This window comes from Lolium perenne, chromosome 2, assembly GCF_019359855.2.
Source record: "Lolium perenne isolate Kyuss_39 chromosome 2, Kyuss_2.0, whole genome shotgun sequence".
In the NCBI taxonomy this organism is placed as follows: Eukaryota; Viridiplantae; Streptophyta; class Magnoliopsida; order Poales; family Poaceae; genus Lolium; species Lolium perenne.
The window spans coordinates 78,473,007-78,545,095 of record NC_067245.2 but is presented as its reverse complement, the minus strand read 5'-3'; the positions used below and the strand labels follow the sequence as shown (position 1 = coordinate 78,545,095).

Sequence of the window (72,089 nt, the reverse complement as noted above, 5' to 3'; positions counted from 1 at the left end):
GTGTGGGGATCAAGCTCGTAATCTCGTCTCAATTACACAACCAACTACTCTGCTCATCCTTGCATGTAATTAACCAATATAGGAATTTGATTCCACGGAACTTTTTCAGTACATAAGTCTCCTCCTTAACTCCTCTAGTCTCTACCAAGCCGGCCGCCTCGCTACTTCCCTAGCTTCCTCCCTACAGCACACCTCGCCCCCGTACGCGAGCTAGGTCCAGCCGGAGATGGGGCACAGCCGCCCCCGCTGGAAGAATGCTCAGAGGAAGTCCGGGCAGGAGGATAAGGGTGACGCCATCCCAGATGAACTTCTCGGGCTGGTGTTCCTGCGCCTCACCTCGCCTCTGGATCTCGTCCGCGCCGCGTTCGCCTGCAGGAGCTGGCGCAAGGTCATCGTGGCGGAGGACTTTCGTGTCCTCTCCGTTCGCCACGGTGCGCCATCCTCCATAGTCGCCGGCCACTACCACATCAGCTTCTCCCATTGTCACTATCGGCCATCTGGCTTGCTGCCCCACTTCGTTCCCTCTTCCTCGTCATGTTGGGCCGGGGTCGCCGCAAATAATCTCGCGCTCGACTTCCTCCCACGGGCGCCAAACGGCGACCTCAGTTTGGAGCTCGCCGACTCTCGGGGCGGCCTCCTACTCCTTGCGGACTTCGACCACACCGAACACGGAAAGCCTTTCGAGCAGCCTTCACGTCTCGTCGTCTGCGATCCTGGCAGGTCGCACGTGACGGTCCCTCCACCCCCGCTGTTTCGCACACAACATTCGTAAGCTTGTTCCTGGGCGCCGCCCTCCATGGCGAGGATGCCGGCGCGCATCGGTCTATCAAATTACAGGGTGACGTGCCTGATCTATCATGACGGCATCTGCAAGACCTGCGTGTTCTCGCCTGGCCCTGGTGGCCACGCTTGGACCTCCTCCGGCGCCATCGTGCCTCTCCACGCCACGCACACAGGCCTGTCGGATATCCTCTTTGTGGGGTGCAAAGCCCGTTTCTTCCAGTGGTACGTGTTCGGTGGGCTCGGAAACTTCATTCTTGCTCTCGACAGAGAATCCGGCGAGCTCTCACGCTTCGAGAGAGCTCGAGACGAGGACTGGCTTCACACCGTGCCGATTGAGATCTTTGGGCGGGCCCTCGCGCGTGCTGAATTGGTACGTGCTAGAGCTTCCGTGGCCACCTACCTTCCGAGCTTGCTTATCCTAGGATTCTGGCTTCCTGGGTTGGATTAGTGTCGGCCATGGTGCTGTCGACACGGTCTGGAGGTTGAAGACGAAGGGCATCTCAAGGATTTTGTTGTAATTTCGTTTTTGTTCAGGTGCTTTGTACTATTTGATGTTTCTCTTAATGCCAGAGGGTTTATTTGCACTAGTCATACTTGACATAGCTGTACGTTTTGAAGATTACATTTAATTTGTTCATCATGATCCGAACTTGTAACATACTCTTAATGCCAGAGGGTTTATTTGCACTAGTCATACTTGACATAACTTCTAACTTGTTTTGAGTAATACGTAGTATGGTATACTAGAATAGGAGGAGTAACACTTTTCGCATTTGGGCCACACTACCTCCATTTCAAGGAATAAGGCGCACGCGTACTCCAAGACGTATCTTTTGGTCAGATTACCTTGACCATTGAATTGACAAGACAATACACAGAGCATTGGGGCGTGCTCGATGGTGCTAGCTGCGGCTATACAGACATATGATAGGCATCACGGAAGCGTCGCAAATAAAAAACAAATCATATTTTTTGGGGGAGGATGTTTTGGCTCCTGGTTGCGTATGCTCCCTTTAGTTTGAACTGCAACATCTATATATTTTGAAATGTAAAAAATTCCAAACAAAAAATTAATCTTTTCATCTTCACATGCTAAGAGCGCATAAAGTCTTTCCATAAAAAACTAAATTGTCGTTTGGGCTATGTAAAAAAGATAAAATTTATTGCTAAAAATAAAGCTGTTTGTAATACGGAGTACTTGCTTTTGTCTTCTTACATCAACCACAAAAAATATCGGCTTTTCATGAAACTACACGAACACACATAGATTATCGAGAAGTACATGCGGATTTTTTTGTTAGAATTTTTTGAAAATTAAAAATATGTTTTTTTGGGTCGAGGTAGCATATCCGCCCAATAGCCGAATTAAATTTCCGATTTTATTGGACTGACAATTTCATCGGGAAGACATGGATGCGCGCAGACGGCGTGCAAGGCAAGGCATCGATTTGACCGGACGTACTTACGGCGAGTCGGCCGCCAGCGTACTTATTTCGGGCAGGTGAGGTACTAGAACTCAAAGTCCTCCTCAGCGTCTCTCTCTCTCTCTCTGTCTTTATTGAGTGTACTAGCGCGCGTTCAGGGACTCAAAGTCAGGGAAATGTTTGAGATGCAAAGTAAGAGAATATTTACTCGGTGGAGAAGGACCGGATGGAGTTTCCTTTTCTAGAACTAGAGTTCTTTTTGTACTTTTGGATGTCTTGTCTGTAGTTTCCTTTTACTTGGAGGGTCCTCCTAGCTTGCAGTCTGTAATCCCACCGTCATCATCATAATATAAAAGCAGTGTCGCTGTGTCCTTCGGGACATTTACGTGTTCAAAAAATGTATGATTTTAGACATGTCGTCTATTTATGTGTGCGATGTTGTATCATCTATTACCATGATTAGTTTGAACGTGTCCATGTCCTAGAACAAAACTTCGGCATGATGTGTCTTTGATTGTGGCAAAGGAACTTTTCCATGAGGTATTAGCTAATGGTTTTTTCCTATAAGATTTGCACTACAAGATTCCTATATGAATAGTTCCTATGAATCAAATGACTTGTATAGGAATTTTTCCCATAAGAACCAAATCCAACATAATTCCTATGACAATCATATGAATCAAAGGAGCACGATTCCCATAGGATTCAAGTAGACATGACATCCCAATTCTATGATTTTCCTTTTCCTATGAACCAAAGGAGGCCTAACTAGTTGGCCATACTGAAACAATTGCCAAATAAATGCCGTGCATCCTATGGCCCCCGTGAGTTTGACCTAAATTTGAAATCATGGTAAAAGGTGCTTAAAATAGGCAAATAAAAGCATGTAGTCAATTTTTTTGGGTGTACTACCTAGGGAAAAATACCAAACATGCCATAATGCAACCGTGTTTTAGAGAGTAGCCCTTCAAAAAAGTTGGCATCCACTTGTTGATTTTGCTATCGACATGACAAAATAACTGATCAGATGACCAAGTGGTAAAAATTGCAACAGATTAGACCACCACATGGTGGAAACTGCTAAAAATCATGAAAACTGCGAAGAAAAAGTTAAAGTGGTGGTTTGTGCAGCATATGGAGGATTGAGTAGTAGAAGTTGGATGTGCACTACCGTGTGCCCGTGGTAATGTTCGCCTATTATGATGATGGCAAGAAAAAACTCTGCTGAAACTGTCCCGAGCTGATTTGACGAGACAAAATACAGCTACACGGCGTGCAAGGGACGGCTATACAAGACATTAGCTTCTTCTCGGGTCACACGCCCGCACCACAGTGCGGTAAGTGCAGCAGAGACCAGAGAGAGAAGGAACGCCCGTATTATATTTGATTTCAATTCATATTGTTTTTTTCCTTGCCTCTCCGTCTTCTTCACCGCCATCTTCTCGGTGTTTTCAAGAGTGATTATCAAGTGGAGAGACAATTGCATTGGGAAAGTCTCTCCACTTGATAATCTCTGTTGAAAAACTCGCACGTCTTGTGAAATGTGAAGGCTGCACGCGTGGGGAAGGGAGACGCAAACGCCGCACCGCATCATTAGTACTAGTAGTATACCTTTCTCTCCTCGAGGCACCGGCTGGCCGCCCGCCGCAATAGTTCCTTGCATAGCGCTTGCCGTCTCCTCCAAAAACCCCAGCGCACTTGCATCCGCCATCCACCTAAATCCACCGCCGAGTACCTTCTGTCCTCACCACCGCCGTTGCGCCTATTCCCTGTCCAGCCAGATCCGCTCCGCTACCTGCTACACACTTCGAGCAGACGACTGCGGCGTTGCGTGTGTCGCCGCCGTGTCAGATGGAGGCGGAGCCGCTCAACTCCCGAAGGCGGGTCGAGCTAGATCGGGAAGAGCCTCCGTCGAGCCTCGACCTCATTAGCCGCCTCCCCGACGAGATGCTGCACATCATCATCTCCCTCCTGCCCATGATATCCGCTGTAAGGACAACATTGCTCTCCAAACGGTGGCGCCACCTCTGGCGCTCCGTCCCACTTAACCTCCTCGTCGGCGACAACGACCTCATCAGCCGCCTACCGGACCAGATTCTCCACATCATCATCTCCCACCTGCCCACTATATCCGCTGTAAGCACAACCTTGGTCTCCAAACGGTGGCGCCACCTCTGGCACTCCGTCCCACTTAACCTCGAGATCGACGACTAAATCGCCAAGCAAAACCACAAACGCATCGCCGCGGTCTCCGATATCCTCGCCGCTCACCCTGGCCCCGCCAGAAGCGTGTCAATCGACCCCTTCAGAACCACTTGCAAGGTCGACACCACGCTCGACAGCTGGTTCCGGTCCAGCACCCTATCTTGCGTCGAGAACCTCAGATTTGATGCTGGAACAGTGATGCGCTCCTTCCCACTGTCCGCGTTCCGCTGCGCGCCCACGCTGCGCATTGTCAGCATTTCTACTTGCTATTTGCCCGAGATTCATGCCAACTCCATGCTTCTTTTCCCCCAACTCAAAAGGCTCTTGCTCTATAACGTCTACATCTGTAAGGCGACGAACATCGACCGCCTGCTCACCCGCTGTATTGTGCTCGAGGCACTTCACCTTGAGGGGGTCCACGGGTTCACCCAACTCAACATTGAAATGCCAAATCTTCGTACAATTAGTGTGGCTAGCTATTGGAAACGCAACACCACCGAACTTATTCAGTTAGACACGGTGCAAATTATGGATGCATCTTGCCTCGAGAGATTGGTCATATGCGTTGATGATGTTCCACTACTAATCCAGGTCGCCAACGCACCAAAGTTGATGGTGTTGGGCTTTGCGTCGTACCCTGGCTGCCAACTTGTTATTGGACGCATAAACTTTTTGGTAGAACAGCCATCTTCTTGTTGAATTAACTCACATTTTTGTTATTTTTTTTGACATATGTACCATTGTCCTGTAGAGGATGATGCCCATAAGCTTGAAAAATTCTCTGTGCACAGTGAAGAACTTGGTTCTAAAATCTGACGGCCCTCGTCTGGATCAACTACTTGCATTTCTTAGATGCTTTCCCTGCACGGAGAAGCTATATATCCAGGTAAATTCGTTGTTGTTAACTGTTTACCACTATGAGCAAAAATCAGAGAGTTACATGGAGTTAACCTGTTATTAGCCTAGATCAGTTGAACAATTGTACTAGAAGAACATCCACAATGGAGTTATATTATGTTGGTTCAAAACTAAACTTCTTGTCATACAATGTGTTGTATCTTGTGCATCTGTGAAGTTTCATATAAACACATGATAATATGTGATCTGTGTAAAAAAGAGAAGACATATGTAAATAGTGTGACTTACTATTTACACATCATTTGTTCTTTTTTTGTGTAGATCACATATTATCATATTTTTGGATGAAACTTCACAGAAGCACATGATAGAACACAATGTATGTCCAGACTTTTAGTTTACATTTTTTTGGAAACTTGGAAGTGTCAAAAGAAAAATGGGGTGCACCCGCAACTAGTTGCGGATTGGAGTTTCCCATGTTGGTAACATTTCCCCAACTTTACAATGACAATAACAGATGTAAAAAAGTGCATCTATCAAATTAGAACGTGTCAGGGGATTATGTTGTTCCACGGTCCTCAATTAACACATGATTCAACTCACCTGAGATATTCATTAGTTGATAGCTATGAAGTACTTTGTACTGACTACTTAATTTGACTTCTTTGCAGTTTTATAGAACCGGCAATAAGGTTCATGTGCTGCATAATGAGCCAGCCTGTCCCATTGAATGCCTTGATCTCCACCTCAAAGAAATTTCGATTTCTGACTACCGAGGAAGGAGAAATGATGTTATTGTCTCCAGGTTCTTTATACAGAACACTAGAATGCTCAAAGTAATGAATTTTGGTGTAAGATATCATCAAAAGAAGATCTGGTGGGATACCCAGTTCGAGCAGCTAGACCTGAAGAACACCGCTTATAGAGATGTTGATTTTCAGTTTGGATATTTACCATCCTTAGATAAGTTCAGCTCGGACGGTGTTCTTAGCTGGTTGGTACATGACTTGTCAGTGGCTGATCCCTTTGCTAGAGGGATATATGCAAGAGATGGGCCAATTTCTGCATAGTGTTAGTTTAACTCCCTATATTTTGTACTGGTCTGAACAATATATTTTATCACTCTGTTAATGTAGTTCAGACTTGATGTTATTCTTGTGAACATGGTCTAATATTCTAATGCTTTCACGATGTATGTACTACTAGTGATATATACAGAAGCTAGCAATTGGTTGACAAAATTTACTAAAAAGCCTGTAACGCATGTTCACATTCGATTCGTCAATGCTAGTGTTCACAGAGGAAAGGTTTGTTGTTCACGAGAGGTGACATGTGGGGCCCATGAGCCGTGAGAGTCCTCAACGTTTCAAAGGCGGCAGGGGATCAAAAAAAAAGGAAGTAGCCACAAATTAGGGTAAAAAATAACTCCAAGAAAGGAAACTTTTTTTGTAAATAGAGGACAACATGCGGGTCCCATTTTGCACGGGATCGAAAGAAAAAAGGCATGTGACCAAATATCAGGAGCCAAAAATAATCCACGAAAAGAAACTTTTATTGTACATAGAGGATGACATGTGGGTCCCATTTTGCAATAGCGGTCTCATAGTTTCCAGGCGGCACAGGATCAAAAGAAAAAGGAAGTAGCCAGAAATCAGGGTGTCAAAAAATCCATGAAAAGAAAGATTTCAATTGGGCTGCATCTGGACATCTGGGCCTTCGAACTATCGTGCTGGAAGCCTTTTGACTCGTACAATTTAAGCCCACTCCAAAACAGGAAAGTCCAATGCTTGGCAAAAACAAAAAACAAGGAGATTCAACATATAAGTTTGTTTATGTAAAAACAAAGATTTAATTTATCCCTTTGCAATAGCTCAGAGCGAAATACACTGTTTATTGTCTGCAAAATAATCAAGATATCACATGTTTCTTGTAGGGACCCATGAGCCAGCAGCGTCGTCAATGTTTTAAAGGCGGCAGGAGATCGAAAGAAAAAATAAGCCAAAAATCAGTTGGTAAACAAAACCAAGAAAAGAAACATTTACCTTTACGAGGGGATGACATGCGGGACCCATGAGGCAGCGGCATCCTCAACTATTCCAAGGCGGCGGGATCAAAAGAAAAAGGAAATAGCCGAGAAATTAAGTAGGGTAAAAAATAAATCCAACAAAGGAAACTTTTATTGTTCATAGAGGATGACATGCGGGACCCATGAGCCACAGCCTCAACGTTTCAAAGTCGGCATGAGATCGAAAGAAAAAGGCAAGTGACCAAATATCGTGAGCCAAAGATAATCCAAGAAAAGAAACTTTATTGTACATAGAGGATGACATGCGGGTCCCATTTAGCATCGGCGGTATCACCGTTTGAGAAGCGACGAGGGGGTCAAAAGAAAAAAATTAAATAGCAATAAATTAATTTCTGGTCAAAAATAAATCCAACAAAGGAAACTTTTATTGTTCTTAGAGGATGACATGCGGGACCCATGAGCCGAACCTCAACGTTTCAAAGTCGGCATGAGATCGAAAGAAAAAGGCAAGTGACCAAATATCAAGAGCCAAAAATATTCCAAGAAAAGAAACTTGAATGTACATAGAGGATGACATGCGGGTCCCATTTAGCAGCAGCTGTATCAACGTTTGAGAGGCGGCAAAGATCGAAAGAAAAAGGCAAGTGACCAAATATGAGGTGCCAAAAAAATCCAAGAAAAGAAACTTTTATAGTACATAGAGGATGACTGCGGGTCCCATTTAGCATCAGCGGTATCACTGTTTGAGAAGCGACAGGGATCAAAAGAAAAAAGGAAATAGCCGAGAAATTAATTAGGGGTCAAAAATAAATCCAACAAAGGAAACTTTTATTGTTCATAGAGGATGACATGCGGGACCCATGAGCCAGCAGCCTCAACGTTTCAAAGTCGGCATGAGATCGAAAGAAAAAGGCAAGTGACCAAATATCAAGAGCCAAAAATATTCCAAGAAAAGAAACTTGAATGTACATAGAGGATGACATGCGGGTCCCATTTAGCGAATTTGTATCAACGTTTGAGAGGCGGCAGGCGATCGAAAGAAAAAGGCAAGTGACCAAATATGAGGTGCCAAAAAAAATCCAAGAAAAGACAAGTTTTATAGTACATAGAGGATGACATGCGGGTCCCATTTAGCATCAGCGGTATCACCGTTTGAGAAGCGACAGGGGATCAAAAGAAAAAAAAGGAAATAGCCAGAAATTAATTAGGGGTCAAAAATAAATCCAACAAAGGAAACTTTTATTGTTCATAGAGGATGACATGCGGGACCCATGAGCCAGCAGCCTCAACGTTTCAAAGTCGGCATGAGATCGAAAGAAAAAGGCAAGTGACCAAATATCAAGAGCCAAAAATAATCCAAGAAAAGAAACTTGAATGTACATAGAGGATGACATGCGGGTCCCATTTAGGAGCGGTATCAACGTTTGAGAGGCGAAAGCGATCGAAAGAAAAAGGCAAGTGACCAAATATGAGGTGCCAAAAAAAATCCAAGAAAAGACAAGTTTTATAGTACATAGAGGATGACATGCGGGTCCCATTTAGCATCAAGCGGTATCACCGTTTGAGAAGCGACAGGATCAAAAGAAAAAAAGAAATAGCGAGAAATTTATTAGGGGTCAAAAATAAATCCAACAAAGGAAACTTTTATTGTTCATAGAGGATGACATGCGGGACCCATGAGCCAGCAGCCTCAACGTTTCAAAGTCGGCATGAGATCGAAAGAAAAAGGCAAGTGACCAAATATCAAGAGCCAAAAATAATCCAAGAAAAGAAACTTGAATGTACATAGAGGATGACATGCGGGTCCCATTTAGCAAAGAAATTTGTATCAACGTTTGAGAGGCGGCGGCGATCGAAATCAAAACGCACTTGACCAAATATGAGCGGCCAAAAAAAAACCAACAAAACAAACATTTATAGTACATAGAGGATGACATGCGGGTCCCATTTTGTAGCAGCGGTCTCAACGCTTCCAAGGCGGCACAGGACCAAAAGAAAAATGAAGTAGCCAGAAATCCAAGAAAAGAAAGATTTCAATTGGGCTGCATCTGGACATCTGGGACTTCGAAATATCTTTCTGGTTCTTTTTACTAGTACAATTTCAGCACACTCCAAAAAAGGAAAGTTCGGATTTTTCTAAAAAAAAACAGGAAAGTCCTATGCTTCGCAAAAACAAAAAACAAGGAGATTCAACATATAAGTTTGTTTATGTAAATATAAAGATTTAATTTATCAGTTTGCAATAGCTCAGAGCGAAATACAATGTTTATTGTCTGCAATAGCTCGGTTGCAATAGCTCGAGCGTATCACATGTTTCTTGTACGGGAGGTCGACATCGGGGACCCATGAGCCACGGCGTCGTCCAACGTTTCAAAGGCGGCAGGGGATCGAAAATAAAAAAAAACCAAAAATAAGTTGGTAAAAAAAATCCAAAAAAAGAAAACATTTATCATTCTGAGAGGATGACCTGCGGGACCCATGAGGCAGTAGCATCCTCAACGTTTATTGTTTATAGAGGCTAACATGTGGGACCCGTGAGCCAGCAGCGTCGTCAACGTTTTAAAGGTGGCAGGAGATCGAAAGAAGAAAAAAAAAGCCAAAAATCAGTTGGTAAACAAAATCCAAGAAAAGAAACATTAACCTTTCTGAGAGGATGACATGCGGGACCCATGAGGCAGCAGCATCCTTAACGATTCCAAGGCGCCAGGGGATCAAAAGAATAAAAGGAAATAGCCAGAAATTAATTAGGGGTCAAAAATAAATCCACCAAAGGAAATTTTTATTGTTCATTGAGGATGACATGTGGGACCGACCTGCCAACAGCGTCCTCATCGTTTCAAAGGGGGCAGGGAATGAAAAGAAAAAGGCAAATAGCCAGAAATTAGGGGTCAAAAATAACTCCAAGAAAGGAAACTTTTATTGTTCGTAGAGGATGACATGCGGGAACCATGAGCCAGCAGCTTACTCAACGTTTCAAAGGCGGCATGAGATCGAAAGAAAAAGGCAAGTGACCCAATATCAGGAGCCAAAAATAATCCAAGATTTATTGTACATAGAGGATGACATGTGGGTCCAATTTTGCAGCAGCGGTCTCAATGTTTGAAATGCGGCTTGAGATCAAAAGAAAAAGAAAGTAGCTAGTAATTAGGTGGTAAAAAAAAATCCAATAAAAGAATGTTGATGGACATAGAGGATGACATGCGGGTCCCTTGAGCCAGCAGCTTACTCAACGTTTCAAAGGGGGCAGAGGGGATCAAAAGAAAAAGGCAAGTGACCAAATATCAGGAGCCAAAAATAATCCAAGAAAAGAAACTTGATTGTACATAGAGGATGACATGCGGGTCCCATGAGCCAGCAGGTTCCTCAACGTTTCAAACGTGGCATGAGATCGAAAGAAAAAGGCAAGTGACCAAATATCACGAGCCAAAAATAATCCAAGAAAAGAAACTTGATTGTACATAGAGGATGACATGCGGGTCCCATTGTGCGGCAGTGGTCCCAACGTTTCAAATGCGGCTTGAGATCAAAAGAAAATGAAAGTAGCCAGAAATTAGGGGGTCAAAAAAAAACTCCAAGAAAGGAAAGCTTTATCGTTCATACAGGCTGACATGTGGGACCTATGAGCCAGCAGCTTACTAAAAGTTTCAAAGGCGGCAGGGGATCAAAAGAAAAAGGAAATAGCCAAAAATCAGAGGGTGAAAAAACAACAAAGAAAATGAACTTTTATAGTACATAGAGGATGACATGCGGGTCCCTGGTGCGTGCAGGTTGCTCAACGTTTCTATCGTGGCATGAGATCGAAAGAAAAAGGCAAGTGACCAAATATCAGGAGCCAAAAATAATTCAAGAAAAGAAACTTGATTGTACATAGAGGATGACATGCGGGTCCCAATTAGCAGCAGCGGTATCACCGTTTGAGAGGCTGCACGGGATCGAAAGAAAAAGGCAAGTGACCAAATATCAGGAGCCAAAAATAATCCAAGAAAAGAAATTTTATTGTACGTAGAGGATGACATGCGGGTCCCATTTTGCAGCAGCGGTCTCAACGTTTCCAAGGCGACACGAGAACCAAAAGAAAATGAAGTAGCCGTAAATCGGGGGTGAAAAAATCCAAGAAGAAAGATTTCAATTGGGTTGCATACGGACATCCGGGCCTTCGAACTATCTGCTTGGCCTTTTGACTCGTACAATTTCAGCCCACTCCAAAACAGGAAAGTTCCGAATTTTCTAAAAAAACAGGAAAGTCCTATGCTTCGCAAAGACAAAAAAACAAGGAGATTCAACATATAAGTTTGTTTATGTAAAAATAAAGATTTAATTATCCGTTTGAAATAGCTCAGAGCGCAATACATTGTTTATTGTCTGCAAAATAATCAAGATATCATATGTTTCTTGTACGGGGAGGTGACATCGGGGACCCATGAGCCAACGGCGTCGTCAATGTTTTAAAGGCGGCGAGGGGATGGAAAGAAAAAATAAACCATAAATCTGTTGGTAAAAAATCCAAGAAAAGAAACATTTTCGTTACGAGAGGATGACATGCGGGACCCATGAGGCAGCGGCATCCTCGGCGTTTATTGTTCATAGAGGTTGACATGTGGGACCCGTGAGCCAGCGTCCTCAACGTTTTAAAGGCTGCACGTGATCGAAAGAAAAAATAAGCCAAAAATCGTTTGGTCAACAAAATCCAAGAAAATAAACATTTACCGTTTACGAGAGGATGACATGCGGGACCCATGAGGCAAAAGCATCCTCAACGATTCCAAGGCGGCGGGGAAATATCCGTAAATTAATTAGGGGTTCAAAATAAATCCATCAAAGGAAACTTTTATTGTTCATAGAGGATGACATGTGGGACCGACCTGCCAACGACGTCCTCATCGTTTCGAGGGGGCGGAGATCAAAAGAAAAAGGCAAATAGCCAGAAATTAGGGGTAAAAATAACTCCAAGAAAGGAAACTTTATTGTTCGTAGAGGATGACATGCGGGACCCATGAGCCAAGACTTACTCAACGTTTCAAAGGCGACATGAGATCGAAAGAAAAAGGCAAGTGACAAAATATCGGAGCCAAAGATAATCCAAGAAAAGAAACTTTATTGTACGTAGAGGATGACATGCGGGTCCCATTTAGCAGCAGCGGTCTCAACGTTTCAAATGCGGCTTGAGATCAAAAGAAAAAGAAAGTTGATTGTACATAGAGGATGACATGCGGGTCCCATGAGTCAGCAGCTTACCCAACGTTTCCAAGGCGGCAGGGGATCAAAAGAAAAAGGAAATAGCCAAAAATCAGAGGGTGAAAAAAAAAATAAAGAAAATAAACTTTTATAGCACATAGAGGATGACATGCGGGTCCCATGAGCCAGCAGGTTCCTCAACGTTTCAAACGTGGCATGAGATCGAAAGAAAAAGGCAAGTGACCAAATATGAGGAGCCAAAAATAATTCAAGAAAAGAAAGTTTTATAGTACATAGAGGATGACATGCGGGTCCCATTTAGCAGCAGCGGTATCACCGCTTGAGAGGCGGCAGGGGTTCAAAAGAAAAAAGAAATTGCCAAAATCAGAGGGTGAAAAAAACCAAGAAAATGAACTTTTATAGTACATAGAGGATGACATGCGGGTCCCATGAGCCTGCAGGTTCCTCAACGTTTCAAACGTGGCATGAGATCGAAAGAAAAAGGCAAGTGCCCAAATATGAGGTGCCAAAAAAAACTCCAAGAAAAGAAATTTGATTGCTCATAGAGGATGACATGCGGGTCCCATTTAGCTGCAGCGGTCTCACTGTTTGAGAGGCGGCAGGGGATCGAAAGAAAAAGGCAAGTGACCAAATATCAGGAGCCAAAAATAATTCAAGAAAAGAAAGTTTTATAGTCCATAGAGGATGACATGCGGGTCCCATTTAGCTGCAGCGGTATCACCGTTTGAGAGGCGGCAGGGGATCGAAAGAAAAAGGCAAGTGACCAAATATGAGGAGCCAAAAATATATCAAGAAAATAAAGTTTTATAGTCCATAGAGGATGACATGCGGGTCCCATTTAGCAGCAGCGGTATCACCGTTTGAGAGGCGGCAGGGGATCGAAAGAAAAAGGCAAGTGACCAAATATGAGGTGCCAAAAAAAAATCCAAGAAAAGAAAGTTTTATAGTACATAGAGGATGACATGCGGGTCCCATTTAGCGTGGCGGTATCACCGTTTGAGAGGCGGCAGGGGATCGAAAAAAAAAGGCAAGTGACCAAATATGAGGTGCCAAAAAAAACTCCAAGAAAAGAAAGTTGATTGCACATAGAGGATGACATGCGGGTCCCATTTAGCAGCAGCGGTCTCAACGTTTCCAAGGCGGCAAGGGATCAAAAGAAAAAGGAAGTAGCCGTAAATCGGGGGTCAAAAAAAATCCAAGAATAGAAAGAATTTTGGTTCATAGAGGATGACATGCGGGACCCATGATCCTGCATCGTAAACGGCTCGATCGGAGAACGTTGAACGAGATGGCACGATCGAGAAAAAAAACAATGCCAGAGAGGCTGCCATCTGGGCCCTACATCCCTCGGCGGTGCGGATTTGCGTTGACTCGGCCGGCGAACCCGAGATTTCGAGATGCACCACGTCCCGGGCCACCATACGCGACGTTTTGGCCGCTTTCGTCGGGCTAGGTGGCCTCAAAAACGAGAAAAAAGAAGTTTTGACATGCACCACGGAGGGACCCAAAATCGTCGGCCATGGTACACCAGCAACCACGGCGCGACTTCAACTTCGTCGGCCATGGCAACTTTTCTTGTAGTGTAAGTAGCATGTCACTACAGAAATTATTCTTTTTATCGTTTACCTACTCGAGGGAGAGTAGGAACTAAGCTTGGGGATGCTTGATACGTCTCCAACGTATCTATAATTTCTGATGTTCCATGCTTGTTTTATGACAATACCTACATGTTTTGCTCACACTTTATAATGTTTTTATGCGTTTTCCAGAACTAACCTATTAACAAGATGCCACAGTGACAGTTCCTGTTTTCTGTTGTTTTTGGTTCCAGAAAGGCTGTTCGGGCAATATTCTCAGAATTCGACGAAATAAAGACCCAGTATCTTATTTTCCCCGGAAGATTCCAGAACACCGAAGGAGAGTCGGAGGCGGGCAGCAGGGGGCCCACACCATAAGGCGGTGCGGGTGGCCCCCTGGCCGCGCCAGCCTGTGGTGAGGGGGCCCTAGGCGCCTCCTTGCGCCGCCTCTTCGCCTATATAAGCCCTTGCGACCTAAAACGCGATACGATTTGACGAAACTCCAGAAAGACTCCAGGGGCGCCGCCGCCATCGCGAAACTCCAATTCGGGGGACAGAATCTCTGTTCCGGCACGCCGCCGGGACGGGAAAGTGCCCCCGGAAGCCATCTCCATCGACGCCACCGCCTCCATCATGCTCCGTGAGTAGTTCCCCCATGGACTACGGGTTCTAGCAGTAGCTAGTTGGTACTCTCTATCCCATGTACTTCAATACAATGATCTCATGAGCTGCCTTACATGATTGAGATTCATCTGATGTAATCGGCGTTGTGTTTGTTGGGATCCGATGGATTGTTACATTATGATTAGTCTATCTATAAAGTTTGTGAAGTTATTGTTGCTGCAATCTTGTTGTGTTTAATGCTTGTCACTAGTGCACGAGTGGCATGATCTTAGATTTAAGATCTATACTTATTGCTTAGATTGTATCTACAAGTTGTTTGCACATATTGCTGTCCGGAACCCGATGCCCCAAAGTGACAGAAATTGGGACAACCGGAGGGGAAGGCTGTGATATGAGGATCACATGTTTTCACCAAGTGTTAATGCTTTGCTCCGGTGCTCTATTAAAAGGAGTACCTTAATCGCCAGTAGATTCCCTTGAGGCCTGGCTGCCACCGGCTGGTAGGACAAAAGATGTTGTGCAAGTTTCTCATTGCGAGCACGTACGACTATATATGGAAAACATGCCTACATTATTAATAATCTTGATGTTCTGTCTTAATGTTATTTCAATCCTATCAATTGCCCAACTATAATTTGTTCACCCAACACTTGTCACTTGTTATTGGAGAGTTACCACTAGTGTAGATCGCTGGGAACCCCGGTCCATCTCTCATCATCATATACTCGTTCTATATGACATTGGAAGTAGTATCAACTATTTTCTGGTGCCATTGCCTACGTATTCTTATTCTTTATCGTATTCTTGTTACTATTGCTCTCATATTACTGCTGCTTTCACATCACCCCTGTTACTAGTGCTTTTCCAGGTGCAGCTGAATTGACAACTCAGTTGTTAAGGCTTAGAAGTATTCTTTACCTCCCCTTGTGTCGAATCAATAAATTTAGGTTTTACTTCCCTCGAAGACTGCGATCCCCTATACTTGTGGGTTATCAGCGCCCCCCGCTGCTAGCGCGTGCAGCCCGCCGCTGCCGTCGTTACCCCCGAGCGGCGACGATGACGACAACGCAGACGGACCGCCTCTGCTCTGCAGGAGCACCTCCGGCGTGGCGGCCATCGAGGTGGCGCCGCTCGTCCTCGCCTAGCAACTGTCGGCGGTCATAAACCCTCCGCTGACGCCCGGTGACAGTATAGTCTTCGGGGAGCTTAATTTCTAGTCTAATTAGGTCCGTAGTACGTAATGTAGGTCAAATGCGGATGTATTTTGCCACTATAGTTGTGAATTATGGGTGTGTTTGGATTGCTACCAAATCATACCCTACCAATTTTTTGGTCATGACCAAAAGATTGGTTGTTGTTTGGATAGTTGCCAATTTTTTGGCTTGCCAATGCTCCACTACCAATTCTAGTTCAAATTTTTTAGCCAATGTTGGCCAACTCGTGGGTAAGGAATAGCTCAACCAAAATATTGGCTAGCCAAAATTTTGTTGGGGCAATCTTGGGCACAAACCAAACATACCCTATGAACGAATTAGGCTTGATCGGATGAAATCGATTGCAATCACGAAAATCGATTTCCGGCGACGTTGATTTTCGCGAGTTCGGTTTAGGTTTACGGTTTCTGTTCTGCGCCGTGCCCAAATACGCTCTCAATTCGTTTTTCGGGAGACTGGACTCAGTTTATTCGGTTCAGTTCTCTTTAGCATAGTAGATAATTCCCTCCATATATCCCAATCATGTCATATCATGATCCATGGCCTCAAGCTAGAACTCGGTGCACATATATGACTATATGAGCCGGCAACATGGCATCCGGTGCGTCACCGTTGTGTCACCATTTCCAAAAATTCAGTTGGAGGACAAAGAGGGGCGATTTGCACAAAAATAACCCAAAAGTGAAAGAAAAGCACAGACTGACCCTCCGGCGAAACTATTTCACCCATCTAAACCCGTGGCATCAGCACCACACATGCCAACATATATCAACTTTTGGGTCGAAAACATCCAGGGGCTCCGGACAATTAGTCCTTAGCCGTTTTGGCGAGCCTCTTTGTGTGGCGCCCGTGGCATCGGCGCCACACATGCTAGTGTGGCGCCCGTGGCATCGGCGCCACACATAGAGCCTCGCCAAAACGACTAAGTCCCAGACGAATTGTCTCACAGTATGTTTTGGGCAATTATAAGTGCATGTGTGGCGTCGATGGGAGGGGCGCCACACATGCTGCCACGTCGGATCGGTGCACCAGCTCAGCGTCGAGGGCGCCACGTTGGCTGGAAGAGTGGCGCCGGTAGAAGGGGCGCCACACTGGCATATGTGGCGCTGATGGAGGGGCGCCACACAAAAGGTTTAGATGGGTGAAATAGTTTCGCCGGAGGGTCAGTGTGCGCTTTTCTTTCACTTTTAGGTTATTTCCGTGCAAATCGCCGACAAAGAGGTGCTAAAACATTTTGAGCATTTGGTCCATAGACTTTCACAACGGCTACTAAACTCCTTCCCAGTTGGGACTAACCATTTAATTAAGTCACTCAAATAGTGGTGGTAATACTATATCGTGGTCTAAGTAGCCGTTGTAGGCCTGCTGTGGCTGTCGCCGTGTCAGTCTCGAGCTCCGACAGCGGCAGCGCACGACTAATCAGATAGGGCAGTATTATCTAATCATGCCCGATATTGTTCATTAATTAACTAGTAACATTAGACGGCGACATGAAAGCGACCCACGTGCTAATCGCGTCGTACGGCTCGACAGGGGTGTGTGTGGTCTACAGAGTGGAATGGAGTTCTTCGGACATGAGCAATGGTAGCATTACACAACTAACTGCTTCACGTAAAAAAGTTGTTAGAAGTAGTATGGTTGATTTTATCTCTCCAATAGAAACTATAACTTTAGTCAGAAAAAAGAGAAAAAATCCCACAAATATGACATTATGTATATCTTTCTTTCTCTAAAAAGCATGTTTTTTAGGCTTAAGATCTCACTTCTTGAAGAGAAGGCTGCCTCCTCATCCGAATCTATTTTGGAACACCCGAACTAGTTAAAGGTGTGAGACAATAGCTCTAGGACAGTGTATTAGGCATGTCCATCAGCCAGCGACCCCAGCGTGATGCTCAAACTGAAGCTTGAGAAACTGGTCGCCGAGGTTTGTACTGGATGGGTACTACCCATTGGGTAGGAAGTTGGTTCAAGGGTTCGAGTGCGTCGGGAAAAACTGAGCTAGAATCAGTTCTTGGTCGGAGTGTTCACTTTACTTCAGGCGAGCGCTCCGTTGAATTCTTTTTTGGGGGGTCGATCTATGGTCGTTGTGGGTGGTCACCGGCGTCGTTCACCTGAGCAGTCCAGCCTAACTGCATCAAATGGTGCAATCGTATCATTCAATCTGGCATTCTGGCCCATGATCTCGGCCGCTTTCAAACTTTCGGAATGCCGTGCACACGAGAGGGAGCGACTTCAGTTCCTAGAGAGGAAATGCAGCCAGGTAGGCAGCTTCGTGACGACAGGGGGGCGATCTCTCTAGTCAGCTAAGAAATCGTTCGACCAATGTTCAGCTGGTCCAACAATCACCTAAAGAGTAGCGAGCATTGAAGTCAAAAAGACAAGAAAATAGAAGAACATGCAATTGGATTTGCCAAACTCCAATGGCCTAGTTAAAGAACATGCGAGTTGCGACACAACCCAACCTCCCTCAACCCTAACCCAACCTGCCGCCGCCGGTGGTGCCATCGGGCAAAGCCGTGGAGCGTGGCGGCAGCAACGAGATGAAGAGTTCAAGTGGGCTCAACGAGCTAAAGAGTCCATGTTGAAATTGTGTGGAATATTTGTACAAGTTATAGTTGAATTTAAGCAGTGCAGGTAGGTTACGTGTTGGAGTTAAACTCTGTAACCTAGGTCTAATATATAAAGCCACCTGGGTAGCTCAAATATACTAGAAGAAAGCTAGGTAGACACAAAATCGATTTTCGGAAACGGTCTGGTGACCATGGCAAGGGCGCTAAACCGGCGTGGTATTTGTAGATCTGACATGTCTCTACACCATGACGGATCAATGGCACTTTGATAGTACCTGAAGATGAGCACCCGTAAAGCATGCCCCATAGATATATGTGTTATCACTCAATTGTTTTACCAAAAATCGTCTCTCATCTACTTTCTGCAATGATCTAATATTGTATTATGCTAACAAGTGGTATTAAAGCTGCAATTAATGATTAGATTCATGGTGCGGATGATCTAGAGGAAGGCGAGGTGATGGTGGTTCTGGTGGAGGGCGGGCTTCTGTCAGAGTGGATGCTGGAGTGAGTGGGGTTCCTTACGTCGTAAGGGCCAAGCAAAGCGGAGGTTGAAGCGACGACTGAAGCCGCCCATGTTTATGGACAACGACAAGGGGGTGCGGGGGCCTCTCCACGGTACGCGTTGTTGATGATGGAAGAACACCATCAACAAAGGATGACATTGATCGCGAGACGGCCATCTTATCGAAGCATATCGGATCGGCAAGCACCATCGGTTGATTTTTCTTGGCGCGCATGTTGGGGGAGATCATGCTGGCTGATGCGGTGCAACGGGTTCGAACGGTCTAACCGGTCAGTTCAGCTAGTGAGGCTGTCTCGACGAGAATAGACTAGGTGCAGTTCAACAAGGACCCGAGGAGTTCTGATGTCGTCATGGTTGTGGTCTCTGATGCACGTACAACAAGTGTGCACACATCTAAGATTCAGATTATCTGGTGGAGTTATACGGGTTCGATTCGTCAAAGGCGTGGACCGGTTTATTTTTAGGTGCACACAAGGGAACAAACGAAAACCTAGTTAGATAGATGACACAAGGCGTGATTTGGAGCTCAGAAAAGTCCCGGGAGGTCAGGATTAAAGGTGGAGATGTATCTGTCTGAAGCTGAGAGATCAACATATCAAAGAGCTCTCCACAATCTTCGGTACCGAGGCGACACACGTGAGAAGGCTTTGCTGAACCGGAGGAGAGGCTGAGATTGGTTAGAGCGCTCGTGACCTAAGTGGTATTATCAATGGTTGTTCGTGGGAGAGCAGCGGGAGGACAAGATGTCTTCCACAACATTCTTGGATTGTAGCTGGGTGTGGTTTTTCCGGTCATTGACTGATTCAAATGTCTTGCTTTCTGTTGACTGCATGCTCAAATCTGTTTTCAAACATTACATTATTAACGTGTTCTGCTAATACTCGATGTATCTGTTGACGCAAGTCTTTGTGTGTGCAGGGATTCTTTTGGGACATGGAACAGGAGAGCAAGTGAGCACCCCGAATCAGAAAGAACCAAATTCAAGGAGATTAAGGCCAAAGGAGCCATGAATGATCTTCCATGCAACAGTGAACATCAAAACTGTAAGAAACAAGTGGTTGAAAGACTGAAAGTATGTCTAGCCTAGCTGGCAATCTATCTGAGATCGTGTGTGGTCGAACTGACAGTTTGTCAGGAAAGGACATGATCTCAAAGATCCTTGTTTCTTGCTCGAAAGAAATTCTGAGATGAACCAATCTCACGCAAGCTCCTCCATGGAAACTGTCAATTCGGAGGTATCTCATGTCATGATCAAGCTTCACTGTACCTTTTCGGTTCTTCGAAAGAATGATCAAGCGCCTAGAGGACAGAAACAATGAGCTCGGCTGGGAGATTGAGACGGCTCGCGTGTTTGGAGATTGCTGCTGGCAGTTCCATCTGTGCAAGTACAACTACCACAAGCTCCGTGCGGACCAGGCGCCTCATTAGGGTTTGTGAGATCCATGTATTAATGTTGAGTCGAGTTCTTCTTATGTTATGAGACTATAAGCAATAATTCATGTTTTAATGCCGAGTCAAGCTATTCTACTTCCTCCGTCTCGGTTTAACATGCACGCACGTGCATTAAGATAAACTTTGACCATCGATTCGGTCTACAAAATCTATATCATTAGATTCGTATGGAAAAAAACTTTTCAATGATATAATTTTTGTGACATGTACTTCATATTTTATTAACCAAAATAATGGTCAAAGTAATTTATTGAACTACGTGCCTGTTAAACTGAGACGGAGCTATACCGAGTTGAGACTCCGGCCACCTATCACAACACCAGCAACGCTGCAACTAGATGTTTAACTTTTTTTTTTGCGAATAACTAGATGTTTAACTAGTTTGGTCACTAGAACTCGGCTAGTATTTCATTGTTAACTTAATGTAATTTGAGGAGCTAGTTCTATTTTATGGATATTGGTAACTCGTTTCTTCTGAACTACTGGACTTCTTGTCTGCATTATGTTAAACATGAAAGTCTATTCCAAAAATCTGCCTTGAATCAGCAAAACCATGTCAAATCAGTAGTAAACATCATCCTCTACAAACGGGGTGTATCAGACTTTCGATAACACAGGAGGGCAGCTACTGGAAGAAAAAAATACAGAAGGCAAGAAGAACATGGAAATGGCTCTGTTGAAGTCAATGTCCATGACCCGTCCATTTACCAGGAATCTAACAATCAAGTATCATGAATTCATGACCAACGAAACATGCATATCAACAGCACAGGAACGGGGATCAGCAACTCCAAGTAACCTCCCGCCACAGTATACAGCAGGGGCAGCAATACTGCTTTCTAAACCTATCCAGTATGGAGAGACACATTAAGTTACAATCCCCAGAGAACCGGTGATATAGCTACAGAAAACAGGAATGCTGCTCTGCCGATGCTACAGAAAACAGAAGCTATGTAGGACCTGCCAAGCTAGCTTGGCCTTGATGGAGAACCAACTCACCATCGGGGATGCTTGTCGGTTATAACAGTTAACCTCATCCTCTTTTACAATCTCTTTCAACATGTTCATCCATCACTAGCAGGCCGGTCATCCCAAGTGGTGGTTCTCCTTTTCAACGGCATTCTTTCTTGACCGAGCCGGTGGCCTTGCAGTAACGCTGGTGTTCTCCTTGTTGGTACTTGCAGACTCGTCGGGCTTGGTGGCGTTGCGGTCTGTAAGAGGGTTGCCCTCGGCAGGCAGTAAGGACATTGCTCTCGACAGCCTGAGGGGAATATCAGTTCTGTTCTGCGGAGCTGCTTCGCAGTTATCCGGTGCAGAGGGCGGTGGAGGAGGCCCTGTAGGGACGAGCTGTATTGTCGACTTGCGCCAGTTTTTCCTCTGCTTTGGTTTTGCCCCGTTTTGTTTCATCTGAAAGGGATTGCGTTATACAAGCAGAATGAGGCAGGGCACTACAAATGTTCATGACAGCGAAAACTGATTGGTTGCGACAACTCGTTATTTCCTGAAATAGTACTTACCGCAGCATTTCCAATGTCCGCCAATGGTTTTCTTGATTTGGGCTCTTGAGCTTCTTCCTTCTCAGCCATAGCATTCTCAAGAAACATGATTCCTTGCTTCACATCTTCCTTCATTTTGGCATCATTCTCTGAAGAAGAAACATTACCAGACTCGCTGCCTTCCTTCTTAGATGGTTCATCATCTATTTCTTCCTTGATGTGCACCCTATTGGAACATTTGGAAGATTTGCATCCACAACTAGGACCACATTGTGAACCTGCAGCTCTGCACTCACAGTATCTGGTGAGCTTGCATGATGATTTTGATGAACACGAGCAACACTGTGAAGCATGCTCTTTCTGGATAGTGGGCATTTCCTCACTAGGCATCTCCAACTTTACATTTGTAAGTGAACTATTGTTACTCGGGTTTGATGTTCTGCGTCGTGTATTGACTTTCCTGGATGATTGTACCCAATCTGTATCAGATCCATCATCACTCATATCCTCTAATTCTTCCGACTCCTCGGCATCTGATATTTCCATGTCATCCGACCAGTAGGAGCTGTTCTTACCGGCTCGAGCATTCTACATTAAGGAGGCACGCCATAAAAAGACTGAGTACAAAATATCACCAGACATAATCTAGATGAAACTGAAACATAAATATAGCTAGATACCTTCCGCAAAGCATAAGTTTGACCATCTTCTGGATCAATAATAGTATCACACCTTGAGGCCCTACCAGATTTCTTCGCATTGTTCATTGCAGTGAAAAGCTGCCAATTAGAAGAAAGTGTCAGTGTGAGTGATCCCTGAAATCATATCTACGCTATGAAATGCATTTTCAAAAACTCAGTGATGTAATAAAAGTGCTCAATTACGTATTTACCTGCATATTTTGGTTATGTAGATCATTAACTTGTGTTTCCAGTTGTCTCGTTCTGCCATTAAGCGCAACCACTTTTTCTTTGAGTTCACCAATGACAAGGTCTTTGTCTCTACTCATCACCTCCTTATCATGTAGTTGACATCTAGGCATACAGAAAATTAGAACAGATTAGGGAAACCAGAGACTGTTCATTTATATGTTTTACACAACTTCAATCATGAAAAACAGGTAGTACAGAACATAACAGATTGGTAAACAAGTAAAACCTACCTTGAAGTTGATGCTAACTGAAAAAGGTAGTTCATTGTGCTCTTCGCATCAGGTAGGGACCTTATGTGGTTCCATCTGCCTCTACCATGGGACACACGCTCACGCTCCTCTGCTTCAGACAGTTGAGAAGCCATGGACACCATTGCACTAGATGATGATGCCAACATGTTTTCCAGTGCTGAAATTCTAGAACTTCTGGCACTAGGAGACATAGCCTGAGGACAGTCCTTCAGCCTTGCTATTTCCTTTGATATTGTTGCTCTCCTATTTCAAGAAGAACATTTTCTGTAAAATAGATGCAAATCTAATGCAAAAGGCATGACAGTAAACCAGCTAATGTAGAATTTTACAGTCAACTATTTTTGTTTGGAATATGAATAAAGAAACAGATCAGAGCAAACTTGTGTAAGCCCATTATTTACCATCATAAAAATTATATGTTGGAAGAAACCTTGGTACTGGAGTGTCCGTAAACAAGTAGGGAGAAAGATACAAGTCTATATATTTACATGCCATGCAGATTTGAGCTGACCCTACCTACACTGAGCATCAATCCTCCAGTGGTATGGTCAGTTTGGTAATGAAAATGCGTTATTTTCACATGACCAAGTTATGTTCTCGATAACAAAAACCATGTTCAAAGGTCATTTTGGCAATGAAAATGCGTTATTTTCACATGACCTGGTTATGTTCTCAACTAAAACCATGTTCAAATTATTTCCATCGTCTAAACTGCTTGCTGCAATGCACATATACATAATAGACACCACCACAACACAATGAAAGGTGTTAGAAACATAAGTTCTGTATCATAGTAACAGAAGGAACCTGAGACTTACTCTTGTATTTGTCGTTCATAGTGTGAGCGTAATTCGTATGCCCTTACAGTAACTTCAAGTTCATCATCAATGGATCGCATCAATGCCTAGTGCCATATCAAGAGAATATTTCAGACATAGTACAACACGAAAGTACAACAGGCTATTGTATTAACCAAAAGATTGTCAAGTTCTGTAAGAGCACCTGAATCCCTGATCCACTTGTTCCTTGAAATTTCAAAGCCAAAAGGCAGTAACGTCATGAGTTGTGACTTAAGAGTACATAAATATCTCAATAACACCAGAAAAGAATTCACTCTGTAGTTTCTTACCATATGTATCCCGGGTGGACTTCTTTGCTTCGAGCAAATCTTTTAGTCTTTTCGCGGCCATCGCAGCTTCTTCGGTTTTTCGCTGTAAAACCTACACGGAGCACGGCTGGCATAACTACCAAGTTACTTGGAAGCAATAAGATATATATTTTTTTAGAAAACTAACCATCTTCTGCTTCTGATTTAATGCCAGGAGTTTATGCATCTCATATTCATTCCGTCTCCCTTCCTTCTTGAGCTAGTTAATGTAAACACACCATACTCAACATAAGTTCTTTATGAACTCACAAATTTACAAAAAGCAAAGCTACAACAAACAGTCAAAGAGTAACCTGAAGCACTTCCTTTTCACGGGCAGCCTTCCAAGATCTAAATTGCTCCGATTCTTGTTTAATCTTCTGTTGAAGTTGAACCTAAGATACGATGAAAAGAACATATGTCAGAAGATGGAATTAAATTAAACTTCGAATGGTTTGGAGAAAGAAAAACCTTCTGAGATTTGATGCGTTGAATTTCTCCTTGTAAACGCATTGCTGCATCATCACTTCTTTGTTTCTGTCGTAGCAACTGTTGTTGAGCTTCCTGTTTTTTCTTGAGCTGAGAGACCTGCCATATGGTGGCCAGTTAGTGACTGCGAAAGATAAAAGATCAATTTATGTATTTACAAACCTGGGATTCAAGCATGGTCAGCTTCTGAAGATAGTTCTCTTTCATTTTGTGCGAACACTCATCAGTTGAGGAAGATATATTTGTTAATGCATGACGGAGACTCTCGATTTCTTTCTGTAAACACAAATAAGATTACTACTGTTTCAAGAAATTTGAAGGAATCAACAATATTGAGCAGGTTAAACCTGAAGAGCCTTCTTTTCTTGCTCCATCTCATTTAACTTCGCCTCATAATGTTGCTTGAGAACAGAGGTGTCGCTCTTTGCAAATTGTTTCATCTCCGCCTGCAGGAATTAAAATAATAAATAGGTATAATTACACTCGTCCAGTTCCACAAACAGACAGTACTAGAGCATAGTTTTGACTAGAACATTTATAGGTTAACTGTAGGTATCATTGACCATGAGTTTAAAATGGATGATGGGATGAAAAATATTTATTACATGTAAAAGCTAGTCTTGGAATAAAATTTCAATAACAAAGTGTCAAAGTCAATTTAAACAAGTTCTTTTAAATTCGTATATGAACAATTAAATCAAAAGAAAATAATACCTCCTTTTGCTGAAGTCTTTTATCTAGATCCTGCAGCTCCTGATCAAGTTGCTCTTGTAGGGATGAATGCTCTCTTTCCTTTTCTTCTTCTTCAACTTCACCAGCAAAAAACAATGGTGTTTATTAGAGAAAGTTTCATGAACACATGGTATCAACGTGTTTCAATAACTTACTTGACACTTCGGGTGTCCCTTCTTCACAGCCTGAACCCAGATCGTCCAGAAGTATGCCCTTATCCAGTGCAAGTCGATCATGTAAACCACTTCTACAGGCAGTGGAGAACTTTTGCCGTGTTACTTCACTCTCCAACTGTTGAATCTTTGATATATAGGTCTTCATAAGGTCCACATCCGGCTGAGAACAAGAAATATAAACATAAAACAGTTACGGAGGCTGATATGACAATGTACACACAAAACTGCATTTGATAAGAGATTTAGTTTAACACACCTGCTCGCTGCCGTCATTTTCAATATCGTCCCACGATTTCCCATTGCGTGCTGATTCAAGCTTTAACATCAGCTTATCCTTTTCCAGCTGTCAACAAATAATCTATGTGTTATCTGTTGTACTAAATTGCCAAGGCTATTCACGTGAAACTGGCTAGCATATCATGAAGGAAATGGTACAGATAAATGGTACATGGTATAAAGTAACTGCATATCATGAAGGAATAAAAATATTGCATAAGAGCTAATATACACCTGCACCCCACATATTACCTAATGAGGATGAACTCACAAAGCTCTGATAAATAAACATTTGTACAGAAGTATATTATGGCTTCATTGAATCAAGAAAAGTACACAGTTCAACCACAAGCAGAAAGAAATCATCAATACCTGGGCAGCAAGTGCACGCTGTGCTAACTGTTCACACGACATTTTTCTTTCCTTGAGCTCACAGTAAAGCTCTGAATTTTTTAATTCAAGTAGAGAGACTTTTTGTTGCAGCAACTAAAAGATGCAGAAAACAACATTAGAGATGCAATAAAATGAACTAATTTGATTAGTCAATGTACTAAACCAACCTGAAGCTCTTCTAATGCTGCACTCCCACTACGGGAAAACAGAAGTTCACTCTGCAGCTGCTCTAATTGACTCCTCAATTTCTGCATTTCTGCTGTAACTGGGTCTCTGTTGATCTATTCAGTAGGATACAAAAGGATAAGCAAAAGATGGCAACCAAAATAAAAGATTCAAAGAATTTTTTGTGGATAGAGCATCCATACCACTGCTTTGTTTTGAATATTTCGTGTACGATTGGCATACTTGAGTGTATTAATGGTTTCCTCTGCATTAGAATCAGCAGGACTAATGCAAGCTGCAGGAAACGAATAACAAAGAAATTTGATTTTAGTAAGTGCTCCAAGTAGGCCAATATGAGTATATGAGTGTCAAAAATTAGACCTACCAATCATAACGGTTTTACTGTTTCCTCCTAGAGAGTCCTGCAAAAGAACAAATAGCCCTTAGTCATGTATATGTTACATTTCAACATTTCAGTTGTCCGACTTAAATAAGGTGAGATCATATAGAAATACAACTATTATTATGCATACCTGCAGTAGGCGGGTTAATTTGCTGTCCCGGTACGGTACAAATGCTCCTTCCTTCCTCTTCTTTTCATCACCTAACGCACTAATAACATTGCCAAGAGCAAGAAGGCCTCTGTTTATATGTATCCCTATAGCCACAAGATACATAGAAGAAATTCAAAATCGGCTTAACACTTATATACCGAATTAAGCTAACATGTACATATGCAAGAAGAGCTGTCCTGACCTTCTTTAAGCCGCAATCCATCAGCTCCTGTTCGCTTAGCCCTTTCAGAACCAGCCAAGTCAACTAAATGAAATTTTGATGATAAAATATCATAGTCATTATTAGTTGGCTTCTCAGATGTAGAACTTGACGTCCTCTTTTGCTCGATAGAGATCGTGAAGATAGCATGAGAACGGCTGCAAAGAAACAATTACTATTCAAATAAAGGCAGGTTTTATAAATATATATTACAATCAAAATTAGTTGTCCAGGTTGTGTTGTTAGAGCATTTCAATGTCCAAACCAATTGTCCTTGTGAATTTTGCACTTGAATTATTTGAACATATACACTTCAACACACAAACATCATGCAACTAGCTCTTGGTCTCAATTCAAAAACAATAACCAACAAATAGCACGTATGGTAATGCAATAGGAAACAGCAGAATATACAGCATGATCCAAGCCAATTTTCATTGTGTATCTGGTAACCTCTTACAAAGTTACAGCCATGTTACTAGTGAAACCCAGAACAAATGGAAAGTTGTCTAAACAGAAAAATGTGCCCAAAACTGGTCATCACATCATGTAAATATATATGTGACTTACCTTGACTGGCTATTCATGTTTGTACTTCCAGTTGCGCGTGATAAAGAACCTCGCGCCAAGTGCGAGGCCATTTCTTCTTTTGACTTGACCTCAGGCTCTGTCACACCAGCAAGTGTAATGCTACCATTTGCAGTTTCTCGAATCTGAATAGGTACTCTAGCAGGCGCTGCTGCTTTTGTGACAGACCCAGCATCATCAAGTAAATCAAATACTTCCTCCTTGAATATCTGAAGGGAAGAGCAACAAACCAAGAAATGATAATAAGCAAAATATGCGTTGCAATTAAAGTAAATATAAGTTCTACCAGCTAGCGTACCTCGATGAAGGACACCCGAATTAAGAACTCTGTATCACCCTTCATTGCTTCAGCTTTTTTGAATATCGTCTCCATAACTTGTGGAATTATTCCTCCACAGTTAGCTTCACCACTGTAATTGGTACCCATCGTATATGTCTTCCCAGATCCAGTCTAAAGGTTGTACATGAAAAGGCTAAGTCAGAAATAAACATCTAATAAAAAAACAGTACTCTTAACAACTATTGGTTGCTACCTTGCTACTGTCTATATTTTATGCCCAAGAACTAGATGTTAGGGATCCTATAACTAAACGGGGTATAAATGTTATTTGGATTGTTGGAAGCAAAGTGGTAATTTTCTTATCTTATTTTACTAAACATGAGACTGGTTCACCAATTATGCCCAAAAGTTAAGGCTACAATACTCAAACTAATCATGTGAATAAGACATTCTTAAAGATAGATTTGACGTGGTGAATCTGTAGTTCCTAAACTAGACTCTCGATGTAATATATATTCTACAAAACACACTCTTCTATGCACTAATAGTGGTTCCAATTCTAATTCTAAAGTAAATATTAAAGATGAGACGTATACAGGCACAAGACAGCAAGAAAGCATGTTCCTAATAAAACAGTCCATAAAGGTTGTATTAGCTGCTAGGTTAACAACAGTAACAGCTCGGAGTGGAGATATAGAATTAAGCAATAGTGTTTCCCCATGCGAAAAATACTTTCAAGCATACATGATAAGTACCTGTCCGTAAGCTAGCACAGTGGTGTTATATCCAGCGAATAACGAGTCAATTAGCGGATGCACGCATTGCTCGAATATCAACGAGGAAGGAGATCCGGTGCTTCCGTAGACATGATCATAGGTAAAGACGTGTGGGCCGATTTGGACCTACAATAGCACAATAGAGCATCGTCAACATCCATTTATTAGACTTATAAGCCATTCAGAAGAAAAAAAAGAAATCCCCTGTTGATGTGGTAATCATGTATTAGATTATATATTAGCTGAGCATTCAATCCGATAAGCGCAGTAGAGTCAAGTGTTCTGGAAGAAAATTGTATGGTGAAACTGAAAATATAACACGCTACGGTATGCTCAAAATCAAGAAAGACAATGGTCCTAAGCATAGAACCCCCACCACACACGTTCCATACGGGATCTGGCCGCCCAAATTATGCTCCAAGAAACTTGAAATCACAGACAGCATCGTCATTATTATTTTCAGGGACATGATTTCCCGGACCACCCAATCCAGATAAAATTGGAACGAACAAATGAACCAACTCCCAGAACGTATCCTGTCGATCCCAATCTACCATACGCCCACCCGTCGAATCAATCGGTAACCCTAGCCCCTAGGATGCGCGCACGTCGTGATGGTTGGGCAAGACCAGCAGTAGGGGGGCACCAAGAGAACGAATGATACGTACCTGCGGCTCGCCGGGCGTGACGGTGACGCAGTCGGTGCAGCCGAGGAGCAGCTCCTGCGTGATGAGCGGGCGCACGTTGACGGCCACCTTGACGCTGTCGCCCTGCTGCTGCGAGGCCATCTCCGAGCTCCCCATCGATCGGAACCCTAGACACGACGAATTGTCAGAACGGATCAGGACGAGATCCCAAGGCATAGAAGATATACAGCGAGAAAACAACGAATCCGAACGGTCCGAGGCGTGAATCTGAGAAATCGGGGCGTCGAATTGGGGGAAGTTGGGAATCTGGGGGCCGAGGATTTTGAATTCGGCTCACCTCACCGTGCCCTCGCCGTGGCGGCGCGTCCCGTCGACGGCGGCGGCTGCGCGGAGAGGTGGGGCGGGGCGGCGGCGGAGGACGACGCGCTGGGCGACGGCGGCGGCGGCGGGGATGGAGCTCGGGTCGGAACGGATGGGGGGAGGCGTGCGAGAGAAAATGGATGGGAGAACTCAAAATGGGGCTCCTGCGGCGGGTGGTGGGCCCACCCAGCGCAACGGCTTCGTTCGGATGCGATTTCGAAATTCAAAATCGGCGTGGAGACGCGGGCGGGCGGGGTCAGCCGCTGCTAAGCACGTGCTGGGTCCGGCATTTGTTCTGCGATTTGGATGGTTTCGGCGGCCAGCACGACAGTCGACAGGTTGTTGCGGCGGCTTTTAATGCTCTGCGATTTTGGGGTGGCCATTTGGAACATTTATATGCGCCGATACCATTTTAATACTGTATATCTACAAAAAAAATCTTATATACGATCTACAAATATACTGCAGTTCACGACCTGGTCAGATTTGGAAGAACGACCCGTCACGTTTGGATGTGTCGACCGTCTCTAGCCGGCTTTGGTGTGCTCTCGTTCTTGCTAAGCGCGTTTGGTAGTTTCGATGGATCTTGGCTCGTATCGGCCTAACAAATTTCGGCCCGTTTGATTGCATGCAGGCAGCCGCGTTGTTCATTAACCGAGTCTCAAAGCACCCCTGGGATAGACCCTGGAGGAACGTCTGCAATGGCAGTTTGCCCGCAGTCAGACCCGTTGCAGCCGGAAGGCTGCACACGTGGGGAAGGAAGACAGAAACGCCGCGTCCCTTCGGGAACTCGCGTCATAATTAGCCTCACCGCTCCCCTCTCCTTCCTCTCACTCACGATTTCAGTCTCACCACCCTCAAACTGTCACATCACCAGGCGGTTCCCCTCCCGGCGACCAATCCGCCGCACCGCCGCAAAGAGGAGAACCGGTAACGGAGGAGGAGGAGTCGGCGAGCAGCACCGCGACATCGGCCTGAACCTGCTCGGCAGTCTTCATCGGCATCTCGACTTCGCCGGAACAATGGCGGTAACGACCTCTGCTTCTCACCCTCGTACTCGTTGTGCCATAACAGGCCATGCTCGGGCATTTGCGACGACATGCACATTAGATCTGCTAGGGTTCCCATTAGGATATGGTTCGGATTGATGTTTGCAAGGTGTTCCTCACTATTGCTTGTTGTTCTTGTCCAGTTTTTGATGTTCACGGTCTCGATTTGCTTAGATCTGTTACTCTAATCTCCAATCGCGGTAGATCCATCTTAAATTGGGCTATCGATTGGTGAAACTGTCAGATTATACTGTGCATGCAGAGAGGGGAAGGTTTTATTGTGTAGGGGTTTAGCATGTTGTGATTGTTGTGCGAAAGATTATGCTGAGTCGCGCTAGTTTGTTCAGACGCAAGATAAGTGGGAGAACTTGAAGAACGAAGTTGCTATGCTCGAGAATTTTCAGAGAACACAAGCACAAGTGATGAGGGCTAAGAAACAGGAATAGGAGGCAGAAAAAAAAGACTTTGAAGGCTGAGAAGAGAAAGCTAGAGTATGACATATACGATCTGCTTTAAGTGAACTTTGCAATCAAGGATAACCTCAAGAGGATCATGGCTACTTGTGACGAGTGATGAATGTGTTCTAGATGTACTGTAGGAGAATTTGTAATGTGGCCTAAATAGAATTTGTAATGTATCCTAAGTGCTACTCGTAATGTACTCAATTTGAACTGCTAGTTATGTTTTTTATTTGATTGAACTAGGCTAATGATTATAACCTGGGATCATAGTATGAGGAGATGATTATAACCTTGGATCATAGTATCAGAACCTATGGCATGACTGAACATGCCCATGCCATTGGTTTTGGTCAAACATCTCCTACATATGTCCTCATTGTATGAGGCATCTGATACCCTGCTTTGCATGTTTCTGCTTCTTCAGTTCTGCATTGGCCAACAACTATGACACAACGGAAGGCAGGGTGTTGCCCTCAAACTTAGTCATGTGTGCCATATTACTGGCACATTAGACTTAGTTTACGGACAATCCCTTTGCCTGCCGTGTGATCTTACATATGAGGCCTCGTTTTGGTTTGTCTAGTGCATTGGCCAATGATTCAACAAAGGCACAACGGAAGGCAAGGTGTTGCCTTCAAATTTAGTCGTGTGTGCCATATTCGTTGCACACTAGACTTAGTTTGGAGACATTCTCTCTGGCTGCCATGTGATCAAATGTATAAGGCCTCATTTGCGTTGGCCAATGATTCAACAAAGACACAATGGAAGGCTAGGTGGTGGCCTCAAACTTAATCATGTGTGCCATAGTTGTTGCACAATGCACTTAGTTTGTGGCCACTCCCTATGCCTGACGTGTGAGCAAATGTATGAGGCCTTAGTAATGTTATCAATGTCCGTTTTCATCTAAGTGTAGTGTGCAACGACTTGTGAGCATGCACACCTCTAACGGCATGTGTTCTTCTGGCAGACTAAGAAGATTAGGTCACCTACTAAGGTTCCCGGCGAGGGATCAGCGAAGAAGCGTCGTGGAAGGCCGGCTAAGGTCGGCCACTTCCACGAGGACTGATATGTTGCAAATGTATCTATAATTTTTGATGTTCCATGCTTGTTTTACACCAATTTATATATGTTTTGTTTACTTGCCCTTTTATACATTTTTCGGCACTAACCTATATATTGACAAGATGTCACAGTGTCAGTTCCCTATTTTCTATTGTTTTATATTTCAGAAAAGTTGTATAGAAAATATTCTCGAAATTGGACGACACAAAAGTCGAAGATCTTATTTTACCGTAACGAAGACGAAATCCGGAGGAGAGAGGAGGAGACGCCATAGGGCAGCCAAACAATAAGCCGGCAGTTTAACGATCACTAGAATGGTAATCCCTGACTGTACAGTGTATTGGTAGCTTCATCTTGTCAAGCCGAGTACTTATTTTGAATATCCCAAGTCACCGGAGCGACGATGCAGAGAAGGAAAACCGTAGAACACCATTCCATCGCCACATTTTAGATCCCCATCTCCATCGAAGCTTTCTAAGATCAGACCGAGCATCGTCATCCAAGCGACATACAATATTAGGTGAACGTGAGTTCAATTGTTAATATATTCTTTTTCGAAAAAATATCTCCAAAGATTCATTCACGCCGGCGCGGTCCAATAAAATGTCTAAAACTCCCTTTTGGAGACGTGGTTGTCGAATGTGCTGGATCACTTCTGTCATTGAGACAATCAAAACTCTATTTCACCCCTCCCTCGTCTTGCCTTTTGCAACATTTCCTTCCCCTCGTAGCTCGTTGCGCTGTCCCCATTCCCGCCCTTGCACCAACATCGTCGTCGAAGGAAATCCTCACTGCACGAAACGTAGGCACAAGCCAAGAATTGCTTGCAAATGTTTTTTGCCCAGCATATAGCGCTTTCACGGCGACTAGCAAGGGCGACACACAACTTTGTGCCGTGGTAGATTGTTTTGCGACGCAAAATAGTGCTGCACTAATTGGTAGCACTACTTGCATTCCCATATGCCTTTTTTTCGGGTAAGCATCCATATATGCCATGTGCATCGAAGTCAAGGCAATACTTATTCCTTCGTGTAAAAAAATTGACGCTGATTATGATTCCGACGCAGGAGACTAATCAAGTGCGTCTCGTTGACGGTTGAGCCTCATTTGAAGCCGAGACATTACCCTCCAAATATTAAGATATCTTGTATCCACAATCTTACTCTCTCACATCTTTCACTCCTACTTTCTTACACCTCTCTCCTATTCTCTCTCCATGGAAGCTTCGCCTCTCGTGAGCAGTTTCGCTGACGGTAGGATAGAAGTATTCAGGACCATTACGGACAATTTGAAGTTGAAGGATATTCTAGCCTGTCCTTTGAAAAACAAAGGACACCGACAGTTTAGGTGTGTTTTGATTGTAACCAAACTATATACCCTTCCAATTTATTGGCTATGACCAAAAGCTTGGTGTATGTATGCATAGTTGTCACGGGTGTAAACGGATAGGATTGGATTAGATTGAATTTTGCTCGTATCATATCCCTTACCATATATTTTTCTCAGATTCAGATCGGAGCGGATATTGATCGGTTTCGGATTTGAATGCGGATATAGCGGACTGTGGATTTGAATCGGAAATGGCACAGACTTAGACCGAAAACAAAAATAGTCATACATATGCTCTCATATGTAGATAATTATAGTTATTGTATATCTTGAGAGAGATTTAAATTTAGTTAAGAAAATAGAGACATAATGCGCTAAAACTCAAGCATTGATAGAAATTTTAGCGTCAAATATACTCGCCAAATGAATTTGGTAACTCAATAGATACTAACCTTGCATGATTGGCCTTGGATTTTGACTAAAAAATTGGATTATCCGGTAAAACCCTTCGGATATTCTAATTAAATTTTGAATAATTCATATCCTCATGCTATTTGCTATACTATATCCTATATCGTATCTGGAGCACCACTTCGAAATCGGATATCCTTATCCGATGAATTCTTTAAAATCAGATATGAATACTTTAAAACAGATTTGATACCGGTTTCGGTGCGGAAATTATCCTATCTATTTACACCCCTAATAGTTGCCAATTATTTATTTCAATGCTCCATTACCAACTAGCCATTTTTAGAGCAACTCTAACAGAGCCCGTAAATCCCGCCGGAACCGAACTTTTCCGGCGGATTTACGGGTTCGGGATGAAATGCGCGCAGATCAGAGCCCGTAAACATGGGCCGGCCCGAACTGGAAGTTCAGGGGCCTGAGAAACTCACAGCACGGCCCCTATTAAAAGGATTCGCGGAGGGGAGTTCGGTTCGGAAACCCTACTCCCCTCCCACCGCTCCTCTCCCGCCGTCGCAGCCCGCCACCGCTCCGACGAGCAATCCCCGTCGCTCGACCGTCGCTCCGCCGCTACGGCCACCACCCCGCCGTGCGAAATGACGCGTTTAAGACGCGTGGGTAGGGGCGGCGGCCGATCCGACGCCGAAAGGCCAAGTCGTCGTCCGCCGGGCGTACGGGCGGAGACGGAGCGCGGCAGGCGGGCGCGCTCCGACGGCGCCTGCAAGCGGGCCGGTAGCAAGTGCCCGGACCTAAACGCGCGCCACCTTCAAGCGTGAGCGGAGGCGGCTGCGGCTGCAGCTGCGGCTGGGGAAGCGGAGGAGCCCCCCGCTGTCGGCGGGTGGAGCCCCCCGCTACCGGCGGGTGGAGCCCCCCGCTGCCGGCGGGTGCAGCCCGCCGCTGCCGCCGTTGCCCCATAGCGGCGATGACGACGATGCAGACGAACCGCCTCTGCTCTGCGGGGGCGCCTCCGGCGCGGCGGCCATCGAGCTGGCGGCCCTCGTCGTCGCCTAGCAACCGGCGGCGTCCAAAAACCCTCCACCGACGCCCGGTGACAGTATAGTCGCCGGGAACCTTAATTTTTAGTCTAATTAGGTCCGTAGTACGTAATTTAGGTCCAATGCGGTTGTATTTTGCCACTATTAGTGTGGATTATGATCGAATTAAGATTGATCGGATGAAATCGACTGCAATCACGAAAATCGATTTCCCGCGTCGTTTGATTTTCGCGAGTTCGGTTTGGGTTTACAGTTTCTGTTCTCCGCCGTGCCCAAATGGGCTCTCAATTCGTTTTTCGGGAGACTGAACTCCGTTTTTTTAGTTCGGACAAATACGAGCTCTGTTTTTTTTTGGATGTAACCATATATTTCACTGTTTACAGAGATTACACATATGGTCATCACACAAGACAAACATTTGCATCAAGCAACTTTGCACAAGAAAACTCACAAGAAGTAAAACTACAAGTTCACCCTTGGAGAAACATGTGCCTCGCCGAAACATCGTCCATCTTCCTCCACTGCCACCATGGTAGCGCTGGAAAAAGAGACGAACAACCACCACACCTAGATCTGGGAGAGCACCATCACATTCAATGATGCTTTTTGAGCCGATGAACCGGGTCGTCGCAGAGGACGAGCCCGAGACTTTGTGGCACGTCGAACGAGGATCTTCCCCGTGGTCACCATATCCCAACACCGTCATCTTCTTCAGACTCAGTTGAAGAAGACAAACGTTGCCGCCTGCCGTCATTCTCACACCCAACTGCAAGACGCCAGACATAAATGCAGCAGCCAACGCAACCATCACCCGCGAGAGTGCCGAACGCCAACCGCCAGCACCGGTTAGAGCGACCCCGAGATGGAGAAAGAGTAGAGGCAAATTATTCCAACGCGACGCAATCTTCTCCATAGAAATGGCGCCCCAAGAAAACACTTGCCAACCCTAGCTACTGGCCAAACCAAATCCTTTGGAGGGTTGGCATAAACGGAACACACCCTTCTAGCCCAGCACGAATCTCCGGGCAAACAGATCCTGTGCACCCCTCTTCCCGTCTGGCAGCCCGGCGCTGCGAATCCACAAACAGATCCAGCTCTCTTCTCCCCCCGTCCTCTTCCCGTCTCGCCCTCCCCCGTCCTCTTCCCCTCCGGCGACACGCGGCGCGGCGGCCAAGCAAGGTGATCCTGTGCACCCCGGCTCCTCCTCCTCCTACTCTTCTCCACCCCTGAATCTAAGAATTTCTCATCTTTTGACCCCGGATCCACCGAAACCAGGCCCCCAGATCCATCCAAGATCCGCCCCTTCTCTTGGACAGATCAAACCGCCTGACATCATCCTATTCTCTCTTGGTGCGCAGATGGATTGGCAGGGGCAGAAGAGCGCGGAGATGCTGATGCAGGTGCTGCTGGTGGCGTCCGCCGTTGCGGCGTTCCTGACCGGGTACACCATGGCGGACTTCCAGCTCATGCTCCTCGTCTACGCTGGTGGGGTTGTGCTCACGGCGCTCGTCACCGTCCCCAACTGGCCCTTCTTCAACCGACACCCGCTCAAGTGGCTCGACACCCCCGAGGCTGATCGCCATCCTCGCCCTCAGATCAGCAGCACAGCGGCGTCAACCGGGGGTAAGAAGAAGACCGGGAAGAACAAGTAGTCATCAGAGGCAGATATTTTCTTGATCCATGTGTCCCAGCCATGCTTTATGATAGTATCATCAATTGCAGAACTTCTGAAATGAGATGTTAGATGTTGTGTTACTTACATGTGTTACATGCTTTATGATACCACCAATTGCAGAACTTCTGAAACAGAATTTTCTTCAGAGTCTTTTTTTCAATAGTACGCCAAAGGTGTGCCATATTTTGAAATAGTTTTACAAGAATGTCAAAACCGTTGCGAACAACAATTTGTCAAAGCACCCACTCCAACACCACCATACCAGTTTTAGCTAGTTTACAAAGTGACCATTCCTCCAGAACTCCAACTGATCGGCACACTGATCAGCACCACCAGGGTATCAAAATTCCTCATGTCCTTCTTCGGACCTCTCTTCCTTAATCAGACCACCAGCCCAAGGTGTCCTCGGCCTGCGCCAACACTGATGTCCAATCTTCGGAGACATTGAACCACACTATTCTAGCATACTGGCAGGTGGAGGGTTTATCTTGATTCTTGGAAGACCATGTTGTGCCCAATGGTCCGGTGTCCACATCCGGTGTTGCAAGGCCAACCTGCAGAATATTTTGGATTTCAAAGGCGACCAACTCTTCCAAATGTTCATTGAACCTGCCATCCTCACCGCACCACTCCACAAATCCTGATAAGCTGAGCTAGCGGTGTATTGACCTGGCGGCGACCAAGGTCACACAGACTCATCCAGAGCAGCAGCGGTGTCCCTGAAGATAGTGCATATTAAGGTTAGGAGTGACATACATTGCATCATTCCTTGAGGGGAAAGAGGGCTTCTAATATCCGAGATCCACTTGTGACGATCAAACGCCTCCTGAACTGTACGCCTATTGATCCACAACTTGCTGTCGGCCTAGCAATGCTCTGAACTGACATGCTCCTAATCCAGCGATCCTTCCAAAACAGCACATGATCACCTTGGCCACTCTGATAGAAACCGAACACTGATTCCACAATAGGATCCTCAATTATAGATGGAACCTTGCCATGACTTAGCTAGGTTAGTTCTCGTCAGCCATTCCCACCGCATACCCAGTCCAATCCCCTGTATCTGCATGTTCTTCACACCAAGGTCACCAAAAACACAGGGTCTGCAGATGTTCTCCCAGGCTACAAGGCACTGCCCTCCATTTACTGCATCCTTTCTAGCCCAAAAGAAGGCACGCAACCATTTGTTAATTTCTTCTAACAACCAAGCCAGAGCTTCCACTATCAGGAGCTGGTGTACTGACCTGGCTGAGACCACTACTTTGATCAGCACGAGGCGACCAGAGCGTTGAAGCAGACCCAGGAGCGAAAATAAAACCTTGTCCATCAGCTCTTGCCAGTGCACCTTATTCAGTTGTCCAGTAGATAGCTGTAGTGTAGTCCCAAGTATTTGCACAGAAAAGAACCAACGCTGCACCTCAAAATTTGATTAACATGGAGCTCATTGTGGTGATCTCCTCTAGTGACAATTGCAGATGATTTCAGGTAGTTTACTCTCAAGCCCGAGGCCGTTCTAAAGGCAGAGAGGACCTCTCTGACTGTCACCAATTCCAGCACCGTGGGCTTCAGGAAAATCGCCATGTCGCCCGCATATAAGGACACTCTCTGCTTCGTTGAAACTCTAGGGAAAATTGACAGTCGGCATTTGTCGTTGGCCTTGATAAAAAGAGCTGGCAGAACCTCCATGCCAATATGGAACAAGTGCGTTGAGATAGGGTCGCCCTGCCGGAGTCCCTTGACATGTCTGATGCTTCTTCCTGGGACACCGTTCACCAAAATTTTGGTACTAGCAGAAGAGGAAGAGGGCAAGCATGCGAAGCCAAGCATCACTAAAACCCATGTGGCCAAGAACTTGAAAAGGCCAAGAGACAGAATCAAACGCCCGCGTCAAATCCAATTTCAAAAACACACCTTTGCATTTTCTTGCGTTGATCCTAAGTGCCACTTGTCTGACCAGCAAAAAATTGTCATGAAGGCTTCTCCCTTTTATGAACGCCAACTGATTTGTGCTAAACAACTTCCCCATGTGCAGCCTCAATGGGTTTAGCCATGATTTTCGAGAAGAGTTTCGAGAAACGATGTACCAAACTGATCGGCCTAAAAACACCAACGTCCAAAGCATCTGGCTTCTTGGGAACTGATGTTATGAGGCTTTGTTTAGCTTGGAAAAGCCTCTACCATCTCGTAGGAAAAGCTTCACAATAGCTGCCATGACATCAAGTTTAATCACAGGCCATCCTTTTTGGTAAAATATTCCAACAAAGCCATCCCAGCCTGGGGCTCTATCAGAGGGCATCTCCTGAATAACACTCCACACTTCCTCCTCAGTCACAATGACATCTAGCTCATGCAAATCAAGCCGGTTCAGTCCAAGCTCAAGCTCATGCAGGTTCAGGGTGGTATCTCTGCCAGCACAAGTACCCAACAGCTCAAGATAGGCATTGTAAAAAGTATCTTCTTTTCCCTTCTGATCAGTAACCACCTCCACTCTATCTGATAGGAGAGATAATTTTTTTGGACCTCCTACCATTGGCGACAGCGTGGAATAGTTTCGTGTTAGCATCTCCCTCCTTTAACCAACGAACCATTGATCGCTGACAAGCAATAGTTCTTTCCAGTGAGGCTAATCCGAGAACCGAGTGCTTCAGCATACGTCGAAGCCATCTCTCCTGATCAGTTAGCTGTCTGCGATCTTGCGCGGCATCAAATCGAAAGATCACGTTGTTGGCTATAGCAATCTGCAGTTTCACATTACCAACCTTGCGCTGTCACCAGGCCTGAAGTGACACAGCTGCATTCCTGTACAGCGTTATCAAGACCTTTAAAAGGGCCAGTGATTGCCGGATCACATTTCCAAGCTTCCTGCACAGCCTCCTTAAACCCATCCAATTTTGCCCAAAAAAGCTCAAAACGAAACCTTTGCTTAGGTCTAAAGCCAGCACCAACGGATAGCAGTAGTGGCGCATGGTCTGAAATCGATGAAGAAAGAGCTTGGAACAAAGCATCCGGGAACAGCAAATCCCAATCAACGGATGCCAGGACACGATCAATTTTTGTGAGGGTTGGCACCACCCTTTCACTGCTTCAAGTGAACAGCTCCATGCATATATATTTTCTAAGTTCATGGGCACCCACAAAATTTCGGAACCAAGCCACCAAACACCTGTCCATGTTATCATTGTTCTTCTTGCTCTAAGAATCATTTTTAAGTCGCCGGCAATTATCCAAGGTCTAGGATAAAGGAGATGACACTCGGAGAGCTCCTGCAAAAGCTTTGAGCGTCGGAAAAAAAAAATGGTGTTCTCAGATATTGAAATGGTGTTCTCAAATTTTGGAAAAAAAAAGCTCTCTGTAGCTCGACCTCTAAAGTGAATTTCGCAAAAACTGTTTCCTCTCAACAACGTGAGTGACAAGGGAACTCCCACAAGAAACAGAAACCTACTACTCCCAGACGCTATCTCCTAAATCTCCTGAATCCTCCCTGCCTATGCTATTTGCAAGTTGAAATCTGCCAAGCCGTCGAAACGTCTCCTTTCCTTTGCATCCTCCCTGCCTATGCTATTTGCAAGTTGAAATCTCCCAGGGCGTCGAAACGTCTCCTTTCCTTGGCTCCGAACCTAGCTCGCTCCTCCGTCCACAAGCCTTCGATCGTGTTGTCGCTAGTTGGTTCGTCCGGGTTTAGATAACAACTGCTGACTGCAGATGTGCCAGACTTACCCTCGTATCACTTACTGTTTTCGTTCACTGTCAGATAAGTTCTGCCTTGTCAATTGTCATGTGATGTATGCTCTTTCAAATGCACTTTGAAAACTTTGTAGCTGCAGTCCCGTTAATGTAATCTGGGGCTATGCTCTCTTTATTGAGGAAAAGAGCTTGACATTTCATTTACCCATCGAACTTACATAAGATGTTCATATCCATCCATGGCTCACCTACGAGGCATCTAACACGCCTGATGGCACTAGCATAAACGAGAACAAAGGCATCTAACACTACCCGAGCAAGTGGGATCAGCAACAATTCCATGGATCCACTAGCCGCTGTTCTCCCGCCATAATGCAGCAGGAGCCAGCAAAACTTGCTCCAGAACGAAGATCTAGACTGTACAGATGCGGATTGTGGTCATTCTTCCTGCATTTTACGCCTTCCCTTTGGATTGTGAGACAGAAGGGTGGTTGGTCCGACCGTGCTAGCTTGGATTTGAGGAGGAACCAGCAAAAGGAGTAGGCTGATGCGATGGCCACTGGATCCTCTCCGGGGGGCAGGGTGCTGGGGCAGGATGCGCGATGAATGTTGGTACATCTTGTCCTGGCATCAGAACGGATACGCCTTTGGCATAAACAGGCATCTGCAAGCCATATGGACGAAGTAGTCAATAAACATGAATATATCGAACTCACCGTAGGTCTGCAGCCAATGCGATGCCAAATATGAGGTGTCTCCATCAAGCACAAAAAGAAATGTCTTAGTTTCACTTGGAACAGCAGATGCTAGAATGCCCCCAAGAACCAATTAAATCATATTAACCCAACCCGACCGTGAAGTTCACACAAATGATGATAAATCACCAGGTTGTATGCTATGTCAATATTCAAAATAAGTTCCAGAGATGGCACAACAGAACAGAAGATGAGTTATCAATGCTAGTTCTACGAGATGGCTGCTGTAGCATAATGCTATTGCTTTAGAGTCCCTAACTGACTATAATTAAAAGTTTAAAACTGAAGAAACCAAGTCCAGAGAGACACGGTACAAGAGCAGCAGCAACAGCATAAGTGCTGAGGAACAGATCTTTTGAAGAACAAAAAAGAATATAAATTTCCTTCTGCCTAGATAATATCTCAGCAACAGAAAGCTATCTAAAACTATTCGATGTCAACAGCAATGGAACCCTACAGTCATGACAGTATAGTCCTTTAGAGGAGCACCAAACTTGAGAACTTAACCCTCTTTCCGTAAAAAGTACACCCAGCCAAATACAAAAAGTGAAAATTCAAACTAAAAAGACAAATTAAGAAGGAAAACAAAATGGCAAAACTATTTCAAAGCAGGGCAAAAATGGCTAGGCCAGCACCTTAGCAGCCTCCACCTCCACAGCTATTGATATAAGGGAGTTACCTCTACAGGTTTATCTTACATAGCTTTCTAAGTTAGTAAAATAAGATTAGTTACTCGCATTAAGGGCAAACACCTTCTACATAAAAATTAGAACATCTTTTGCTTGGATTAAGCGGACAATAACCTAATATACTTCTCCAGTCTTCTTCCTCCCTGCCATTAAGGTGCATATGCCATCAAGGCGCGGCCACACCTCTTGACACCAGAGTCACCTCGAGCAGGTTCTACGGCCATCATTCCTTTGTCATGTATAAGATACACGACATCTACTCCCTCCGTACCATAATATAAGATGTTATTAAAACCAACATATGAATGATTGTTACTGAACTTGGATGGAAGCTGGGATTGATGGTCTCCGAACTTGGATGGAGGCTGGGATTGATGGTCCAAATTCAGTAACAATTTCAAACTTATAAAATGCACATCATACTTGAGAGAAGTCCAATTTACCCCCCAAAATTTGTCCCAAAGTTCAGTTTACAACCCTAAACTCTTATTTTGGTTCAACCTTCAACCCTAAATTCTAAAAACCATTCCTAATTACCTCTTCCACCGTTTGGCCTGGTTTTGAGTCCTTTTTTCTTGCCACGTCAGCGTTATTTCCGTACACCAACTCAGCGTATTGGTCAGACAAGATGTAGTTGAGCTATCCACTTTACGAGACGGATTGCCAGTTTTGGGTGATCTAATTTCATTACATTTATTGTTCTTGGTCTACATTTAGATACCAGAAACAGAAGCTGATGCCAGACACGAGGGTCCAGAATTGGTCATAAGTGTACAGATACACCCAATTTTGTTTTATGTTCACAAAGCACCAGTATTTCGATAGAAACTACGCACCTAGTATTTATTAGTTAAGGACCGCTCATAATGGTGATATTGTAGGTTCGAGCCCTACTAAGCCCATCTGGCCTGCTTAGTTACCTGATTACATTGTGCCTGTATACTCCACAGTTGGGCCAAGTACTTATTTGTTCTCAAATCATTCCAGCGCACACTCCAGTCCACACTTTCTGATTTTACAACCCGGTAGTATTCAATCGGCACGTAGCGCGTGAAACCACTCATCCCCTCCTCAGTAGTGAAACAGGCACTGTGGTACGCCCCTTAAGCTCATAACACAATTAAGGGTATGCTACAACTCAAAAGGAGCAGCATGTAGTCGTGCATTGCACGGACGTGACTCGTGGCAGGTAGATCGGCCTTTGGGTTGGTTGTGATCTCGGTTGGGGTTTCCTCTAATTAACTGAGAAATTCTCTTCTAAATTGATGAAAATGGCAGGTATTTTGCCTTGTTTAAAAATAACTCTGCTACAACTCGAACTGAATTGTGCTTCTTAAGTCTTAAATCTTAATAACGAGAGGTTCCACACTACAAATAATACACACTAAAGAAACAATGATGGCCACATCTGGACATGTGGTTTTCAAGTTTGAAGACCCAATACTGCAAGCTAGAAGGTGATCTAGACCTTGCTGTGGGTGCAGACAGGGATGGGCCCTTGCCTGTCCCCCACTGTCTGCCAAGTTCTCCTCTCAATTCCATCACCCTTGATCTCAAATAGCACTCCCCTTAACTTATACGACTACATATCACTTCATACAAAACATACAAGATTGTTGCTACAAACCATATGTCACTGAACTTATCCAACATGGAATATGGAGTAGGATAGAGATGGATTACATTCTGGACCGGTAATTATCGTACCTTGTCATCTACTCTGACTCCGATTGCCAGAACACACACTATGTGGTCACTTACCACAATACGATCTAATGATGACATGAAGTTTACTATTGAGACAGCAGCAGCTGGTAGGGCTCATCTTACAGTTACAGGAGATACCGGTATGGCTAAACGGCTTAACAGAGACTTGTGGGGTTGAACTAGTAGGACACCCCGACCAAGCCAATTGAATGAGCTGTTTCAGAAGTTGGAAGAACGTAACATCACTTCCACCAAAAGTCTAAAATGGATATGCTATGAACTAACGAACTCTGATGAACCACATCAGAAAGATCAAAGATCTCAGGGTCCCTCCTTTTCGGAATAAAAACATCAGAAGAATCTTCAGCATATCAAAATCTTTCCAGAAAAACCGGGGCAAGAAATCGACAATGCCAGAGCTTTCTGTTCTCCGTTCCTGGTTCGGCATCCTCGTCAGATGCCTCTTACTAGACCTAGCCATCGCCGCATCATGGCGGAGTCGAGTGTAGTGGAAGATGGGGAAGGGCAGAATGATGAGCGATTTGGGTCCGTCAAATGCACAGACACACACAGTGCGAAAAAGCTCGGGGACGCGATGCGAAAAAGGGAAAGTTGCGAAAAGGGCGAGACGAGGGAATGATTAAAAGCGAGGCGCGAATGGCACGGGCGGGCGGTGGAGCGTGCGGGAGCAGTGCGCGCGGCGGTGCCATACCTCGGGGGACGCGCGGCCGTCGAGTTTGCTGGCCGCCTCGAGATCCGAGCCGGGGAAGCCACCGGCCTCGCCGCCGCCGCGGCCGCGGAGGAGGAGGAAGCGCAGGCGGAAGAGGATCCCTCCTCGGGGCGGCGAGGGCGCGAACGGCGGGGCCATCCCGCGGGCGCGCGCCGGGGCGCGGAGGAAGTGCTCGAGGATGGCCATGGCGAGGAACATGGAGACGAGGATGGCCGTGGCCACGAACCCGAAGGACACGGCGCTGACGCCGCTGTCCAGCTGCCGCCACCGCATCTCGTCCTGCGTCGCCGACGCCGGCCAGGCTGCTGGAGCCATCGCCGGCCCGCTCGCCATGGCGGTCACAGTGAGCCAATCGCCCCCTTCCCTCTGACGAGCCACGAGTCACGACGCGTGCGGCGCCATTGCTGGCCTTGTCCTCTGAAGGAGTGCCGTGTCACGAGTCACGAGAGAGTAGTGAGACTGAGAGAGTGAGAAAGACTAGGAATTCCGAGATGGTGAAGAGTTGGAGGGAGCCAGGGAGGGGTCGCGGTCCAGGAACGCAATCCTTTTCTGCTGCGAGACGCGAACTGGGCCCATTCCCCCAAGGGGTTTGAGAGAACAAGAGCACGGGGCGACAGGCCACGCGATCAGCGTGTTTGCATCTCGTCCCTTCGTTCCAAAAATGGCACAATGGACAATTCTAACCTTTGTTAGGAAGTTGACGCAAAAACTACAAAATATTTTTTGAATCCGAGTCTTTGCTCAAACCCTATCATACCCTACGGTTTAAACGTTGCTATACAACGCCCTAGGTCAAGGCGTTGAGGTGTCGAGATGACCGACCACGCGGATCCATTGACGTACCAAGTGGATGGGCTCGAGGTTGGGGCTTCGACCTCGGCGACCTTGACCCCTAGGGTTGGGGCGTTCAGGGCCGCCTCCTCCTTCTCCACCATCCTCTTGGGACCTCAACGCCTTGATATGGAACATTGGGTTCGACTCGAAGTTATGTTTTAGATGGGATCGTTTTAGGCTGGACTTCCGGACAAGAGTTAGAATTGTCATTTGTTTACGCATCCAGTAGTTATCTAGATAAGCAAAACTGGTGTCAAAAAGATCCATATCTCTCGTGCACATGAAGGTATCCCTGATAACCCCCAAGTGCAGGGGATCACCGTAGTACAATTTAATAAGTATTTGAGTGTCGAACCCATAAGAAGCTGAAGGTAACTATCTATTATCTAAAGCTCTATAACCCACTTATATGACCTTCTATGCAAAGCTAGGATCTATATTGTGTGTAAAGATGTTTTACTATGAAACTACAAGTGCTAAAATAAAATGCAATGAATAAAACTAATGCACGAAAAGTAAAGTGCAATAAATTAAAATGAGATGAACTGAAGTAAAGTGGAGTAACTCAAGGGAGTAAGTGTTCTAGCAAATTACTACCTCATTTGTGTGGTTGCCATAATGAGTGAAGCACAAAGAGAGTCTTTTTATTGTTTCTTCTAGAGAGGAGTCATAGATTGGTATAGCCATAAACATGAGCAAATACACCACTAGTGATTGATCACAATTCCAATTAAGAACAAACAAGGGAGTTATTAAGACATAAAGTCCAACCATCGTTGTAAGTTTAAAAGTCCCCATAGTTATACCCCATGTTAATTAACCATGAACCAATACAACATGAATCTAAGAATTATGATTCAATTTTTGTCAAAATCAGGCTATCCCTCATCCTATCAACATGCAACGGTGACAACCTTGTGCATCCCCAAACATATGTGCGCACTCATATGCTAGTACAACAAGATCATCATAGAAGATAACATATACTTGTATGCAACCAACAACAAACTATATAACAATTGTCGTGAACAAGTCACTACTCAAACATCAACATAGAGATACAATAGATCATGGGAAAACAATATATTGCATCATACATCATGTTTGCCAAGATATTACAATGTGGATGATGGGAAGTTACTGTAGATGTTGATGGAGATGATGATGTTGATGAAGATGACCACACCGAAGGGAGGCGGAGTCCAACGGAGGCGATTCTGATCTCCACTGGCGGTGGCCTGCTAACTCTTTGTTTATGTGTTTTTGATCTCCGCCGCCGTAACCTCGATGAAACCCATGGGGTTCGTATATATAGTGATTTTTAGGTAAAAAAATTGGTGGTCGAAAAGATCACGCGAAACAGATGGTCGAGATGGGAAAGAGCATAGGTGGCGCACCCTCCGGGCGCGCCACCAGGCTTCTTTCCCAGCCTATTGACCTCCTGGTGTCCTGCTTCAGCCCATCTTGTTCGTCTCGAAAATCCCAAAGAGTGGTCACTGACCTTGCCCTTTCTTGAGTCACGTAACTCCTGTAAAGTTAAAAACACTAAAAAGAGGCGTTTTCTGCCAAACAGAATTAGAACCGGAGGAGAGGGGATTGTTTAGAAAATCCTCAAAAAACATCATAAAACATGGAAATAATGTTATATAAGATGCAAATATGTGGTAATATGTGGCAATAAAGTGCAAAGTTCATGTATGTATTTTACATGCATCAACATCCCCAAGCTTAACCTACGCTCGTCCTCAAGCATAAAGGTGATAAGGGTAACATGGACTTTGGAGTTTATTGCATTGCTTCTATATAATCATGCAAAGTCTTACAAGATTCAGTCAATAAAGAATGATAATAAGCAACATGAAGTATAAACTGGTATCTCTTATATTCCAAAAAGCATGCATAGAAATAAATAGCATTGTCAGAAACATGAATGATAAGTATTATGAACCATAAATCATACTTAGGAGAATCCTATAGAATTGTTTGGAAGACTCTTTGTCCTCTCTTTTGATTCTTTTGATACTCTTGACTCTTGAACACAAGAAATTAAGCAGGGAATATATGTTCTACTCCTCCAACAAAATAAAAAGTAGAGAGAATAAAACGAGGTTTTAAGATATGCAATTCATGTCAACAATAATAACAAGGATGGGGTACCATGCATGTATGTGTGTGGAGATATCTATGAGTCATGTTTTTGACCTCTTATGAGTAAATGTTGCCTCATTTTCCTGGTTTGTATGGATTACACACCTCTTGTTACTCAGCTTCGGGTAACCAAAACCTTTTAACATACATGATTTAACCAAGTATCGCAATTTGCTACGTTCATGCCGCCTGTACAAAGGACCAAAGGAGATAGATATCTCTACTATATGCCATCCATACCGGGACAACATGAACAATAGACGGTGAGCATCCGCTCTAACTCTCTCTCACTTTTTTCTCTAACTCTTTTTCTTTGTTTTCTTTTCGTTTTCCTTTCGTTTTCCACTCTCTCTCTCTCTTTTCACTAACTCTTTTATTTCTTTTTCACTTTTTCACTCTTCCTATTGAGGATGCTCTTTGCTTAAACTTTCACCATAATTAGGCATGGCTTCCGTTAGCGGCCCATTATTCTTCACTAACATGCATGCGTACTTAATCTTGACAACCTCCACTTATTTGGCAAGAGATAACCATCAACAACACAAAAAATGATGATCAACGCAGGGTGCAATACCTTGATGGTGCAATGTTGAAAGACTTCCCCATAAACGTCGTTATGATCTAGCTCATTACTCATAATTAGTCAAACCCACAACAAGCATAGAGGTTTTTTCTTCCAAACCTTACTTTCTCATGAGCTTTAAATTACCCAAAAAATAATATTTTGAAAAGGTTAGAGGCATAACACACATATTTTACATGGAATAGCAAGCGCTATATAGGTAGGTATGGGTTTGAGTTAAGCTTGGAAACAAGTCTATGCTTGTGTAAGAATTCTTTTGGCTAGCAAGAGGTCTAAAAACATGCAATAGTATCCATAATGCTTTTCATTCATAATCAAACAATTATACTTATTGTTAAACATATATGTATACTAGTAAGAAGTGGCACTAAATAAGGAACATAGCAAAGCATCACTCAATAAAGCATTTGATACTAGAAATACCATACACAATATAAATTTCAGCTTTATATTTGGCATCCCTCTTCACCTTTTAATAATATGCAACTTGTTTTTATTGAAGCATCCAAGAATATGCTAATTTATTACCGTACCTATTTTGTAAGAATGCAAGGCACTTGTAATGATGGTAATATTTATTTCAAAATAAAACTAGACATAAAACTAATAAAGGACGCTCCAAGTTTTTGCGATCATTCTATGTTGCTCAAAAAATAGAGTTTAGGGATGTGCAAACCGAGAGTTTTAAGATCAGTCCAATGGGGTGCCTTGGGCATCCCCAAGCTTTGGTATTCACAGTTCTTGGATAGCTCTTGGTGTGTTGTTCCTCTGTTCCCTGTGAATAAACTTCAACATGAAACTTTTTCTCATTATTTTCTATGGGGTGACATTAGTGGTAAAGAGATATCATGCTTGATGCTCTTTTATACATAAATAAAATTATATGCTTATGAACAAGAGAGCATATAATGTTGTACTCATTCTAATATATAAAAAATTCATGCAAAAATCATTTTGATACTTAAAAGAATGGATCTAACATTGAAAGACATTGTCCAGAATTTTTGCTGCATCAAAACTTAATTTTTAATACCACTTAAACATGTTAGTATTTTAGAAATTGGTTGTGCATATAGAGGATGGAAAATTACAGCTACTGTGAATTTATCAAGATTTTAGGAGTTACCAAAAAAATCAGAAGAATTGTGCTCTAAATAGTGCATCGCATGAATCAACAACTCAATATTTTGTTTGCAACTTTTATCATCCAAATGGGTAAATATTTGGTACTTTATTTAATAACCAGAGAGTAAGTTAAAACAAAACTAACATGCTACAACAAGCATGCATAGGAAAAACAAACATTAATCAAAGATAAATAAAAACATGGTCCCCGCAAACATTGAAAGGGATCATGAAGATAAAACTAGAACATGAGTTTAAAATGATTTACTTGAGATATTTGAATGAAGAGAGGGATGCATGGACATCCTCAAGCTTATGATCTTGCTACTTCTGGTCCTCTACTTATTCCTCATCATATCATGTTACTCATCTCAAAATAATATTATATAAGATGGAAATATTTGGTAATGTATGGCAACAAAGTGCAAAGTTGATGATGCATTTTGCATGCATCAATCCCCAACACGGTCCCCCACCCTCATTGTGGTTGGTAGTCTCGCGGCTAAAAGGTGAAGGTGGCGATCAATCAAAGGCGACAACATGTCATGCTTGAGGTTTTCTGCTAATCCTTGAGTACTGGAACCGCATATCACTAGTACAGGACATGCTTTCACACACGGCTAAAATAACCCGTCGCACACGGTAAACCTTTCCAGTATGCAAGGGTGGGCGATGCACTCCTACAACACACAAGGTGGAAGAAACCCCGTGCGTTGGGGCTCCTTTCGCACACAATCTACGTCCATAAAATGTTTGCAATTGGAAGGGCCATCGCTAACGTTTTATTCTAACCGAACGTAAGCAAATTGTAAGAATGCATACAATGTTCTTGTAATCAGTTTGTATGTGTTTACATCAGATGTCACACGTTTATATTGACTAGCCGTATGCTTTCTAGAAGCATCGTCCACGTTGTATCCATGCAACAAGCATTACTCATATGTACCCAGTAAAGCATAACTCAAAATTGCATGAGTGAGTTCAGATGGGACCCTGTTGGTCCTTATATATGTATGAAAAAGATGATAGTAGCATTTCCTGGGCCCAAATGGGCCCGATTACACATACATTTTATATAAAAAAAATATGTATGGGTTCCACCTACAACGCACACCATTGGCACAACAAAACATGCTTGTGTTACAATTGCTTCACACACGAGTCGTTTGAATTACAATTCTTGTCTTCCTCGTCCACAACTATTTCGGCATAAAAGGGAGAAAATTAATCAAACATGGTTTCCTCTAGAGTGTGCTCCTCCACCGATTCAGACCCCGTGAGGTCAATGATGCTTCCCCTAGAATTGTTGTGCTGTGAAGAATGGTCCACCTATGCATCTGACTCCGCTAGGTCGATGCAACCAAGATTTGGTTCGCAAGGATGCATGGTGCAGATGCAGGGATGCCACCGGCGGGAAGAGCGATTCACCCATTTTAAAGGCGGGGATGTAAATGTCGGCAAGATTTTAAGTTCGCATTTGAAACTAAGACGGTGAACTTGCGGGAATATTCACGGCGAATTTATTCATAAACGATTTTTCATATACTCGATGTTTGTGAAACAATGCTGAATTTGTGTGTAATATGTACCATCGCATAAGGTTTTTTACTCATAAATCATGGTTGATGTTTACTACTCAAAATGTTTTCTTTACAGTATGCAATATGATTTTCCTATTCAAGAGCATGGGTGATATTAATACTATCGATTTCCTTCATTAACAATCTTCTCAATATACATAAATTTACAAATTAAAAGACAAAAAGGACATCTCGTACGAGCTGCATGAAATAAATTGTGTGCGCCCATCATTCCAAATTCCTTTCTCCTTCGTCATCGGAGGAGGAACAGTAGGGAGAGGAGCCGGTTTGGTGGTCAGTCGGTAAGAGGGACTGCTCCTCCATGACTGGAGATGCTTGTCCCTCCTCTGCCACCGCAGGTGCCTGCTGAACACAACGACGCTGCATTGGCGGGCGCTGCCATACGCAAGAGAGGCAATGATATTTTATTGCTGCAAACCATGAAGAAGTGTTGTATGTCTACCGTCGTGGTGGTGTAGCATGGCTGAGGAAGCCGATTCTTAGGCGGCGCGTATGTGGCACGCGAGAGGAAGGAGAATAAGGCTACATGAATTGATGAATGCCATGAGTCAATACACACGACTTTGCATTTTTTAGCGTTTGGGATCGGTAGAAAAAAAGAGACGGCTCACTCAGGAAAATGTCACAAAAAGTTTATGCACGATGCCAAATCATGCAACTGTTTACGATTCTGGGTGTCTATACTGACGATTACTATGGATTGGGTCGTGTGCGAATTTACTGTTAAGGTCTGAAAATCATTCCCGTGTGTATTGTACCTCCTCCCGGGTCTTCCCTAACCGAGAGCACATGGTCCAAATTATTATGGGTCAACGATGTTTCGCGCCACACAGAAAAGGCCATCCATGCGCCATGGGGTCCTTAAAAGTCCCAATCTGTACTAGTGTGTCTAAGATGAAAACCATTGGCCTAACCTTCTTTTAATACATCTGGAAAAATAAGTTCAATGCGCTTTTTGGGGTGAAAACACGAGATCTGGTTTTTGGCTAGTTCAGACCATGGCGTGTTGTTAGTTCATCTTTTGGAATGCCATCTCTCATGGGTGCATATGGTGTGAACTCTTCGGAGCGGTATTACGGTAATGGTGTGTCTCAGATGCTACATTGCCTTTCTTTATAAAGGCCACTTTACTACTTAAAGAAGGTATAAACATTACACCCGTCCTCTGCTAAATAAGATGCACATGGCTGACACAAGTCAAAAAAATTCATGAAAAAGGAAAATAAGACGATTTACATATCAACTATGAGAAAATGAAAGATTATGTTTCCATCCATATTGGGTAAAATAATCTCTCGTTGTATCTTCAAGTCGTCTAGACACCTCCATAAATATGTCATGAAACTCCACGTGATGTAGAAACGACTATAAACACTCTCTTTTCTACATATTTGAAACGACTAAATAACAGTAATCCCCCACCCTAAGAAGACTCCTATACTTTTGATCAATACCATGTAACCAATTCTCAAAACTATTGGCAACACTGCAAGGTGGAAATAAGTTTGAAGCTACTTGGATGACTGACCATATACGACGAGCGAAATTACATTGAAAGAATATATATTTTTATTATCTCATCAAGATGAAAAAAATATATTTTATACTCCCATGCCAATTCTGCTTGACAAGGTTCAAGGATAACCTCACGATGAAGATACCATGCAAATTTATAATCTTTAAGGGTATCTTCATCTTTCAGTTTTTTCTATTGTTAATTGTTAAGTCGGACTGGAGGAGTGCGTTGTACATATAATCCACCAAAAATTTACCACTCTTGTGTAGATCAATTCCAACGAAACTCATCATTACTAGGCAATAAATGGACTGAAGCTAGGAGCTAAAGCAAGGCATTCCATGAAGCAATCCTAGGTTCAAGTAAATCTCCTATGAATGTCACATTTGGAGGACATGACTCCAAAACAGTGGTGAGAGAATCACCTTTAGGACGAACAATATTGTATAATGCAGGATACCATTCCGAGAGTGTAGCATTTCCAAGCCACTTATCCACCTAGAAACGTATTTTAGATCTATCCTTAGTTGAAAATGATCTAGAGCGGGAGAAATGTTTCTTCGTACCAATTAGACCAACCCAAAAATGTGAGTCACCTGGTTTTTGAAAAAATGTGGGATAGAGCATTCGGGGCAACATATATTCGTTTAAGGAGTTTTTGGCATACTCCATCTTCACAACAATTTTAAGAGCCACTCGGGGGCTGTATATTTTACCTTAAGATCATGAATACCTAGCCCAGCCTGGTCCTTGGGGAGACAAACCACATTTCACTTAGCCATTGATACTTCTTCTTCTCATTGTAACCTTGTCAAAAGAAATCTTGATCGGAAGTAATTCATTTTTTAAAAGATTTTGTTTGGAAGTTAGAATAATGATATCATGTATAGTACCATATTGCTTAGTACTGAATTATGGAGAACCTATATTTCCCCAAGGATCCTTTCAACTACGTAATCTTAATTGCAGTCTTTCCTCAACAAGTTTTCTTTCAGCATCACTCATAAGTTTTCATTACTTAATCAAAAGACCCAAATATCTATAATTGGAAATTTGCTTTGTCCGCAGCCAAATAACTCAGCATGCAGATTAACCTCGTTCTAAGCTTTGCCAAATAAAAATAATTCACTCTTATTGAAATTAATTTTCAGACCCGAGAGCTGCTCGAAAACCGATAGAATTAACTTCAGATTTCTAGCTTTTTCATTATTATGTTCCATAAGTAGAATTGTATCGTCACCGTATTGTAGGATAGATAATCCACCATCAACAAGATGGGTAATCACATATTCAATTTGGCCATCGGACTTTGCACGCTCGGTCATAACAACGAGCACATCAATGACTATATTGAATAGCAGTGGCGAGAATAGGTCATATTGTGTTAGTCCATTTTTTTGTCCGAAAGTATGTGCCAACGTCATTGTTGACTTTAATGGCCACACTACCCCCGACACAAATCTATTGATTAACGCACGCCATTGTGCAGAAAAACCTTTCATTCTCAGGGCTTCTTTGATTCATAAGATGGGAAAAGCATAGAAATAGGAAAATCATAGGATTCGGATATCATGCATACTTGAATCCTATGGAAAGATGAAGTGTGTTTGATTGCAACAAAGAAAATTTTCATGAGGCATGCCCTAATTCTTTTCCTATAGGATTTACACTACAAGATTTTTATAGGATTAATTCCTATGAAAATATGTTCCTATGAATCAAATAACTTATGTAGGAAATTTTCTATAGGATCTAAATTCTACACAATTCCTAAAAAAATCCATGAGTTAAATGGGCCTCGAGAGATTGTTGGAGGAAAGGCCATTTAACTTTGTCATAAGCTTTCTCAAAATCTATTGTTAAAATAACCCATTCAACTTTTTTGCAATGTAGTTCTGTATAGTTTCATGAAGGATAACCATCCATCTTTGATGTTTCCGCCTTGCATGAAAGCTGTGTGAGAAGGAAGAACCACATGATCTGCAACTATGTTCAGCCTAATTTGTTAAAACTTTGTTATAAGTTTTAAAATTAAGATTAAAAATAGATGCATCTATTGTTGATTCATGTCTGCTTCGTTGACCTTAGGTAATAATATCATTTCATCAAAATTCAAGCCAAAGAGTTCAAATTTTCTGCTATGGAGACATCCGAACAGGTGGTGGTGGGCTGTACAAGGGACATTAGGTGTAGGACTTGTTTCAATTATGGGCATAAGGAAAAGAGCTGTCTTATTTGGTTGGCTAAGAAAGGAAAAAAATGGGTGCAAAAAATGGTAAATGCTGTGGGCCATGATGGTTCAAGTTCCCAACAGAGTTGTACTCGAGTACTTCCTGGCAAGTCGGCTGTTTTGTCCAAAACAGAGCAGGAACAGTGCCCGGTTACATCGTCTCGAGAAGCCCAACCATCGCATGCACCATCGTCTCCTTCCTTGCAAAATCCACTGAGACCTTCGTCACCACTGCCCTGCTCATCGCCGGCTCCTTCGCCGCCCACAATGGCAAACTTCGAGGTGGATCCAGCGTGTTGGCTGCCTTTGGGACATCATATCATCGACGGAGGACCTACGCGGCTACCGAGAACCTTCTACAATCCTTCGGTACCCCCTCCTGTCCGCCATGGTCATTATCTGGTTGCGGTGCTTGAGCCTGCCCCCCGGTGGCTGAAGAGGGTGCTTGGAGAGATCATGTCCGTGATTTTATTCAGCAGCATCACCAGCGTGCGGTAGAAACTTTTTAGCCCTGCTTATTTGGCATTGGTCTGTATGAACTGCGCAGTGCCGCTGCTGTTAATGCTCTGCTTCAGCAAGCGCCTTTCGAGATAGGTCCTGGTGTTTTTGTTCGCTTTGTGCCCCATAATGATCGTCACAATTATAGGGCTGTACAAGGAACTAGATATGGGTGGCTCATGGTCCTTGCTGTGCCCTTGGATTTTCGCAATGATTATGACATTGCCAATGTTGTGGCTACTTTTGGTAAATTTCATAGTTGGCATCAGGATGATATTATCAAGGAGAGGACTCTTATCCATGCTACTTTTTATTCCCCTGATTTAGTTCCACGAGATATTGTGTTTGGTAATTACTCTAGTCTTGGGGGAATCAAGGAAACATGAACTGCTCCTGTTTATATTCTTGGTGCAAATTTTACTAAGCAGTTACCTGCTGATGAGGATCAAATGCGCCATTGGATGGCAATCCACACCCTCTTCCTGGAAACTTGATGCCACAGGATAATTTCTTTGTTCTGCCACAATATCCAGAGTTGGGCTGGAATAATGCACCTTTCCAAGGTCAAGAGCAGCAAGGTAATCACAATGATGTGCAAGAGGAGGTCCAGGACAATGCCATGCAGGATCAGCAGCCAGAGGAGGTACTTTTTGCTGATTCTATTGTTGTCAATCCTTCTGGGTTGGCTTCACCTTTGGCTGACAATGGGATGGAAGTAGATCAACCAGCTCCTAATAATGTTATTCACATTGGTATGGTCAGAACTGTCTTTGGGCCTATCATACCTCCTTCCATGCATTGCCAGCAGCTGCTTGATGTTATCCTGCCTTCTATGTTTACCTCCTTACTGCCTAAATCTCCAATGATGTGAACAATTCAAGCAAGTTTACTATCAGATTGTCTGTGGCCCAATGTGTCTGCTATGCAGAAGTTTTTGATGCCTTCAGTGCAGGGGACAATTGTGGTCCCAAAGCTCAAGCAGAGAAGCAATTTTCTTTCTTTGGGTTATGATGAGAATGGTGAGGAAGCTGTGGAGTTGACTGATCCAATTTTCTCAGCTACTCCACCTCCAGTAGTGGGAAAGAAGAGAAAGACTAGGATGAAAAAGTCTGCTCATGCCACTGCTATAGTAGATTCTATTTATCGAAGGAGCACACACAGCTGCACCAAACGAGATGGACATAAGCCAATCTCTATGAGTGATAAAGTGTCAAGGCCAAGGAAGAAGTCCAAGTTGCAGAAAAAATACTGGGAAAGGAGGAGGGAGTACAGGTTGATGTCTGTGCACGCTTCTATTCCTGTAGACAGTGTTGGGCCTCCAAGAGTAGAGGTTTGTAGAACAGCAGCAAGCTAGTTTCCCTTAAGTGAATCACCCAAGGTTTATCGAACTCAGGGAGGTAGAGGTCAAAGATATCCCTCTCAAGCAACCCTGCAATTACGATACAAGAAGTCTCTTGTGTCCCCAACACACCTAATACACTTGTAAGATGTATAGGTGCACTAGTTCGGCGAAGAGATAGTAAGATGTGATACGTCTCAAACGTATCTATAATTTCTTATGTTCCATGCTACTTTATTGATGATACTCACATGTTTTATACATACTTTATGTCATATTTATGCATTTTTCGGCACTAACCTATTAACGAGATGCCGAAGAGCCGATTCTTTTGTCACTGTTTTTGGTTTCAGAAATCCTAGTAAGGAAATATTCTCGGAATTGAACGAAATCAACGCCCAGGATCTTATTTTTCCACGAAGCTTCCAGAACATCGGGGGAGATACGAAGTGGGGCGACGAGGCACCCACACAACAGGGCGGCGCAGCCAGGCCTTGGGCCGCGCGGCCCTGGCGTGTGGGGCCCTCGTGGCGCCCCCTGACCTACCCTTCCGCCTACTTAAGCCTTCATCGATAATAGTTCCAGTACCGAGAGCCACGATACGGAAAACCTTCCAGAGACGCCGCCGCCGCCAATCCCATCTCGGGGGGATTCAGGAGATCGCCTCCGGCACCCTGCCGGAGAGGGGAATCATCTCCCGGAGGACTCTTAACCGCCATGGTCGCCTCCGGAGTGATGAGTGAGTAGTTCACCCCTGGACTATGGGTCCATAGCAGTAGCTAGATGGTCGTCTTCTCCTAATTGTGCTTCATTGTTGGATCTTGTGAGCTGCCTAACATGATCAAGATCATCTATCTGTAATGCTATATGTTGTGTTTGTTGGTATCCGATGAATAGAGAATACTATGCTATGTTGATTATCAATCTATTATCTATGTGTTGTTTATGATCTTGCATGCTCTCCGTTATTAGTAGAGGCTCTGGCCAAGTTTTTGCTCTTAACTCCAAGAGGGAGTATTTATGCTCGATAGTGGGTTCATGCCTCCATTAAATCTGGGACAAAGGATGTAAAGTTCTAAGGTTGTGGATGTGCTGTTGCCACTAGGGATAAAACATCGATGCTATGTCTAAGGATGTAGTTGTTGATTACATTACGCACCATACTTAATGCAATTGTCTGTTGTTTGCAACTTAATACTGGAGGGGGTTCGGATGATAACCTGAAGGTGGACTTTTTAGGCATAGATGCATGCTGGATAGCGGTCTATGTACTTTGTCGTAATGCCCAATTAAATCTCACACTACTCATCATAACATGTATGTGCATTGTCATGCCATCTTTATTTGTCAATTGCCCAACTGTAATTTGTTCACCCAACATGCTTATTCTTATCGGAGAGACACCACTAGTGAACTGTGGACCCCGGTCCATTCTTTACATCGAATACAATCCCATCGCAATACTCGTTCTACTGTTCTCTGCAAACATCATCATCCACACTATACATCTAATCCTTTGTTATAGCAAGCCGGTGAGATTGACAACCTCATTGTCACGTTGGGGCAAAGTAATTTGGTTGTGTTGTGCAGGTTCCACGTTGGCGCCGGAATCCCTGGTGTTGCGCCGCACTACACTCCGCCGCCATCAACCTTCAACGTGCTTCTTGGCTCCTACTGGTTCGATAAACCTTGGTTTCTTACTGAGGGAAACTTGCCGCTGTACGCATCACACCTTCCTCTTGGGGTTCCCAACGGACGCGTGCTGTACGCGTAACAAGCAATCAAGGTGCAAGTGATATGGATGAATATGAGTGGTAATAACAATCTGAAATAAATATGGCAGCAACTAAACATGCAGTAGAACAGTAAATAAACGGTGATTCGATATTTGGAAACAAGGCCTAGGGATCATACTTTCACTAGTAGACACTCTCAACAATGATCACATAAATAAATAAATTCTCTTCACTTGTGCTACTTTCTCACACTCTCTTGTTGGATGACAAACACCATTCATTGTGTAGGGCTACAAAAGCACACCTCAAGCCGGAGTAAACAAGCTCCACAACATCCGGAGTTCATATTAAAGTAACCTCTAGAGTGCATAATAGACTGTTGCAATTTAGACCGAGTACTAACATAGCATACACACTGTCAACAATAGCTATGAAAGGGGGAATAGATCGCATCAATACTATCATAGTAATAGTTAACTTCATAATCTACAAGAGGTTACAATCATAACCTACGCCAAGTACTACATGATGCACACACTGTCAACATTACAACATGGAGGAGGAATATACTACTTTAATAACATCACTAGAGTAGCACATAGATTAATAGTGATACAAAGCTCATGATCACATAAAGATCACACCATGGGAGAGAGAGATGAACCACATAGCTACCGGTAGAGCCCTCAGCCTCGGGGGAGAACTACTCCCTCCTCATCATGGGAGACAGCGATGGTGATGAAGATGGCGGTGGTGTCGATGGAGATGACTCCGGGGGCAATTCCCCGTCCCGGCGGCGTGCAGGAACAGAGACTTCTGTCCCCCGAAACGGAGTTTCGCGATGGCGGCGGCGTCCCTGGAGTCTTTCTGGAGTTTCGTCAACCGTTATCGGGTTTTTAGGTCGCGAGGGGTTTTATAGGCGAAGAGGCGGAGTCAGAGGGGCAACAGGGCTCCCTCACCACATGGCGGCGCGGCCAGGGTGGGACCCGCCCCCCTATGGTGTGGGTCCCCCTTGGCCCCCCTCCGGCTCTCCTTCGGTGTTCTAGAACATTCCGGGGAAAATAAGGCCTTGGGCTTTTGTTTCGTCGAATTTCGAGAATATTGCCCGAACAGCCTTTCTGGAACCAAAAACAACAGAAAACAGGAACTGGCACTGTGGCATCTTGTTAATAGGTTAGTTCCGGAAAATGCATAAAATCATTATAAAGTGTGAGCAAAACATGTAGGTGTTGTCATAAAACTAGCATGGAACATCAGAAATTATAGATACGTTGGAGACGTATCAAGCATCCCCAAGCTTAGTTCCTACTCGCCCTCGAGTAGGTAAACGATAACAAGGATAATTTCTGAAGTGACATGCTACTATCATAATCTTGATCAATACTATTGTAAAGCATATGAGATGCATGAAGTGATTCGAAGCAATGGTAAAGACAATGATTAAACAACTGAATCATATAGCAAAGACTTTTCATGAGTATTACTTTCAAGACAAGCATCAATAAGTCTTGCATAAGAGTTAACTCATAAAGCAATAAATTCTTCGTAGAAAGTTTTGAAGCAACACAAAGGAAGATATAAGTTTCAACAGTTGCTTTCAACTTCAACATGTATATCTCATGGATAATTGTCAACACAAAGTAATATGATGAATGCAAATAAGCAAGTATGTAGGAATCAATGCACGCAGTTGACACAAGTGTTTGCTTCTAAGATAGAAAGAAGTAGGTAAACTGACTCAACATAAAGTAAAAGAAAGGCCCTTCGCAGAGGGAAGCATGGATTACTATTTTTGTGCTAGAGCTTTTATTTTGAAAACATAGAAACAATTTTGTCAACGGTAGTAATAATTCATATGTGTTATGCATAAGACATCCTATAAGTTGCAAGCCTCATGCATCGAATACCAATAGTGCTCGCACCTTGTCCTAATTAGCTCGGATTTCCATGGATTATCATTGCATTACATATGTTTCAACCAAGTGTCACAAGGGGGTACCTCTATGCCGCCTGTACAAAGGTCCAAGGAGATAGATCGCATTTGATTTCTCGTTTTTGATAGATCTCAACTAAGGACATCCATACTGGGACAACATAGAAAACAGATAATGGGCTCCTCTTTAATGCATAAGCATTCAACAACAGATAATATTCTCATAAGAGATTTAGGATTAATGTCCAAACTGAAACTTCCACCATGATACATGGCTTCGGTTAGCGGCCCAAAGTTCTTCTCTAACAATATGCATACTCAAACCATTTGATCATGATAAATCACCCTTACTTCAGACAAGACGAACATGCATACCAACTCACATGATATTCAACAAATGTGTAATAGTTGATGGCGTCCCCAGAAACATGGTTACCGCTCAACAAGCAACTTATAAGAAATAAGATACATAAGCTACATATTCTTTACCACAATAGTTTTTAAGCTATTTTCCCATGAGCTATATATTGCAAAGACAAGGAATGAAGTTTTAAAGGTAGCACTCAAGCAATTTACTTTGGAATGGCAGAGAAATACCACATAGTAGGTAGGTATGGTGGACACGAATGGCATAGGTTTTGGCTCAAGGTTTTGGATGCACGAGAAGAATTCCCTCTCAATACAAGGCTTTGGCTAGCAAGGTTGTTTGAAGCAAACACAAGTATGAACCGGTACAACAAAACTTACATAAGAGCATATTGCAAGCATTATAAGACTCTACATTGTCTTCCTTGTTGTTCAAACACTTCACCAGAAAATATCTAGACTTTAGAGAGACCAATCATGCAAACCAAATTTCAACAAGCTCTATGGTAGTTCTTCATTAATGGGTGCAAAGTACATGATGCAAGAGCTTAAACATGATCTATTTGAGTAAAACAATTGCCAAGTATCAAAATTATTCAAGACAATATACCAATTACCACATGAAGCATTTTCTGTTTCCAACCAAATAACAATGAACGAAGCAGTTTCAACCTTCGCCATGAACATTAAAAGTAAAGCTAAGAACACCAGTGTTCATATGAACGAGCAGAGCGTGTGTCTCTCCCACACAAGCATGAATTTATTCAGATAATGAAAATAACAAAACGAAAATAAAAGCACACATACGCTCCAAGTAAAGCACATAAGATGTGACGGAATAAAAATATAGTTTCACTAGAGGTGACCTTATAAGTTGTCGATGAAGGAGGGGATGCCTTGGGCATCCCCAAGCTTAGATGCTTGAGTCTTCTTGAAATATGCAGGGATGAACCACGAGGTCATCCCCAAGCTTAGACTTTTCACTCTTCTTGATCATATTGTATCATCCTCCTCTCTTGATCCTTGAAAACTTCCTCCACACCAAACTCAAAACAAACTCATTAGAGGGTTAGTGCATAATCAAAAATTCACATATTCAGAGGTGACATAATCATTCTTAACACTTCTGGACATTGCACAAAGCTACTGCAAGTTATTGGAACAAATAAATCCATTCTACATAGCAAAAGAGGCAATGTGAAATAAAAGGCAGAATCTGTCAAAACAGAACAGTCCGCAAAGACAAATTTTTTAGAGGCACTTAACTTGCTCAGATGAAAATGCTCAAATTGAATGAAAGTTGCGCACATATCTGCGGATCACTCACGTAAATTGGCAGATTTTTCTGAGTTACCTACAGAGAGGCCTACTCAAATTCGTGACAGCAAGAAATCTGTTTCTGTGCAGTAATCCAAATCTAGTATCAACCTTACTATCAAAGACTTTACTTGGCACAACAATGCAATAAAATAAAGATAAGGAGAGGTTGCTACAGTAGTAACAACTTCAAAGACACAACAAAACAGTAGCAAAAAATAAAAACATGGGTTATCTCCCAATAAGTGCTTTCTTTATAGCCATTAAGATGGGCTCAACAATTTTAATGATGCTCGCATAAGAATGAGAGTTGAAGCAAAGAGAGCATCAAAAAGCAAGTATGAGACAAATTTAAGCCTAACCCACTTCCTATGCATAGGAATCTTGTACACAAATAAATTCATGAAGAGCAAAGTGACAAGCATAGGAAGATAAAACACGAGTAACTTCAAAATTCTCAACATAAAGAGGGGAAACTTAATATTATTAAGATGCATATAACCATGTTTCCCTCTCTCATAATAACTTTCAGTAGCATTATGAACAAACTCAACAATATAACCATCACTTAAAACATTCTTATCATGGTTCATATGCATAAAAGTATCATTACTCTCCACATAAGCATAATCAATTTTATTAGTAATAGTGGGAGTAAAACTATCACAACCATCATTGTAATCATCATAAATTGCAGGCATGGTATAATCATAATAAACTTTATCCTCCATAGTAGGTGGCACCAAAATACCACTATCATTATAATCATCATAAATGGGAGGCAAAGTATCATCAAAGAAAATTTTCTCCTCCATGCTTGGGGGACTAAAAATATCATGCTCATCAAAACCAGCTTCCCCAAGCTTAGAATTTTCCATAGCATTAGCAACAATGGTGTTCAAAGCATTCATACTAATAACATTGCCATTAGCATGCATATAAAGTTCCATAGGTTTTTCAATTTTCTCTTCGAACACCTCATGTCCTAACTCAAGATAAATTTTATAAAGATCTCTAATTTTGTTGTTGTTTTCCATTAAGCCTAACTAGTGAAATAAAAACAAGAAACAAAAAGATATAATTGCAGAATCTAAAGGAAACTTCGAGCACTCACACACCGGCAACAGTGCTAGGAAATAGCTTAGTAGTCAGAGGATGTGAATACCTTTTACCTTACCTCCCCGGCAATGGCGCCAGAAAATAGCTTGATGTCTACGCACGCTTCTATTCCTGTAGACAGTGTTGGGCCTCCAAGAGCAGAGGTTTGTAGAACATCAACAAGTTTCCCTTAAGTGAATCACCCAAGGTTTATCGAACTCAGGGAGGTAGAGGTCAAAGATATCCCTCTCAAGCAACCCTGCAATTATGATACAAGAAGTCTCTTGTGTCCCCAACACACCTAATACACTTGCCAGATGTATAGGTGCACTAGTTCGGCGAAGAGATAGTAAGATGCAAGTGATATGGATGAATATGAGTGGTAATAACAATCTGAAATAAATATGGCAGCAAGTAAACATGCAGTAGAACAGTAAATAAACGATGATTCGATATTTGGAATCAAGGCCTAGGGATCATACTTTCACTAGTGGACACTCTCAACAATGATCACATAAATAAATAACTTCTCTTCACTTGTGCTACTTTCTCACACTCTCTTGTTGGATAACAAACACCATTCATTGTGTAGGGCTACAAAAGCACACCTCAAGCCGGAGTAAACAAGCTCCACAACATCCGGAGTTCATATTAAAGTAACCTCTAGAGTGCATAATAGACCGTTGCAATTTAGACCGAGTACTAACATAGCATACACACTGTCAACAATAGCTATGAAAGGGGGAATAGATCGCATCAATACTATCATAGTAATAGTTAACTTCATAATCTACAAGAGATTACAATCATAACCTACGCCAAGTACTACATGATGCACACACTGTCAACATTACATCATGGAGGAGGAATAGACTACTTTAATAACATCACTAGAGTAGCACATAGATTAATAGTGATACAAAGCTCATGATCACATAAAGATCACACCATGGGAGAGAGAGATGAACCACATAGCTACCGGTAGAGCCCTCAGCCTCGGGGGAGAACTACTCCCTCCTCATCATGGGAGACAGCGATGGTGATGAAGATGGCGGTGGTGTCGATGGAGATGACTCCGGGGGCAATTCCCCGTCCCGGCGGCGTGCCGGAACAGAGACTTCTATCCCCCGAAATGGAGTTTCACGATGGCGGCGGCGTCCCTGGAGTCTTTCTGGAGTTTCGTCAATCGTTATCGGGTTTTTGAGTCGCGAGGGGTTTTATAGGCGAAGAGGCGGAGTCAGAGGGGCAACAGGGCTCCCTCACCACATGGCGGCGCGGCCAGGGTGGGACCCGCGCCCCCCCTATGGTGTGGGTCCCCCTTGCCCCCCCTCCGGCTCTCCTTCAGTGTTCTGGAACATTCCGGGGAAAATAAGGCCTTGGGCTTTTGTTTCGTCGAATTCCGAGAATATTGCCCGAACAGCCTTTCTGGAACCAAAAACAACAGAAAACAGGAACTGGCACTGTGGCATCTTGTTAATAGGTTAGTTCCAAAAAATGCATAAAATCATTATAAAGTGTGAGCAAAACATGTAGGTATTGTCATAAAACTAGCATGGAACATCAGAAATTATAGATACATTGGAGACGTATCACAGTTGCAGACCACTGTGACTGCTGATACAGAGGAGAGTTATGTTGATGTTCCACCTGAAACTCCATTGCATGTAATGCAGAGTGTATGAATTGCACTTGCGATTGAACCTACTTTGCTGACAGGGGAGAAGCTTAATGCAGCTCCCAAGGTAAAGAAGAAGAATCTTCCCAATGATAAATAAGCAGTCTAAGAAGCAAAGGGAGGATCACCCTGTTCATACTGCTTCAGCTTTTGGTTTATCTATCATGAGCACGGTCCTAGTTACTCAGTTGGTTGCTGAGATCCTTTGTTTTGTTCTCTGGAAGCTGGTTTTCCTTTTGGTATGCTCTGTGCATCATGATGTTTTATGTACTGGACCAATTATATATGTGTACTCCTTAAGTGACTATAAGTGTACTGGGCCAATTATCTCTGTGAACTTCTTAAGTGCTTATAAGTGTGATGTTTATTACATGTGGCTTGTCGCATGTATGTTTGTCACATTCTCTCAAACAGTTATCAATGTGTGCAAAACTCACTAGAAAATGGAGAATTCTGTACTGGAATGTTAGAGGTTTGAACTCTGATAAGCATCAAAGGGCTCTCAGGTCAAAAATTGAAGAGAGTCAATATTCCATTATTTTTATTAAAGAAACTAAATGTGAAGTGATTGATCATAAATTAATAAGAAATTGCTGCCCAAAAAGGTTTGATAGCTTTGTGTATTCACCCTCTGTTGGTGCCTCTGGAGGTATCTTGGTGTTATGGAATTCTGCAGTGTTTGATGGAAATTTAATTGAACTACAAAGATATGGGGTAATTGTGAATTTTACTTCTGTTTATAGTGGTGAATCTTGGAACTTGGTCTCAGTATATGGGCCTTGTCAGGGTGAATTAAGAGATAATTTTGTGAACTGGTTATATAATCTGCACATTCCAACTGGCAGTAATTGGCTACTTCTGGGAGATTTTAATTTCATTAGATCAAGTGATAATAGAAATAAGCCAGGGGTGATGTTAATGACATGTTCTTGTTCAATGAAATTATTGGTCAGTTGGGTTTACTTGAATTACCACTCAAGGGGAGAAAATATACATGGTCTAATATGCAAAATCAACCTCTATTGGAGCAGCTTGACTAGTTCTTTACCAGTGCTGAATGGATATCTACATATCCCAATGCTGTGGTGTTGCCACTAGCAAATACTACTTCAGATCATATCCCATGTGTGGTGAACATAGACACAATTATTCCAAAAGCAAATATTTTTCGATTTGAGAATTTTTGGACTGAACAGCCAGGGTTCTTGGACTGTGTAAAGGAGGTTTGGAATAGCAGGTCAAATTAAGCTTATAGCTTTGCGGTGTTGGCTGACAAATTCAAAGCTTTTAGATAGGCTCTCAAGAAATGGCACACAAGTTTGTCTAAACTTAAAATCAACATACATAACTGCAATAAAGTCATTTTGCTGTTGGATACCTTGGAGGAGCAGAGACCTCTGTTTCTGGCTGAATTGAATTTTAGGAAAATTGTGAAACTTCATTTGGAAAATCTCCTTTTGGTTGAGTGTAATTATTGGAGGAAGAGATGCACAATCAGATGGGTCAAGGTTGGGGAAGCTAACACTAAGTTCTTTCATGCCATGGCCATACAGGGACACAGAAGGAATGCAATTTCTATGCTTACTGCTACTGATGGTAGACAAGTATCTGATCATGAGAAGATGGCTGGTTTGTTGTGGTCAAGTTATAAGGACATGATGGGAATGACTGAAGGAATTAGCATGCAATTTGATCTTGCTAGTCTGCTGACAAAGGTCCAGGGTTTAGAGGAAATTTCTATGCCTTTTTTGGAAGAAGAAATGGAGTTAGTAATTAAACAGATGCCTCCTGATAAGGCACCTGGGCCAGATGGTTTTACTGGGCACTTTTTGAAGAAATGTTGGCCAATAATTAAGCAGCAATTTTTTGATCTGGTTACAAAGTTTCATGAGGGTACTCTCAATTTGCAGAATATTAATGGGTCTTATATCACTTTGGTTCCAAAAGTGCAATCACCAGAGACAGATAATGATTTTAGGCCCATATCCTTAACCAATGTTTGTATTAAGTTTTTGACAAAATTGGTGGCCAATAGGTTTCAACATAAAATTATGATGTGTATTCATAAAAATCTTTATGGCTTTATCAAGTCAAGAACAATTCATGATTGTGTGGCATGAGCTTTTGAATATCTTTATCAATGTCATGTCTCTAAGAAGCCTATAATTGTCCTTAAGCTTGACTTTGCAAAAGCTTTTGATACAATTGAGCATGAGGTGATTTTGCAAGTCATGAAGCATAAAGGCTATGATGAGAAAACTATTGGTTGGGTGAAGAGTATTCTTTCTTCTGGTTCTTCATCTGTTATGTTGAATGGAGTGCCTGGGAAGCAGTTTGTTTGTAAGAGAGGTGTGAGACAAGGGGACCCACTATCACCCATCTTGTATGTCTTGGGGTCTGATTTACTTCAATCTATGGTTAATGATATGCTGCAAGAGGGGAGAATTTCATTGCCAATACAGAATAATGATCCAGATTTCCCAATTGTTCGGTATGCTGATGATACTCTGTTAATCTTGCCTGCTGATTTTCCACATAATTTGGCCTTGAAAGAGGTGCTTCATAGATTTACCTTATCTACTGGCTTGAAGATTAATTATCACAAATCCAGTATGGTGCCTATCAATGTTCCAATGGATGTTTTGAAAGAGTTATCTGAGGCTTTTGGTTGTCAAATAGCATCTCTGCCTTTTATATATTTAGGTTTGCCATTGGGGACAACAAAACCAAATATAAATGATCTTGCTCCTATAGTTACTAGATTGGAGAGAACATTGACTTCTATATCTAGTTTTTTATCTCAAGGGGCAAGGTTGCAACTGGTGGATTCAACTTTGTCATCCGTGTCTACCTTTTTCTTATGTTCATTGGAGCTACCACCTGGTATAATTAAACAACTAGATAGAATCTTGAGACAATGCTTATGGAGAGACAATATTGATACTCCTAAACAATCTCTTGCTGCTTGGGATATGATGTGTAAGCCAAAGCATAAAGGAGGAGTGGGGATAGTAAATTTTCAGAAGCATAATGAGGCACTTCTGATGAAACATCTTGATAAATTTTATAGGGATTTCTATTTTCGTGCCCTCGGGTCCTTAGTTGTGCTCAGTTTTCCCCAGCTCCTTAGTTTTTCCTCAGTTTTCCCCAAGACCTTGTCTGAAACCCGCAGAAGGAGCTCGGACGGAAGGAATCCGTTAAGTTGGCCGTTCCGTGCTGACGAGTGGGGTCGTGTCGTTTGTGGGGCCGCATCGTGTGGGGCTGGTAGGAAGGAACCGCGTGGGACAGGACGAGACCATGTTTGTGTGGCCGTAGCGTGTGGAGCCGTAGCGTGTGGAGCCGTGTGGGTCCGGGACGTGGGCACGAGTGGTTTCTGTCTCTTTCGCCCAGATTAGCAGTTTTCAATGTACCTTTTTCCTCTCTCTCGCTCGATCTCATTCATATTTGATAGCCCAAATTGGTAGCAAATCTAGAGCAGCTTCTCCTTCTGTTTTTTAACGACATTCATTTCTTTATGCCTTCGTTTTTACCCAATCAGGTAGGAAATCTAGGGCACAAATCCAGAAAAAATATAGGATAAGCTGCATACAACAGCCAACATAGCATAGATATATTCACGACAGATCCAACAGTAGTACCGATAGAACCCTACAACATAAGATACATTTTACATGAATTTAAGCTGCTCTACAGATAGAGCAGTCACATACAGAGAGTGCAGTAGGCATGTTCAATGCCTCTAGGTTGCGCCTGTGACTCGCCTGGAGGTTGCGCAGGTGAATCCCAAGTGCTTTGTGTTTGGCCATGAACGCATGCACGTTCACCGTCGTTCCAACTCTAGCGCCGCATCTGCCAATGGATTCAGCATGGTTCACCAGGCAGTTGAGGGGCACTTGTAAATTCCTCGAGCAAAGGGGCCATCGTAATGTCTGGATTGCAGCCTCCTGAGGACGTGACGAGTCTTGGTGTGGAAGGACTCGTCATCACTGTCGACGTCGCTGCTCTGCACCTGTCACGTAGCACCAAAGATCATGCAAAAAACACGGAGTCAATTGCAACGATGATGGAACAGAGAGTGAACAAAGATCATGCATGATAATATGGGCTCGAAAAAAGAGGTAGCCTCAGTTACATTGGACACACTTATATCCAGGATTTGAGTCAGTAAACCAAAGATCATGCACAACAAATTTGAACACACCAATTGTTTACTGACCAAACCCTGAATCAATTTGTGCCAAAATATTCATCATCATCGGCACAAATCTTAAACAAAAGCAAATCACAAGCACTAATAACGCAAGATCTAACACAAAAGGATTGAACTAGGAACAGACGCACCCTAATAACGCTAGATCTAACACAAATGGATTGAACTAGGAACAGACGAACCCTAATAACGCTAGATCTAACACAAAAGGATTGAAATGGGATAAGAACAAGGGAGCAAAGGGTTACCTCCGGCTCATCGTCGATGATGCTGGTGTCGTAGGGGTTCTCCGGCGCGACGTACGACACTGGTTCGTACGGGTCCCAAGCGACGGGGGCCTGGACGGTGGCGGCGGCTGATGCGCCGGCGGCTGATGCGCCGGCTGCTACGTTGGAAGTAGCGACAGGGGCCTGGACGGGGGCAGCGGCCGATGCGCCGGCGGCTGATGCGCCGGCTGCTACGTTGGAAGTAGCGACAGGGGCCTAGACGGGGGCAGCGGCCGATGCGCCGGCGGCTGATGCGCCGACAATGGGCATCTCATTCTTCTCCATCGCCGGCGGTTTTCTTCGGGGTTTTTTCTTCGGTTGTGGAGAAGATGATGGGACAGGAGAGGCGGTTGCAGTGAGAACGTGCGTCGAGGGAGAGGAAAAGGGCTCTATAAAGACGAAGGTGGCGTGTACCGCAACACGCGTCCTCTATGCACGGCTGCAGCGTGCACCGCGACACGAGTCTAACCCTGGGACGTTTGGTGTACTCAGTTATAACCTCGGGCCTTATACATAAATTTTATCTGTACTCAGTTTTCCCCTCGAGTACTTAGGCTGGCAAGTGCAATATACTCAGTTTTACCCTCAAGTAGCTAGTCAACAGAGAGTCAACAAATGAGATTAACATATCTAATTGAGGCATTTCATGCGCAAAAAAATTCAAAAAAAATAAAAACATAGTGGCACCTACTCATGGAGTCTTCCTACGCAACCTGCCACCAAGAAAACCTTAACAAACATATATAAATCAAGTTTTACCACAAATTGCCACTTCTCAGAATCACTAGTGTAGCTATGAAGATGGATGGTTTTCCACTCAAACCCCTTTGCAAAACATCTTCCCCAAAAACATAGTTTGTCTAAATGATGCCATAATTGTCACACTCATGTATATTTGAATTGCAAATAATTTGATGTAGCCCAATATGAATTATATAGTACAAAACACGCATTTTTCATTTTGTAATTATTTTTGTTTGAATCCCTTAGTCTATTTACTATTTATGTGCCCTTGGATTGTTAGTACTACTCAGTTTTGCCCTCAAGTTCTGTCACAAATGCTCTCAGAAGCCCAAACTTATCCTGATTGGTTGAGCCGTTGTCACACGGATCGACTCCACGAACCGTTGATCAACTGATCTAACGGGCAGTATACCCCTCCCCGTCTCTTCGTGGCCACCCCTCTCTCTCTCTTCGTGGCCACCCCTCTCTCTCTCTGTCGGTGGATGCATTATTGTCACCCCTCTAACAATTATCAACTATCTTTCGCTTTCCTTTTTCTTTTAGGGGATATAGTTTTGGCATATAGTTTTAGTAATTTGAAACGGCCCAAAAGTGGTATAATTTTGGTATAAACATGAGGCATACATATTTGCGGATTTCGGTGAATGCATTATTGTCACCCCTCTAACAATTATCAACTATCTTTCGCTTTCCTTTTTCTTTTAGGGGATATAGTTTTGGCATATAGTTTCGGTAATTTGAAACGGCCCAAAAGTGGTATAATTTCGGTATAAACATGAGGCATACATATTTGCGGATTTCGGTGAATGCATTATTGTCACCCCTCTAACAATTATCAACTATCTTTCGCTTTCCTTTTCTTTTAGGGGATATAGTTTTGGCAATTAGTTTTGGTAATTTGAAACGGCCCAAAAGTGGTATAATTTTGGTATAAACATGAGGCATACATATTTGCGGATTTCGGTGAATAGATTATTGGGAGCCCTAGATTATTTGTCACCCCTCTAACAATTATTGGGAGCATTCCAATATAGTTGGTAATTTCGGTGAATGCACACACTAACTATGAAAACAACTACAAGTACATTTAGCTGAATAATGAATTTGTAACAAGGTATCCCTTGTAACAACTTCTAGCGCCCGGTGAGCAATGATATTAATCCGACCGCAATTATACAACAGAAAAAACAACCAGCCATCAGATTAGCTTGCTTCTTCAACTCGATTAGCTGCCTTAACTGCTTGTTCATTTTCTTCAGTTCTCCCTTCACTTCCACCAGTCCTGCATTGGGAGCATTAGGCATAATCGGAACGGCTCCTCTCTCCGCCGCATTCTCTACAACAAGTCCCCCCTCCCAAATTGCGCTCCCCAATAGCGCCAATTGATTCCTGCAATTGAAGCCTCTGAACGTACACATCGATCCACTCGAAATGCCTGCATTTCTTGAAGATCTGAAAACAACAACGGGAACCCTAAATCCCAAATTCGAGGGAATAGCAAGAAAATCGAGAGAAAACAGAGAAATTGGAGCGAGATCTAACCTTATCCCCCTCTCTATATATGGCAAGCTATCGCATGCAAGGAACTCACGTCCACGGTTGCCGTTCTCGTCTGTCTTACAGATCGACCGCTTCAGAGGCTCCTGGCGTGGGCAGTCAGGGCATCTTGTCAAAGGCACGGGTCCATACTGCGGCCATGAAGAACGGGAGGTCGAAGAGAAACTAGACATCACCCGCCTGCCGGAGAAGGGCTGCCGCTGGTGGAGAAGAAGAACAATGGGGCGCGGGGAAAGAAAGGGGAAGCAATGGCACGGGCACGGGCGCGGGGCTGGCTCGGGCTCCCATTTTGCAACGGTCACCTGGGTAAGATGTGGGTCCGGCGCACTAACGTGGATAAGTTGTGGGTCCCACGATGATCTGGATAAGTGAAGACGTGTCCACTGCGGGGCACCAACAGCGGCCCCACTTGCCAGCACCAACCAACGTCAACTAAATGGGAATCCTCCGTCCGAGCTCCTTCTGCGGGTTTCAGACAAGGTCTTGGGGAAAACTTAGGAAAAACTAAGGGGCTGGGGAAAACTGAGCACAACTAAGGAGCCAGGGGCACAAAAATAGAAATCCCAATTTTATAATCATGCTGATGTGCCATGGGTAGGTTTGATTTGGCAAGCTTACTATGAAGATTCTGTGCCTCAGTCTGAGAAGCTTTGTAGCTCTTTCAGGTGGAGGGATGTTTGCAAGTTGTTGGACAAATACAGAGATATTTCAACTATTCTGCCTGGTAAGGGTAATACCTTTCTTTTTTGGAGGGATTCTTGGTTGTTTGATG

The 72,089-nt window shown here is 43.5% G+C and overlaps 3 protein-coding genes across 3 annotated transcripts; 1 reads left to right on the top strand and 2 right to left on the bottom strand.

Moving 5' to 3' along the window:
• Positions 1-21,131: 21,131 nt before the first annotated feature.
• LOC127333040 (kinesin-like protein KIN-4C) lies at positions 21,132-29,744 on the bottom strand. Its single transcript, XM_051359360.1, has 26 exons — positions 29,599-29,744; positions 28,910-29,056; positions 28,173-28,325; positions 27,857-28,083; positions 27,269-27,444; positions 27,046-27,170; positions 26,898-26,934; positions 26,716-26,807; positions 26,515-26,628; positions 26,327-26,440; positions 25,935-26,021; positions 25,658-25,838; positions 25,485-25,579; positions 25,118-25,216; positions 24,933-25,046; positions 24,753-24,869; positions 24,596-24,676; positions 24,430-24,501; positions 24,264-24,354; positions 24,137-24,159; positions 23,953-24,038; positions 23,114-23,377; positions 22,844-22,985; positions 22,632-22,730; positions 21,973-22,539; positions 21,132-21,862 (listed from the first exon to the last, which is right to left on the bottom strand). Exons 1-26 carry the CDS (start codon positions 29,731-29,733, stop codon positions 21,542-21,544), a joined length of 3,759 nt encoding a protein of 1,252 aa, XP_051215320.1. The 5' UTR covers positions 29,734-29,744; the 3' UTR covers positions 21,132-21,541.
• A 6,576-nt stretch (positions 29,745-36,320) lies between these two features.
• On the top strand, positions 36,321-37,121 carry LOC127333039 (signal peptidase complex subunit 1). The gene is made up of 2 exons (XM_051359359.2): positions 36,321-36,480; positions 36,660-37,121. The coding sequence occupies exon 2, from the start codon at positions 36,660-36,662 to the stop codon at positions 36,951-36,953; it is 294 nt and encodes a 97-aa protein (XP_051215319.1). The 5' UTR covers positions 36,321-36,480; the 3' UTR covers positions 36,954-37,121.
• A 3,710-nt stretch (positions 37,122-40,831) lies between these two features.
• On the bottom strand, positions 40,832-45,047 carry LOC127333038 (uncharacterized). Its single transcript, XM_051359357.1, has 2 exons — positions 44,524-45,047; positions 40,832-41,324 (listed from the first exon to the last, which is right to left on the bottom strand). The coding sequence occupies exons 1-2, from the start codon at positions 44,872-44,874 to the stop codon at positions 41,166-41,168; spliced, it is 510 nt and encodes a 169-aa protein (XP_051215317.1). The 5' UTR covers positions 44,875-45,047; the 3' UTR covers positions 40,832-41,165.
• Between the last annotated feature and the right edge of the window lie 27,042 nt (positions 45,048-72,089).

Coding starts and splice junctions, on each gene's coding strand:
- LOC127333040 (XM_051359360.1), bottom strand. CDS start 29,733: ATGGGGAGCTCGGAGATGGCCTCGCAGCAGCAGGGCGACAGCGTCAAG. Junction 28,326..28,909: donor CTGTGCTAGCTTACGGACAG/GTACTTATCATG, acceptor TACAACCTTTAG/ACTGGATCTGGGAAGACATA. Junction 24,870..24,932: donor TGACCATGCTTGAATCCCAG/GTTTGTAAATAC, acceptor ACCATATGGCAG/GTCTCTCAGCTCAAGAAAAA.
- LOC127333039 (XM_051359359.2), top strand. CDS start 36,660: ATGGATTGGCAGGGGCAGAAGAGCGCGGAGATGCTGATGCAGGTGCTG.
- LOC127333038 (XM_051359357.1), bottom strand. CDS start 44,874: ATGGCGAGCGGGCCGGCGATGGCTCCAGCAGCCTGGCCGGCGTCGGCG. Junction 41,325..44,523: donor ACGGCCGCGCGTCCCCCGAG/GTATGGCACCGC, acceptor TATGGCTTGCAG/ATGCCTGTTTATGCCAAAGG.